The 72,089-nt window shown below is 45.5% G+C and overlaps 1 protein-coding gene across 1 annotated transcript; it reads left to right on the top strand.

The window, feature by feature from the left end:
* Nucleotides 1–14,146: 14,146 nt before the first annotated feature.
* Nucleotides 14,147–47,597, top strand: FOSL1 (FOS like 1, AP-1 transcription factor subunit). The gene is made up of 4 exons (XM_085625920.1): nt 14,147–14,646; nt 30,161–30,391; nt 44,513–44,620; nt 45,200–47,597. Exons 1-4 carry the CDS (start codon nt 14,491–14,493, stop codon nt 45,752–45,754), a joined length of 1,050 nt encoding a protein of 349 aa, XP_085482046.1. The 5' UTR covers nt 14,147–14,490; the 3' UTR covers nt 45,755–47,597.
* Nucleotides 47,598–72,089: the final 24,492 nt, after the last annotated feature.

Here is a 72,089-nt window from a genome sequence, read left to right as displayed (position 1 = left end):
TTGGAGGTGAGCCCCTCTCGTTTGCTCTGACTCTTTGATAGCAGAACAACGTTAGTCCGTCTCTTGTTTTGGACTTAGAATGTTTTTGCTGTGAGAATTGACTTTATGTCAGACTCTTTGCTGCATCTGATTGAGCCTTATGCTAATTCCCTATACCGATCCATCATGCGTTTGTGACTATTACTCTTCGCCTTCTGTGTTGCACTGGAATTATTTATTAAAGCTTCATGGTTTAAAACTTTTAGAAGGCTCATGCCCCTTCTTATTTTGAGGTTTCCTTAATTGACTATGCTGATTTGTTTGCTCTCATACTTTTATCTGTGGGTACACATTGCCTCATACATTCTTGCGGCTAACACTGTCTCCTCTCCTATGTAGGTGCTTTATCTTCTATAAAAAAGCATAAACAAGGCTGTGGCCACCAAAACCCTGCTTATTTCTAGCTTCAATTTCATCTGCCAGTAATGAACATAAACAAGGGACTAGATACAAAGCACTGACTGACTCTAAAATAGGCAGGAAACTGGATTAGAGAAGTCCAGAATTCTGTAATGATCAATCTGAGACATTACTTAAGACGGAAGGAGGGCACTGTAACAAATTTTAGGCTGTCAATACCTGAGCCGTCCCTGCAGTTGCCTTAAGTTCACATCCTCGGGCTCTTCAAATGGTTCTGCTCAAGACTCAGTTAAAGGTATGCTTGTCATCATATATCCCGCTTAGGGTTCTGGGTATGATGTCCTCATTTAGGGTCTGATTATGACTTTGGCGCAGTTGCACCGGCTCTCCGCCAGTGCGGTGCGCCAAAGCCGCATGAGGACCGCCTGCTCTATAATTACATTTTTAGTTATTGGCGGGCTTTAAAATAGGCACCACAATGGGAATGTCAAAGGAAGTTCCTGCACGGCACGGACTGAAAAGTCAATGCTGTCCTAGAACTTCTGTGCATGCACACAGCGGAGTACATTTTGTGCCCCCCTGGGTGCATCCACAATGCATGAGGCACAAGTGGGCCCTGCAGGGCCCTCTTTCTTTCCTCACCGCCACGGTTTTCATGGAGAAAAGACCTCCATGAATTCAGCGGTTCCGCCAAGTATATAGATAACTCTGGACTGCCGCGCCACCACCATGGAGCGGTGGTTCGCTGATGGAGTCGGTGGCACAACCACTAGGGTCGTAAGTTGGCATGCGCAAAACCGCCACTGCCATGCCACCAGACTCGTAATCGGGCCCTTAGAAAGTAGGCCATGATTAGAGGCCTGTTGCTAAAGAAATCAGTAAAAACCACATAAATAATAAAAGGTATGAACAGCTAATCCTTTGTCAACACTGCCTACCAGTTCTTAGGAGATCATACAGTGAATTAATCATTTCAAACTTCTGTGGAAGGAATAGAGGACTTTGGAGTGCCTCAGTCACTCCTGTTCCCCCATGCAACACCTGTGACCTTTTTCTCCCATACATCTTTCTGCACTCGTCCATCTGCATATCTCACACCTCATCTCTTTCCTCGTTGGCACCTTCTTTTCACTGCAATTTCTTTTACTTTCCCCCTGGCAGTATGCTAATGGGTTGTAGCCCTTTCACACACCTTCTCATAGACTCTAAATAACAATTGGAACAAGTGATGATTGTTTGCTCCAGAGGAGCCAAGGATTGGATGAGCGTGCATTCTGAACAATTTTAAGATCCGCTGACAGGAACTGTGAGAAATTCCCACTGCCTCCAGCCTCAACTCTAGAGCTCTTGATTTGTACCCACTGTAAACACCCACCCAAAACCTGAACTCTCCCAGACACCAAGATGTGACTTAGTGCACAATGTGTGCTCTACAAGAAACATATGTTGCATGAAAAAGTACATAAATACAACATCCTGTAAAAAAAGCAAATGCGCTAATGAAATGCAAGAAACATGCAATTGTAAACAGGAGCTGACATGGATTACGTTGATGTTTTTTACAGTTACTTTTGAGAAATCAATCAGTGTTTTTGCATGTAAAGTTAAGGTAATTGATATAGTGCCTATTAGGGAACCGTTTCAAAGCCAGTTTTTCATCACTGTCGGGTCAGAGACCCAGAAGGACCCGCCCCAATTAAAGCCTTGACATCTACTCTCAGTTGCCTTGCAGAAACAGTACTCCCGCCAGCAATCCAATGGTCCACCATTGACATTGACAGTAGGTACATATCAGTTAGAGTGTATAGCCCAGTGGTGTGGGTTGTGTTAACTCCAAGCCAAAGCCAGAGCTCTCAAGTTTTGAAAATTCTGAGGACAACTAATTAGCCTGTTGAGTGATATCACAGGAAGTGGTGTCACACACATTTTGACATCATTGACAATACATCAGTGATATGATAAACACATCAAAATAATATAAAACGAATTGAATAATACTAGGGCGTCGGACGAATGGCTGACAGAAGTGAGGGAGCAGCACTCTGTTTCCACAACATGAAGGGGTCCAGGGCAGAACTGTTTGTAGTGGGCATCAGGCGTTCGCCCAGGAGGCTAGGAGGGTGGGGCCCGTATTGGAGCAGTAGGGGCCAGATCTGGAGCGGTGGGGGGTAGTTTTGCAGCGATGCTGCAACTTCGGCCCCAGTAATAAAAGTAGCAGTGCTGGGGGCTGGTTTTGTTAAGCAGCAGTGCTTCACGCTTGCCCCCTCCCCACCCAGGCGTGGGGGCAAGTCCGACAAAATTGCCAGGGCTGCTTTGGGTTCCCAGTCTGGCTCTGAAGGGGTCTGTAGCACGATTTTCTGCGAGCCTCCTACAGACATCGTTTTAGTTCTCAAGATCTGCTCTGCCCACTGCAGAGCTGGAGAAAGAGGTCCATTTACAGTTCAGCAGTGGCTCCTTCCCACCAGGAGTGGCATTTAGCCTGCTGATTAAAAACCAAACCATGCCTCTAGTTGTGTGAGTACCACTCACAATGAGTGAGTCAAGAGGTCTCTACAAAGCTATTAACTCACTACAACCCAAAGACTGTGCATCCATGTTTTCTCTACTTGCAGGACCGCTACCTCTGCCCAGCCAGCTAAATAACTAAAATATTTTGATATGCAGAATCTGGAATTGACCACAGATCCCGTCTGTCAATAATCTTCCTCCCTTCCAATGATCACATCTGCCAAGTTTCCCAGGTCTTTCCATCACAAGCTGCTTACGGGCAGATTGTTTTGTGTTGCATTCTGGGACTTGTAGTTCTGATTTTATATGAGAAATAGACTAGGGTGACCAGACGTCCTAGATTTCCCCAGTGTCACAAGTTTTCAGAGGACTGTCCTGGCGTCCTGACTCTTTTCTCAATTTTAAATACTTGGAATACTTGGAATAAAGGTCAAGTCATCTTTCAAAGGAGAATTGAAAGGTATGCTCTTGTGTGCAGAGGTACCTTTAAAGTCTGAAACAACTTGAGTAATTTATCTTTTCTTTTTCTTTCAGGCAGCACAGGAAGAGGTCATTTGCATTCTCCTAGCAGAAGGGGAGATGGAGTGTGGTGGAGGCGGAGGGCAGAGGGGCACATGGTAGAAGTTCTGCCATAGCTAATTTTAGGTAAATTGATCCTTGTAAAAGACGAATTCAAAAGAACAAGAGTGTTACAAAAGCTCTCAGTATTTGAAACAAAGCTTTATGTCAGCCTTTAGTCCTACTTCTGTGTCTAGCCTGTCCCAGTTTTTGGCTCTCAAAATCTGCTCACCCTTGAATAAACAGAATTGCAAATCCCAGAAAGCAAAACAAAAACCAGGACTTGAGCAGTTGATCAAACATGGATCTGGCAAACTTGGCAGGGCTGTGTGACCGAGCATGGTCTCCAGCGTTAACCCTTTCTGCTCAGTATTGATTTATCCTCCTTACCCACGAGGGAATTCGGAGGGAACCAATGGCCGGCACGGAGGGAGGGGGAAGGGAACAAGCTCAGGAGATGAACAGCTAGATCGCCCCTGCCCGGTCATGAGGAGGCGAAACACTTGTTCTGGCTCCGAAAATTCTAGAAGGCGGTTCTGTTCTCTTTAGGTGACTCACTGGGAAATCAGGTGAATAAGACACCTGAGCGAAGATGACACCGACAGCCGGGAGTCATCTCGGAGCTGGTGCCCTTAAATAATGCAGGACTGCAGGTGGCATTGGGCCTAGCTCATCATGTGCAGGTGAGAGTTGGGTATCAGTGACACGACTGGCATAGAGTATTCTCCCACTTATGTAGGAGCAGAATAGGAAGTATCAATGACCTGTAAAGTACTTTGGAGCGTATCCTTGGGGCTGGGTGTGAGAGGAGTTAGGGGGTGTGCTGTGTCGGCATCCTGTCCCTCTAATGGCAGAGGGCCAGGACATTATGAGGGGGTAAATGTTAACTCCAAATAAAAACACTTTATTGCAAATCCCATATAATTTTTAAACTGGTCCCGGGATGCTTGTTTCTGGTCCAGGGAGGACCTGGCTTGGCAGTTCGGGCTGGACTGTTCCCATGAGGCACAGGGTCAAGACTGATTTGCATATGGCTGGGTCCAAACTGGGTTGACGTGGCGAGCAGAAAAACGATGGATTAAACCCAGATCTGTGACTGGGGGTGAGTGTTTGAAAAGTTTCAAAACTCCCTCTATCATTTTATTTTGTGATGTTGCATTTAATTTTGAAAGCATTAATGATTCACAATAAAATGAAGATAATAAGGTCTGGCCATGAGTTTCTGATTTCAGATTCAGGATCAGAGGTGTTTTGCTGGAACAATGGAAGACAGTTTAATTTTGGAATCGGGCATTATATCTCTCTGAAGAAAACGTTCTTGCAGGATGTGCACATTTCCTGCATGTTATATAAGTACTGATAAAAAAAAACCCTTTCTCTTTTGTGTAATAGAATACGTTTCACTGTTCAGAAGCACATAGGCCTAGCAGAGATATTTGAAGAAGAGGGCAAGCAGGGAGGGGAGAAAGGGTTTGGAATGATGAGAGCATGCCACTGCTTTGTGTACAGGTTGTAAATTTGTTGTGGAAAAATATATACACAGTAGAGCTCACCGCTAGTTATAGTTAAGTCAGAGCAACCATGAGAAGAGCGTTTTTTTGCTTATACCTGTGGCACCATTTGGCAATTCTGCGGAAACCTTTTTTGAAAAAAAGGTTCATCCACCTTGGCTCCTTCATGGAAAGCTTTGCACTGACCCATCAAGAGAAAACGAAGAAAAGAAAGGGGGGGAGGGTATCCCAAAACATTTATTTTTCCCTGTGAATTCCCATAGGAAACTTTGCTCTCCAATACCGAAAAAACATGGCTGAACGGAATTGTAACAAATCTGGCAAAAAATTTGAACTTTAATCAGAAAGCATGCTTTTTGTCATTTGGTGTAAATTCGGTCAACTATTTTTTTTTTTAAATTAGCATTTAAGGAGGTGCTCCGGTTGGGCTTGAAGGGGTTTAAAAGTTAGGTATATTTGGATGATTGGTACTGCTGAAGTCCCGTGCGCAAAGAAATGTGAAAATTAGGACCATCTGATTGGCCAATGTTTTCTCCCATCTACCATTTCGGTATCGCAGGACCAGTCTTAGTTCTGCGGTACTGAGTGATCTGATATGGTGTCCACAACTTAGAAGACAATGTTGTGGTTGGCATTACAGGACTCAGGAACCTACAGCAATGGTAGTTCCAAGTCTGAGGCCACTTCAGTGAAGGCAGATTTACGTATGATGTCACTGTGGCGAGGCCTCATCTTTTGATGCCTCAGCCGTAGGAATGACCTCTAGACTGGGGAACCAAAGCCAACCCTGGCAAAAATGCTCAAAGAGTCACACTCTGGTCGTCTCCTCAAACACGTTTTCTCTTTCCAGCCATCCATTCTCTCTCTCTCTCCTTCTCTCCTCTCTCTTGTTTTCTCTCTACCTTCCTGCTCCTTCCCAGTTTTCCTCTCTCTCTTGAAGTCTCCCCATGCCTGTTGCAACTAACCTCAGGGAACCGGGGAGAGTGGCAGAGGCCCCTGGCCTTCAAAACCAGCCTCCATGAGCTCCAGCCCACCGAGGAAATTCCTGGTGGAAAATAAGACCTGTCCAGACCTGGAAGGAACGTCTTCCAGAGTTCTGTCATTGCAGGAGGGGTAGTTCCTAATATAATGCCACTAAAGAAAGAATTGTTCCCAGTGCAAATTCACTGCAATAGGTGCAACTCCCACTGCTATAACAGACCTTGAGCCTACTGGAAACATTCAATGTGCAGGAGAGGAACACTTGCTTTCTATATATATTATTTTATTATTTCATTCAGTGCTTAAGCTGTAAAATAATAAGTGCCAGGGCCCTGGCCCGGTGGCCACCGCAGCTTGCATCATCCATGGTCCGTAAGCTGCCAATGACGGTACCAAGCAACTCTCTTGCCTGCAAGTGCAACAGTTCAGATTATTTGAGGTCCCCAAAGCTATGGGAATGGCTGGGGAGGTAGGTATTTGCAATGTTCAATGTATATTGTATTTATAAACAACAGTTGTTCTGCTCATCTCTAAATTAGATGAGCAGTGCCACCAAGTGGCAGACTGTCATCGGTGTGGTATTGACAATTAAATGCTGGTGCCGAGCACAGGAAACCAATTAAGTGCCGGTGCCAAGCACCGGTAACCACCGGCTCAAATTAAGCACTGATTTAATTTGTTATGTCCATGTAGTGTGCAACTAGCTTTATTAGACAGTAGATCACTTTGCATAGGATGATAAATTTGTGGACCACACAGTGTATGTTACACACGCATGCACAGATTTTGCTAAAGCGTTTTAGGTATGTCACACAGCAAAGTAAGTAAGGGTGGAGTTAAGAATAGTAAATATATTATCCCCTTAAAATATAGTTGTAGGTGAACATAGTGGGTACAATATTAATGTAGGTTGATATTACTGACCTCAGTAAAGTTTCACATAACATACACATTTTTATCGAGGTAAATGAGCAGAGGCTTAATTAATTCACTGGGGGGATTAGAGAGAGGGTGAAGAAATCAGCAGAATGGGAGGTGGATAACAAAAGTTCTTCAATTCTATTCTAATTCTAATTCTAATTCAATTAGTGAACTTTCGAAGAGAGGAGACAGCTTCAAATCGGGAAAGAGCTTCTTCCAGGTGATGGGGGAAAAGAATGAAAAGGCCTGTCGTCTTAGAATCTCTTTTTTTCTGATAGATTTATCAAACCACATAGTCGATGATGCAATTTTTTTATGTTTAAATATTTATAGATGATACAGAGAAACTTCAATTTAATGCACTCTTTTGAAGAAGGGTGGTGGACATTCTTCTTTTTTAAATTTTTTATATTTTTTTATTTTCAAAGACAACAAAATACATACACATCAAAAATGCAATCATGTATCATATCATCATTATGCGTGTATAGTGGTAAACAAAAAACTTCCCCACAAATCCAACAAAATACATAAAAACATCAAATTATAATACTGACACAAAACCACCCTCACATCATACCTGAGCGATACCTTCAAAGTCGCTTTGAAATGTTGGAACATCCTCCCTCCATTCACCCAGACCGCAACCCCGTCTCCCCCGCCACCCCACCCCGCAGCAACTAGCTCATGTCGCCCTGCTCTACTTCCGCTGCCTTCTTCTGAAGGAATTGTCTCAGGGGCTCCCTTATGTCCTTTGGCCTAGAAACCGTGGGCAACTCTTCTGCGTAAGTCTCCACGTTACCTTTGCAGTAGACCAGGTCTTTGATCCAGTGATCTACTTTCGGACTACACTTCCCGCCCCACGTAATAGCCACACGTCGTTTAGCCATAAGCAGCGCCAATCGTACGAATCTACCACACACTCCTTTTACATGTGGAACGCAAGACAATAGGCAGACAAGCGGGGCACACTGTAGCTCTTTGCCTGCCATTTCCTTTATGTCGCTCACAACAAGTGTCCAAAACTCAGCCACCTTCCGACATCCCCAAGCAAGATGCAGAAAGTCAGCATCAGCTTGGCCGCAATGCGCACAGCAGCTAGATTCACGCAACCCAAATCGGTATTGGCGTACCGGCATATAATACGCCTGGTGTATATATTTAAAATGTATGATACACAAGTCCCATTCATGACAAGTGTACCCGTTAATTCACATATATACTTCCAATCTATCTCCAATATCGGAGCAGGCAAACAGGCATTCCTTCTCTCCCAACTTCTGTCTGGCTGACTCATACATTCTTCCTTTATCAACCTATATAACCTGGAGACCAGTTTTTTATTAGTGGGGGTAGTTAGCACGAATTGTAAGGACATCAGTGTAGAAGGCTCAAGAGGGTAGGTGTCATAATGAGCTCTAATCGGGTGTCTGAGTCTGTGCAGCGCGAATCTAGACAACAACGTAGGGTTACTTATGTATTGTAAAGTGTCTGGTGTGAGAAACGATCCCTCCGAAGGGTGGTGGACATTCTTAAGTGCATGGTTTTAAGTGGGTCGGGTCCCGTCGGTGCTGAGCACCAGCAGTTCTAAAAAGTAGGTGTCGAAACGGGTCCCTATCGGGCTCCCCATTTTTGCCCACACCTTCAGGGAGAAATAAAATCTTAACTCTGCAGTAGTACCACCCTTCACTGCCTTGGGGATAACTTCGAAAAGACTCATTAGAGTACTTTCACAGTCTGATCATTTCAGAACTGAAGGATTATCATATTATATTCAATTAAGTTATAGTTGTTGCTTATACAACTAACAACCATTTGCAAAACTAATAGTTCTGGCTTGTCGTAGGTGTAATGTTACTTGTTCTATTATGCATTTGGATGCAATGACAGAAGCAGCAAAATACCAGTCAGGCGGCACACTACGCTAAGCACAGATTTTTCGCTCACGTAATTTAAGTCACGCCTTTAATTACATTGGCCACACCCCTTTGAGAGACCCCACAGTTTTTTCATCCCACTTAAAGCCCTGCTTAAGTGTATGGGTAATATGGCTGCACATGCATTGGCCAGTGATCAGGAGCACTTCTAAACAGAAGGCAGATTTTAGTGAGAAAAGTGCAGAATCAGGTAGACCAGTGAGTACAGCATCTTCTGAGTCAATGCACAACACGGCAAGGGCTTGAATGGAGGACTCTGAGCAAGGCTTTTATCTAATCAATTTGATGCCACGTACAAGCAAGTTCTATTTTCCTTTATTCCTTGAAATAGAGACAAAGGATGCTGTAGACTCTCAGAGACATGGCACTACTTGCAGGGGAATGAGAGAGCCATTCAAGACACACAGATTTAACTAGCCTTTGATTGGTGATTCAAGTGAACCACTATTGAGAAATTATTCTTAGTTGAATTTCATTTGAGTTAGATTGTGAACATCCTGTATTAGACAGTGTCCAGGTAGAGTTGTGTGCGCATGATGACTCCTTAAGGTACAATAGTCTCCCATTGGCATACTAATGAGAGTGTGGCAAAACTATGTTGTTACAGGAATACAAGATAAACAAGCATTGGCATAGCCAATAGGTCTCACCTTTGGGACCTTATAAGTGTTTAGCCATGCAACAGTTGCATAACTAAATACTTATAAGGTCCCAAAAGCGAGACCTATTGGCTATGCAAAGCGGCTGTGCGGCCGTGAAAGTGAAAGTGATCGCGATCACGATCAAACATCAAAGCGAAAGTGAAAGTAATCGCGGTAAAGCGTGGCACGCGCGCCCGCGCACATGCACTGTAGCTCTAGGCTGGCCTGGTAGCACTTTTTGGAGCCCTCTCAATAAGTCTCGCCAGACCAGCGCATGTGCTGGGTCAGGCGAGACCTAAAAAGGAAGGAACTGATGACACAACAGAAAAAAGATCACATATAAGTAATTATGAGAAGACCACAATTTCTCATATTTGTCCAGAAGTGACAATTTACCAAATTAAATACTTAGAAAGTGCAGATATATCTTACATTAAGCCCTATACAGATGGCACAATGGAGGACTTCCAGGCTCACAGAATCTGTTTCTTAGCTACCACCAAAGCACAGACCATCCACAATAGATAGTATAAATGGAGTAACATTTGATGATTTACAGAGATCCATCCCAATGAAATGTCTTGGAGGGACAGCAGATGGGGGCAGCATTATGTTGCTGTTTCGGCGCTGTGGCGAGGGAGGAAATAGGATTTTTAAGCCTCAAGGTTGCGATGACCAATGGGATCTTAAAGTTGGATCACCGCCACTTTCTAAAGCCAATGCTGAGGAAGGAGAGATAATGGAATTAGGTTGGGGCTTTGTATAGCAAGAGCGGTTTGACCTTCCTTAGACAGGATGGGAAAGTGCTTGCTGGGAGGGAGATGTCAAAGTTATCTAGGTTGGCGGTAAGTGTTAATGGGAGAGAGATTTGACATGGGGAGGTGGGAGAATGTTGATGTCATATGATTGCTTTGAGGGATGGCAGAATGGAATTAGCTTGTTGGTAGCGGGGCGGAGATGGTGGCGGCAGGAGCAGTGAAGTAGGTGGTGAATGTGAATATGAATTGTGTTGATTTTTGAAGCTGATGGTTTTTTTTATTTGGTGTCAGTCTTGTGTGTAAGAATATTTCAGGTTGCGTACCCGGTTGAATCTGAAATGGAGAAGGTTATTGATGCACTATACGAGTGATTTGATTAGAGTTATGCTTTCCTTGTTGGCTTCTGAGGTGCTTTTCGTTTCATTGTCTGAACTGCTTTACATATGGAGCATTTGTGGGCAGTAAATGTAGCTTTGAATGCCTCAAGGCCCTCAGTTAAGCTGGAGGTTCTGGAAGTTTTCTGATTGCACGCCTGCAAGTGGTTGGTCTTGGGAGCATCAGGGACTGTTAGCTTTTGATTACTCGCTTTTGGATAAGAGTGCAGAGTGGACGACAGTGATGGGTCTAAGAGAAGCATTGGTTATGTGTAGAAGATTGATAATGTCAGCTTTTTGTTGTCACCCAACCCCGCTAGCTCTCCTTCTCTGGCCTCCAGGTCAACTGTGTTCTCCTAGCGCCGGGACACCTCCTAGCGAAGTAGCTGTTCGCGCTTTATAAAATGCAGTATTATTATTATTATTATTATTATTAAGTCAGGGTATGCTGTGGAGCTTGCATAAGTAGGTTTATAAGGGACCTGGATTTGAAAATTCAAGGTTTGCGTTGTCTTTTGTTAAAAGGTTTAGGAAGTGTAATGTAAAGATCTGACCAGTCACTGACAGAAGGTGCAGAAATGCAAAGGTATAGCTGAGATGAAGAGATCAGGATGACTGCCATTCTAGCAGTAGCGGCTGCTACCGATTGGGAGTGGTGGGCAGGGGCGGGGGGGGTGGATTCGCTGCCTCTTCTCCGTCCTCTTCTTCCTGTCTCCGCCGGCTGCAGGAAGGAGCAGGAATCACCTGGGATCCCCATAGCCAATCACAACGCTGCAATGCAGCATTGTGATTGGTCTGAGCACCGAACCACGGCACTCAGACGGGGACTGGGGGGCTTTGCAGGTTCCTCACCAAGCTGTGTAAAACAAGCCTGATGGAGAAGATACAAAGTGTGCAGGACTGTTTGGCCGGTCAAGAGGGTCAGCCAAGCAGTCATGCCCAGTTAAGTAGGTCAAACCACTCCTCTCCCTGCTCTGGCCAGCCCGGCCCTCCCCGAGAGCCACTCACTTCAATAGGAAAAATAAAATGATAATAACATATCGTTATAAGTCAGTGGGGCAATGCACCACCACCTTAGCGGAGGAGCTCCCACTGCATTCTGGATGGGTGTGGAGATGTGTGAAGAGAAGTTAAGGGAAGGTGTAAAGTTCATGAGTGGCACACTCATGTCTTTTGGTGTTATGAGCATAAAGGAGGGTAAGTAACCAAGGTGGATGTTGTGCAGATGGGCACTTGAGGGCACAAGGCTGGTGTACGTGTTGCACACTTTACAAGTGTAATGGCAAAACTGCTGTGTTGGGGATGAACAAAGCAAAGAGCTCTTGGTGACTAGCAAAAAAAGGCTGGTGACAATGGCATTCTAAAAATATCCAAAAGTTGGCATAAAAGAACATTCATGCTTCATTTTTCAAGCCAAAACACTAAATAGATCTATCCAGGGTAACCATTTTTTTGCTTCGCGATTTAATGACAAATGTGACTTGAGTGGATAATGTGGTGTATAGTGTGCAGCAAGTACACAAAAGGACAGCTTGGTGGATCCAAGTGTCAATGTTTGCATTTGTCTATGTCTTCTGTGATGTTACTCCATGAGACTGTACAGCCTCAAAGTGCTTAGACAGCCCAAAGATTCCGGCGCTAAACAAGAAATAACAACATCATGCATATTCCTTTTAAAGTGCTATGCATTTATCCAAAGTAGAACTTTTTTATTGAAAACGTGGGCTAAGACGTTCTATTTTGAGGAAATTGACCTTTAAGAAAATGTAATAAACAATACATTCTTCTTTTTATCAGAGCTATTTTTCAAAGGTTAGGGCACTTTTTTGTTAGTTTAAACATGTGTAAGACGTGTTGAAATGGAATTATGTTATACTGGAATCAAAGAACAAAAGAATGTATTATTTCCATGCCAAATGTAGTGCAAAATTGTATTATTGCTGAGCCCTCACAAAGAAGAAATGCTGAGTATGCTCTGATGGTTGAATGCAGATATCTGTAGCAGGCGCGTTAACATCCTTTCTGTATTTTATCTTTACAATTATAACAGAGGCTTTCTCTATTGGCAACGGATGGTGTGTAAAAGAATGAGGCACAGTTGGCCAAGACAGGGAGTTGAGGGGATTCCAAAGGAGGTACCAGCCAATTCTTTTTACTGTTTATGTCTCGCCTGAGACAGAGCATGTGTGTTGCTTGGGAGACAATTTGTTAGCTTACAGGAGGCTTGGAGCCCACCAATTACTTCCCATTAATTGACTTCATTGTCACTCTCATTTCCTTACTTTTCTTCAGCCAACGCATGCTGGCTTCACTTCTTCTTTAAGTGTTTGTGCCGCCTGTGGAGCATGGCCCAAGTACTGTGTCCTTTCCAAGTAAGTATCGTTCTGCTGCTTGTGCTTTCATGGCGGGCTACTTTTTTTCTTTTTGTGCAAGCACTCCATAAGAGTGCAAGTGTTTGAAGGCTTCTCCTCCTGTCTTGCTCCCTCTCTGTCTGTCCCTCGCCACATCTGCTTTGCAGTTCTTTTTTTTGTAGCATGAAATCAGCCCTAGGGAATTGGAGCCCTTTACAATAGCATTGGGTTGAATTACACAAGATCAGATACATTTTTTTGCTGTTTTTTTTACCTTGTTGCTTGTCCCTTACCCCTTCCTCCATTGTTGCTTGCCTCTCCCAACCAGCCTTGGTGCTTGCCCACGTGGTGTTGCTTCCTCCTACTTTGTATAGCTCCCAGACCTCCCACCATCCCATCGTTGCTTCCAGTCCTCCCTCCTACCCCACCAGAAAAAAATATTGGCAAAGCCAGTAGGTCTCGCCTACACCACCTCTCGGGTTTGTCAATGTTTTAGGCGTGATGCACAGCAGCAGCACGGCCGAAAGTATTTATTTCTCTTTTTTTAAACTCTGTGACGCGGTCGTGTCATACCATTTTTTTTTCAATTTCAAAACTTTCAGTCATTCTGCACAGCGAGACCTATTGGCTTTACCAGTGTTTATTTTGCAAAAATCGACCGTAATGTCTACGGTAGGTGCAATGGGGAGGCTTACGCTGGGTCTGTGATTTCCAGCAGGTGCTCGAAACTACCTGTTCGCTGCGCAGAGGCCTACTAGCGTTCGGACCCGTGACTTAGAGGGCCTTGAACCTGTGACCTGCAAGCGACATCACAGACAGATGACAGCAATTGGCGCAGCAAAACGAAACAGATCAGCAGCGTTCACAGCAGCTGTGGGAACCCCAGGAGGAAATAACACCATATATGGACATGTACGTCACGATGAGTCACCGATTCTAGACTGTACCAACTGTACCAGACTCCCCTTTAGATAGAGGGGAGGTGAATGTCTCTTTCACGGGAAATTTTCACTCAGGGACGTTTTTTTGAGCGATGGGCTTGGCAAGGAGGACTTAATTTGTCATGGGACTACGTCAGTTAGTCACGGGTTTGGGGAGGCTTTCAGGAAGGATCGACAGAATTTGACCCCTCCCACCTTAAAATATCTGAATGGTACGCTCCCTCTGCGCCCATTCATAAAAATAAGGAAAGCAGAGTGAGTAAGTCACTTACTGAAAGTGACATAGTAGGCGGGAGGGGGGAGAGGAGGTGCAAGGCGCGTGGCTCAGCAGCACATGTGAGCGAGACAGGCATAGAGGGAGAGACAGGCAAAGCGAACACACGCGCATCAGCATTCAGGGGAGTAACGAGCAGTACTCAGAGAAGGGGCACCGAGGAGAGTCGAACAGCGCAGCAGCAGACGCAGCGGAGGCCAGCAGCACTTAGCAGAGCGGGGTCAAGAGACAAGATCCAGGGAGCATAAACAGCCCGGACACACCAGGGCAAGAGACAGGCGCCCCACGCAAACAGCACCGCAGCACCGGCCGGACCCCCACAGCCAGTGGCCTGGGATGTTTCGGGATCACACCGGCAACTTCTCCAACCTGAGGTCGGGCTACAGTAGCAGCAGCAGCAGCCCCCAGCACCTGCCACAGGCGGGGACCCCCACCATGGGGGCCGGAGGCATGGACCTGAGAATCAATGCCCCCGGCACGTCTGGCCAGCAGGTGAGACCTCAGGAGACGGGGGGGGGGGGGGGGGGGGGCTGTGGAGGGATGCTTTGAACAGGGGACATTCTGACAAAAATAACTACTTCTATATGATGGCACACGCTGGGGCTGTGGAAAGATATTATCGAGCCGGGGGTTCCACCATCACATCAGAGTTTTAATTTCGCTGCACTTGTGTCGTCTGCTCAATGTCTCCAGGGAAGTAGCTGTGCAGTTAAGAATAATGAGTCTGTGCTTCCCTCTATACCCGCACCCGGACGACACTTTGGCAGTCCGTATTGTGGGGTGATATTATGTGCATACATGTATTGACTTTGATATTGTGATATGCATCCCGTGCCAGGCCCATGTATAGCTGCTTCTTTGGCATTTAGTGCCAGGAGGCCATCATTGTATGTTTTATGCTTGAACTGATGGGGCAGGCGGCTCAGACGGGATCTTATTAAAAATAAACTTTCTTGAAACAAGACTTCTACATAGGGGACACGCTGATGCTTTCGAGACATGTTCGTCTCGGAAGAAAGCTCTTATAACAGATGTTCCTTTTATCCAGACGCACTTCTTTTGGGTCGGACGCACTTGTTTTGTGTCGGACGCACTTGTTTTTGGGTCAGACGCACTTGTTTTTGGGTCGGACACACTTGTTTTGGGTCGGACGCACTTGTTTTGGGTCGGACGCACTTGTTTTGGGTCGGACGCACTTGTTTTTGGGTCGGACGCACTTGTTTTTGGGTCGGACGCACTTGTTTTTAGGTCGGACGCACTTATTTTTGGGTCGGACGCACTTGTTTTGGGTCGGACGCACTTGTTTTGGGTCGGACGCACTTGTTTTGGGTCGGACGCACTTGTTTTGATTCTCAGGAAAGTGAAATGCTGGTACAACGACCATGTTCTTACAGTAGGGATGTCTTCCCTCTGGATGGATGTGGTGAGAGGCACTATTAGAATCCTGTGCCATATCCTCAGGCCCTAGCTATGGCTACAGGCTGGCAGAAATCCAGCACTGGCGCAATAGGACAGCAGCTTATGTCTGGCTGTGCAGTGCTATGCTGTGTTATGTTAAATGCTTTTGCATAGTGCGTCCCCACCATTGGGCGCCATCGAGTGGCCTAGAGAGCTTGTGCCGTGCCCTAGTCAATAAGGGGATTCAGCAGCGCCTCTGAAGCTACTGGTGTCCGCAAGCACTTATGTGGCCTTCTGACAACACAATGGGGGCCACTGGCACAGCAGTGGGGTCACACGTCCACCACAAGCAGAGCGTTTGTGTGATTATTAACATGCAGCACCTGGCCCTGACAGGATATATATATTTTTTGGTGCAGTTTTATATAGCGCAAACTCGACCCTAAAGTATTGGAGCGCTTTACATGAGCACCAGTTACATTACACGAAGACACATTCATTTTTTGGTAGGCGCGGGGAGATTAAGTGATTTGCGCAGATTCACAGGATGTTGAGCCAATGCCGAGACTCGAACCTGGTTCTCCAGCTCCACAGTTGGCAGATCTGGCCGTTAGCCACATCCTCCGTTACAGCGTGCAGAATATAAGACTTTAGTGCACAAGTCACATGCATCGCAGCAGCAATTTCTTCTGTAGACAGCAGAGCCCTTACTTAGGATGCAGAGATCCCATATGCACATATCCGGGATGACCTGGGTGCACCCGTTTATAAAGCTGTTATAGTCTCTTACCTTAGTCATCACAGCGATGCCTCTGATTCTACAGAATGCATGGCTCTGCCTGTACAATAGTGCTTATATCCCTTGGGTTGCATAGATGTTATAGGCTCCGGGCTCAGACAACAAAGCTCTTCAGGCATACCCATCACTGCAATGCCTTTGATTCTACAGGTTTCACAGGACGGGCATATAATAGGAAAGCTGTCCGTCGGATTACACAGATCTTACAGGCTAAGGCAACCAAGTGCAAAGACACACAAAACAAAGTGCAAACACAACAACACAGAAACAGAACACACCGAGATAGACTAAGACTGAAAAAAACACGCCCCCTCATATGCTGGAAATACACCAATACAATACAAGGACAACACTGGAGAAGACACAAGCCGCACGCACTGAGAACACAGCAACACAGAGGCAGGGACTACACTGACAATGAGAAAGAGAAGAACTAGTTCTACACATTGAAAATTCACTAACACAGGGACAGGAGCTGCACAACACTAATACAGAGACAACTTCATCCCCACACTACACAGACACTCAGGGCCCGATTCACAAAAGTAAACTTGCACCTGAAGTCTAAGTTTAGACCGGAAGTCTAATTTTAAGACAGGAAGTCTAACTTTTGACCAGAAGGCTAACTTTAGACCTGAAGTCTAACTTTAAGACCGGAAGTCTAACTTTAAGACCGGAAGTCTAACTTTAAGACCTGATGTCTAACTTTAAGACCGGAAGTCTAACTTTAAGACCAGAAGTCTAACTTTAAGACCTGATGTCTAACTTTAAGACCTGAAGCCTAACTTTAAGACCTGATGTCTAACTTTAAGACCAGAAGTCTAACTTTAAGACCAGAAGTCTAACTTTAAGACCGTAAGTCTAACTTTAAGACCGGAAGTCTAACTTTAAGACCTGATGTCTAACTTTAAGACCTGATGTCTAACTTTAAGACCGGAAGTCTAACTTTAAGACCAGAAGTCTAACTTTAAGACCTGATGTCTAACTTTAAGACCTGAAGCCTAACTTTAAGACCTGATGTCTAACTTTAAGACCAGAAGTCTAACTTTTAAGACCAGAAGTCTAACTTTAAGACCGTAAGTCTAACTTTAAGACCTGAAGCCTAACTTTAAGACCTGATGTCTAACTTTAAGACCAGAAGTCTAACTTTAAGACCTGAAGCCTAACTTTAAGACCTGATGTCTAACTTTAAGACCAGAAGTCTAACTTTAAGACCGTAAGTCTAACTTTAAGACCTGAAGCCTAACTTTAAGACCTGATGTCTAACTTTAAGACCAGAAGTCTAACTTTAAGCCCTGAAGTCTAACTTTAAGACCTGATGTCTAACTTTAAGACCAGATGTCTAACTTTAAGACCTGATGTCTAACTTTAAGACCTGATGTCTAACTTTAAGACCAGAAGTCTAACTTTAAGACCTGAAGCCTAACTTTAAGACCTGATGTCTAACTTTAAGACCAGAAGTCTAACTTTAAGACCGTAAGTCTAACTTTAAGACCTGAAGTCTAACTTTAAGACCTGATGTTTAACTTTAAGACCAGAAGTCTAACTTTAGACTGGAAGTCTAACTTTAAGACCGGAAGTCTAACTTTAAGACCGGAAGTCCAACATTAGTCCTGAAGACTTCAGGTCTAAAGTTAGACTTTAGGTTTAAAGTTAGACTTCAGATCTAAATGTAGATGTCAGGTCCGAACTTAGACTTCAGATCTAAATTTAGACTTCAGATCTAAATTTAGACTTCAGGTCTAAACTTAGACTTCAGGTCTAAGTTTACCTTTGTGAATCGGGCCCTGAGAGAGGGGAGGCACACACCTACCAATCTGGGAACACACCAACACTGTGATCGGTGAACCAGAGACCAATTCATTTTTTCTTGTTCGTCTAAAAAAATCCAAGAATGTGTATGACCCAAATAGTCCAATTCTTGGACAGCAAATTTGCATTTGTCATGCCTACTTTGTCCCATGGACCTACAGGAAGAGGTACAGGATGCAACAAGAGAACAGTGATACTAAGAGCAAAAAGATGTCTGTTTGATGTGCAGGAACTGCGAGACATTACCACCCACACCTTCACTATAACACATATTCTACTCATAAGAGTTGGATGGTTGCGTGATTGACGCAACCCCCACCTGCCACTGAGCTCTGTCCATTACTCTGTAAACATGCAACTGCCAAACAAAACAATCAAATAAATCACGCCCAGCAAACATGAGTCTGCATACCAGCCACCCAGCAACAAGAGGACAAGGAAATTGTCATGCTCCACAAAAAACACAGAACATAACATTACATCTGGGAATAGACCACATAAATATGTTTCCCTGTTGTGATTCAAGCTGAAACGGAATGTGCTTAATGTCCATCCTAACACGTGCCTTGGGTGCGTCAAGTGACTCGGGTGTATTTAAAAGTGTAGCAATTTCAAGTTAACGGGCGTCGCAGACTGTCCTGCATATTGTACATAGCTTGCCAGGCGCATTCCTATGTTAACATACTCCTGCAGCTCAGCCTGCCCCTCCCTACAAGTGTATGTGGCTTAATAGGAACATACCCTTAATATGCTCAACCTTACGCAACCAGAGCGCCTTTGACCTTAGAAGTCTCTTGTTATTAGAACAGTGCCCAGATTTGTGTATCTGTCCCCAAACCTGTGGAAGTAATTCCTCTTCTGGGAATGATTTTTTAATATGCACCCTTTCCCACCCTCCCAGTGAGGCTCTACAAGTTAAAAGCAAAAGACACAGAAATGATGGACGGGAGGTGGAATAAATCAAACATTCAGCCCTAGTCAAGAGATCTGGGTTAAATCCATCGTTCTTTTGCTCACCATGCCACCCCAGTTTAGATCCGTCCATCAATTGTTCGTTTTGCATTTGTTACTGCAAGATTAAAGAACACCTCTTAAATTAATATATTTCTACTGCCAAATATATCACTTGAAATATATGATTGGGAGAAGCTTTTTTCATGTGTTACGTATTTATTGTAAAAACTTGCTTAAATTAATGCAAAAATACTAATAGGGAAGATCTCTGAAACTGAATTTCAATGTCCTTCTTTAGGGAGGTACAGGTAAAAGTATTTATTAAGGATTTACCGGTACAAGTAATACCTAGAGTAAGCTCCTTATGTGCACCCAATCAGAGTCATGATTTCCACCTATCCCAGCTCATCTCTGACTGACTCCTGGTGGAACCATCACTCACAGAAGGCACTCTTGCACCATATATTCCATCCCCCAAACAGGAAGCGCGTGCAAACTCTGCAAGCACCATTACAGTAAAAGTAGACGTCACTAGAGTTGACACCTGCAAAGTAATGTACGCACATGGCAGGTATTTTGATGTCAAGGTTTGTAAAAGAAAAAAGGGAAAATCTGCATTTTTACACTTTGAAATATAAAAGTAATACAGGAGAATCACAATGGACAACTATCAAACTTGTTTTATTAATTCCAAAATTATTTTTTGAGCTATAAGCGATACAATTGAGACTTTCAAAAAGAGTACAGAGTATTTTACACAAAATCTTATTCATCAACCAGCTTCTGTACCTTTCAGGAGGATAGAACATACATGAAAAGATAGATATTATTTTTCACTGAGAGAGAGGGCAACTCTGGGCGTCGCAGAAATAAAAGCTGGACACGTTCCTCATCAGTTGTTTAAAAGTAAACATTAAAGTAAAGGATGTGGGTAATGGTGTAATGGGAACTCACAATGGAAACTTCAGGAGTGTGGAGCACAGGCCCATGTTACATCTCCTCGACATTCCAGAGGACATTATAGAGAGAGAACAAAGCTTCTTGTCGTATATGACATGCTTCCCAGATCCCAAGTGCCACTAATATGTGCCTTCCAGGTCTTAGAATGTTTCTTTACATACATGCCGGGGGTAGTCTTCCATGAACCGTCGTTCTCGGCTATGCCTCGGAGGCTGGATGGTCGGAGAGTCTCTTTGCGCTTTCGGATTGGGACCAAAATATACCAGGGCGCCCACAAAAAAGTGGCCCGCATTCGTGGATCGCTTCTTTTGGCGAATCATTTGTTAGTCAGTGTCACCTGGTTACGTTTTGGAGAAATATGGAGTGAATGAAGTACCAGACAATAAATGGTTTGATAAAGTGAAGAACATTCAACTCACTGAGCTATCTCTTGGACAGGCTGGCAGTTTTGCAGCTGCAGCAAGACAGAGCGCAAAATAGTACTATTTTTAACTAGACCATAGTACTTGACGGGGGTATAACAGCGGCCCCCAACAGTGTTGGGGGAAGAGTTTCCTGTTGCAGAGGGGGTCCCTCACCCTCCAAGTCATGCCTTCGTATGTCTTGCAGAATGCGTCAATGGCATGGAATAAGAAATAGTTAAACGCTGGGGAAAGCCATTCTGCTTTCACAAGCAGGCCCCTGCAGCGTAGGGGACGGGGGCCCCCATTGAGCCCAAGACCAATGAATGTCTGTGCAATCTGGGAGATGCTGTGGTCCCTCGTCACATTCTGCAGGGGGGCCCCATCATTTTGTGTTATGCCACTGGTACTTGAGCTGGTGCTTTAAGGAGCGGTGGCTCCTCCGCTATAGCCGAGGAGTGTCGCTCCACTTGCCAGCAGCCAAAATGAATGAGAAATAAAACATTAATAAACCCTTGTTTATTATCGTTTTATTTTTTCTCTCGCAGCCGAGGCGCGGGGCGGGGCCAAGGTGTTGACAGGACGGAGGGGGAGTGTTGGGCACTGCTATTCAGAGCGCTTGTCGGTCTGACTGGCCCTCAGGCCGGCCAAACCGTCATGCGCACTGAAGCTCTCTCCAAACCCAGCTGGATTGGCGGGTTTGAGGCAGCCGGCACAGGCTCCCAGTCTAACTCAGGCCAATGCTGATGCTGCTTTCAGCGCCATGAAAGCAGCGTCAGGATTGGCCGCAGTACACTCAGGGAGCTTGTGCCTGGCAAAGAGAGGGGCGCGATGTAGTGAGGCAGTTGAGTGTTTTTTTAATATTTATTTTATGTTCGCTCCCCCCACACCTCCACTCAATCCACACAACGACTGCTACTGGCTTTAAGTCGGATGAAAAAGGTGGGTGGAATCTATCAATGGGGCGTCTCCAAAAGCTGTGTTACTGGGAATCTTTTATATGAGGCGTACCTATGTAACTGTGGGTGTATCCTAAAATGAGAGCAGAAATCCACTACTTTCATTGAATTTGAATATCTCTGCATCCAAATACATCACACAACAAGGAATGCAGATACATGAAGCAAGACAGATCATTTGGCGTTACCAGTGCTTGTTAGCATTGATTTTTATTCAATATCCGGTAAATGAGCAACAACTCCCATTCTTCCCTTCACTGCCTGCGTCACTCCCTCTTTGTCTTGGTCATTTACTCCCTTTAATGCCTCACATCTCTTTCTGAAGTACTCCCATCTGCATGTCTCACACTCAATCTCCTCTCTTTCTTATCACTCACTGCTCCTTCATACTCTTTTTTTTGTCTGCTCCACTTCACCATTTCTTCTCTTACACATAACAACACACAATTGCTGCATCTTCTTTTCCTTCTCCGCTGTGACTATAGCAACAGCGGTGTTTGTGTACCTTTTCAACATGCACTTCCATAAAATGGTCATTACAGTTGGCACCTATGAGACCATCTATCTGTGAGCTCTGCAGAGGGGCCAAGAGATGGATAAGTGTGTAGTCTGCACACCTGTATGATGACCTACTGTCGGACATGGTTAGAAGCTCGCCCTGCCTTCAGCCTCCGTCATACACACTCCATGCCGGACTGGGAACCAAAACCGGCCCTGGCAAAGTGCTAGCTCGGCCGCTGGGTGTGGGGGGTATCTGCTAGCGTAAGGAAAGCTTTGTGTCGCTTTGGGTGCAAGGAGTATATTGCAGCTACGCTGCAAAACCAGCCCCCGGTTAAAAAAAACACCCCTTCAGGGGTCCAAAACCAGCCCCCACCCTGGCGGCCGACCGGGGAAACACCCGGTGCCCACTACAGCCAGTCTGCCCCTGTAAACACTCATCCACAGCCTGAACTCACCCAGGCATGACTCAGTGTGCAGTAGGCTTTGTACAAAAATCTAATGTTTCCGGAAAAACTAAAGAACAGAAGAACACTTTGAAAAAGGAAATACTCTTAGGAAGTAGGGAAACGTATAAGAAAAATGCGTGAAACGTAACCCGGCCTGCATCGCTGACCTTAATTACCAAAGGGTTCTTGCACACATTGTGAGCAAGAGATCAGTGTTTTAATTGTAAAGGTAAGGAGACATATATAGGGCCTGGTAGAGATCTGTTTCAATTTATTTATTTTTTTACTGCCTTTACTTAGCACTGTCAGGACCTTCCACCGCAGAAAGCCTTAAAGCTTGAATCACTGTCCCCATGTTCTTTCAACATTGAGATGAGGTATTACAGGGACAACAGAAAGTTAAAATAATGTCCAACGTTCGGGAAAAAAACATATCTCCCAAGGAAAGTGAGAGACTCCCCCACCAAGGTGCATAAAAAAGTGGAAAGGTAAGGTTCTTCCCCTCCCCGTGGGCTCATATACTGACCAGGTCTTCCAATGAAGAAAAAAGAAGCGTAGGACACAGTCTAGCCAAACCATCTGGCCTGGTAGACAATGGTCCATCCCCTGCCGACCCGGGGTGTAATGCAGGCCCTGCAGCCCCTGAGGAGCAGGAGGCCCCCCCAACCCTTCAGGGACTCCTCAACCCATTTAGCCCAAGACCTATGAATATCTGTGAGATACGGGAGACTAAGGGGCTACTCTTCATGTTCTGCAGGGTGGGGACTCATCATATGGCGTTACGCCACTGACGCCCACTCCCAGGCCTCCAGTACTGCTGAAATCAGCCATCTCCAGACCCACCTACAGGCTCATGGAACAAAAATCGCAGCCCTCACAGAACCTCTTCTCCAGTGGTGGCCTCAGTCCTACCTCACACTGCCTGGTCCCTATGAACTCACACCAGCGCGCTGAGAGCTGGCCCAGGCAAGCCCTCAGGGGGCATTGCTGGCACTTTACAGGGACAAAGGGCCGCCTGGTCTCAGCTTTTGGCCTCCAGTCAGGATGCATGCATGAGTGCAAAACTTTACAAAAATCATCCACCGCAAGAAATAAATGCCTCACAGATGACCCTAAAGTACCAGCCATTCGTCCAGTGCCTGACTGCCTGTCTTGCAATCCAACCCGATGCTTTACATATGAATATAGCACTATACGCCATTACCGAGGCTCCCACCAGCAGTTAAAGACACTCTACCTGAGTTATAGACCTCCGCTGCAAGAGAGGGCCCATAATGAGGGCCTTTAACTAGAGGCGGGCGAGACAACAAGTTTAGAGGGAGAGCCGAGCTTAAGATCTGGCTCAGCTCTTAGAACCCGTTCACGAGTCGAACCCTGAAAATGTTTGCTGTGTAAATCATACAACAAACATCACATAAAATATGATAAAGTCTCTTCAAAATTCAAAAAAGTGTATTTATTTATATGTGGAAGCTTTGAAATGAATACTCCCCCTCCCCCCCACTCCCTCATTTTCATAATGCTTAAAGAACTGAAGCAGTGTTATCCGAAAAGACGCAATCCGCAAATGTGGGCCACTTTGTAGTTTGTTTTGGTTGCCCGGACCTATTTTTGACCCCAACCCTGCCGACAGAAAGACAAAGACTGAAATATTGGAACAGAAGGCCTCCATCATCATTAGTGGCCCTCTGGAATTCTATTGCCTTCAATTAAGCGCCCAACATATCCATACTCTAATAAACTGTTGTATCACTTGTTGAAATACGCGGCCTGGAACATCTTCTTAATAACCTCCCCCTTCCGGCTCACCCACCCCCTGTCATTGGAGACCATTAGCAGCTGTACTGCGCAGTTTCTGCCGGGGAGATGGCAGCCATGCGGTGCCCTGGGGCGGTGCCAGGCCTTGAGATGCGACTGCACAGTCACGGTAGGTGACTCACCTTGGACGTACTCCCAGGATAGTTGCGAATGAAGCGCGCCTGGTAGAGTTTCATCCCCACGTGTCGATGGAGTGTGTCCAGCCGCGGTGCGTCCATTGGGGCGTAGGGGCGTAGCCCCACTAGCCACATCGCCCCCTAAATTCGTGCAAGTGAAGCAAATGATTTGAAGCAATTTCACAACTCCGCAGTCTCGCGCTGCTGGGACACGCACGCGGCAATCCACTGAAGGGGGAGGAGTGGGGCGGGGCTGCGGCAGCACTCAACACAGTTTGAGTGACAGACTGTCACTGATAGCGGCGAGTGCGCATGTTTGGGTTTGGGCTGTGACCAGCCCGTACATGCGCACTGTGAGCCACTACCATACTCAGTAAGCGAGGGAGGGGGGAGGGAACCCGAGAGGCCGTCGCAGCTCCCCAGTCTATTAGGGGCGGGCCGTATTCGTGCCCTAGCCAATCCTGGCGCTGCTAATGCAGCGTCCGGATTGGCTGCGACTGCGAGTGAGACACTTGCCGCGCAGTCTGAAGTTGTTCCTGCTCCTGACTGGCCCAGACCTGTTCCTGCAATCCTAGTCCGGACCGGCCGAGGAACTGGAGACAGACAGAGGTGGCGCGGGATCGGGATCAGGTACGTTTTTTGTTTTTTATGTTACCCCCCCGCTCTCCGAGAAGGAGGTGGTAAATGCTTGCGTGATCTATTTGGCTGGCAGTGGTGTGGTGTTGGAAGGGCTGAGTAGGTGAGTTTTGTTCTAAGGTGTGGGGAGGGCAGAGTTGGTAAGAGCAGAGCTCTAGGGTGGAGGAGACTGGCCATTGCAGCTTCCCATAGCATCGCACATGGCTTTGGAAGTGGTGTCTCCACACCCAGGATTACCAGATCCGGCGTTTGCAGACCCGGTAAACCTGCGCCAGGTGAAAAGGGCTGGAGTTGTAAACACCTCTGAGGGATACCGCTTCAAGCCACTCGGTATGAAGGCCGTAGTGCCTTTCCCTCCACGCCTCTTATCTCAGCCTCACACACATCTTCCATGCCTCGTCCACAGTTTTGTAAATTCCTGCAACCATTCACGCCTTCTCCTCCCGAACCCCCTGGACCCTATTTCCGGCCCCTCCCAGACTCCAAGGTGACTATATCCCTCTCAGACTCTTTGGGGCCGCTGTTCCTTCCATCACTGGAGAGCTTGTTTTTAACCCTGACGCCTTCTTCATGACCGTGCCATTGAATGCAGGCCTCTGTGCTCCAACCTGAGCATGATTAAAGCCACTTTTCATTCCAGCGCCATTGGGGCGACCTTCCTGCTGCCGCATACACCGCACAACTGAGAGTCTGAGTACACGTTTCTCAGCGCTTTCTGAAACATAAACAACCTCTTGACACACGTTTCGTTCATTCTCCCTTAATGCCCCTGCTTTACACCAGCGTTTATCTAGTGCCTAGTGGACGGCAGCAGGCGCAAGCCTGAAAATACAAACTCCAATTATATTATCTGCAAAAGAGCTAGATTACTTTTTAATGAACGATGTATTTGATTTAAAGTAAAGAGTATGGAATGTGATTTTTTTTACTGGTCTTAAAATGGGAGTTGTAAGCTGTGAACAATATGTGTGTCGGATGGGTAATTTTCTCACGTTTCTAGCTGTGGGTGACATATATCAAAATATATGAATTAGTGATTTAATAAAGATATATAGGATGCTCACCATTTTTACCAACTGGATGAGCTACTATGGTGTTGGTCATTAAATGGTGCGAATACAGCCCCTAGCAGTGCATACTTTTCCAGCAGAACGCATTGGTGACTTAAAGACATATCTACAAAAACATGTTTGGGGTCAGAACCGGAACATGTTTTTCCATACGTACAATACCATGTTACCGAATCACAATTTGTGTTTAGCGATCCAGTGTGCTTGGACGACCCTACCAAATATGCAAACTCCAGTGCTATGTATGAATGTTTGTGACCGAATTATGGCTGCAAAACATTCATTTTTACAGACACCTTTAGGGTCGTGATAACCATTCGCAAATGTAAATGCGGAACACATATTTTTAGGAGCACGCTGTGGTTAACATAATGGGATGCATTTAAAAAAAAAATGCTCTATTAAACATCAATCACAGACTTGGCAGCTGCGATGGCAGAATTACCTAATGGGTCACAAATTGTGACCTACCTCATTTATATTGTACTTCTAGAGTGCGCTGCCACTCCCAGAGAAGCACTGAGGCGCTAAGGCGGTAGGTCTACTATGACGCCCTCCTTAGAAATCGCTATTACTAATTTTTACATTTTTGTACATTAGGAATTGTGATTTTCTACTAGTGATTCACACAGAATCACAATAAGCAGCTACCTATGTTATGCCATCTATTAATGTAATAACTGCACTTTCACAATTGCTTTATTAACCTTCCTGCTTTCTCAAATTTGCTTGAAAATGCACGATTTTTCTTCTTTTTTTTCAAACTTTTCTTGGGGGGGGTGACCCCCCCAAACCCCCCTTTTGGGGTTCGAGCGCGCTCGCTGCGCTCGCACGCTACGGTGCTGTATGCTAATTCGTTTGCGCCCCACCACTTTAAAATCTCACCCACCGCCCCTGAGTGTGTCACCATCCTATGACTCACGAGCGAAGGGGTTATGGGGTTCAGTGGAAGTACCAGATGGGGCCCGGGAAGGTCGTGGCTAAGTGGTTTTATCCGCGCACTGTGTCATAACAGCTGTAAATGCCAAGGCTTCGGGCTCGTCTTGAAGATCTTGATGAAATATGCCCTAACTTTAGCAAGTGCTCATTTTAGTTCCGATTTCGACTATAGACCTATAGCGCCATCTAGTGGGTTCTGTCGGGATCTTAAATGAGAATTGGTGTACCTTTCCACACTCGAAACGAAACGATAAAGCCGGTCCCTTTTCCGCAGCCGTTCAAGTCAGCGGTTGAGGTGACTCGGATTTCTGGGCTGGGGAGGGGCCCTACTGCGAAGTATGTGGTGCGGGCGAGCGAGCCAGTCAACAAATTAACTGGGAGAGTCGCGCCAGAGCCAATGGCCTGGTTGCCTCTAAGAGTCCGTACACGAGCTGACTGGCCCATGAAAATGTTTTAGCAAGTAATTCGGGCAACAAGCGTCATGAAAACATATGATAAAGTCGCCTCCATATTCCAAGAAGTGTGTTTTGCTAACATGCAAGAGGCGTTTCACCATAGGCCATCAGATTATATCATTACATTGAGAGCCATTTACTTACAAGGCCATTAGTAAACTAAGAAGCAAGCCAGTTGCCATGTGCACCTTATATATGGCCCACATTCTCATTATACAGGGATCAACAGTCTATTAAATCAAATACGAGAGAGCAATCTGCCTAGGATCACACATTTCGGTAAAGCGTGGAAGTCAGGATTGAGCTCAGGTTTTATGGTTTCTAACTGTGCAATTCCGCCACTTTCTCTCTCTACTTTACCAAAAAAGGTTTATGCTTTGTCTTGAATTCAGGAAGTTAGAGTTGGTGGCAGTCAGGAGCTGACTCTGAGCCCTGACTTTGATCGACCCATAACACTGTAATGTTCTTTCTCCCTCTGGTTATTCTATGTCAACCCGTAGGAACCCTCTTATTGTTGTTTAGAGCCTGTTCTTATGTCTTGTAGAGTGCTCTGATACCCTCGGGTCTAGCTAGCCCTATATAAAACTCAAATAAATATAAAAGCCGTCGTGTTTTGGGTTTGAGAGTTTAAGAGGACCTCAGGCAGAAAGAAGCAGAGCCAGGTGCTTGCCTCAAGCCTTGGGCGGCTTGCCAACCTTTAACCTCTTCTGTGCCCATGACGAGATAGTCTCGTCATGGAGCACGGTCGCGCTGTGCCCATGACGAGACTATCTCGTCATGAAACCCGCCCACTAATGAAACGCCCGGCACAGGAGGGGGAAAGGGCGTGGCACAGAAGGGGTTAATATGTGGAGTCCACAGTGCATGCCACGCCCTATCGACTTTCCGAGTGAAGATTACAGGAGGCTGCAGCCCATTTCCACCCCCTAGACCAGGAGCCCGCAGGGAGGGGCCTGCATTGCATGGCCCTGTCTTACGCCGCAGGGAGCGTCCGCCGTGGCTGTTCCCTGCATGGATATGAGTAATGTGGTTAAGGCAATGCCTTTGCTGGAGCTAGATAGATATTTCCTGTTTAAAAGCAGTGTCTGGTTGCCCAATCTTGGGAGCCGAAACTCATTTCCTACAGGGAGAAACGCTTGCCAGAGGATGGTGGTCGGAGTGTTTAGTTTACAATGATGTTGATGTCTTGGTGGGAAAATAGTAGTGTGAGCGGGTCTGTCCCTCCAGTGAGAACTTGTTTATATTCCAGGGACAGATGCTGATTTCCGACAGGAGTCCTTTCTGGCATAGGAGCTTTTCAGCAAAGAAACCCTTAAAACGGGGGGACATATTGATCCCTGCTTTGTCATGAAAATCTGTAGTATCGCTATTCACAGACATTTATATTTACAGTACAGGGCAATTATTGTATACAATCTTCCCAGCGAAGCAGTCATTTTACAGACATTGTTCTCAAAGATACTATTAATCTAAGGAGCCTCCTATGCTTTAAATGTTGCCAAAATGTGGTCTCTCTATTTTTAAGGTCCAACGCTTTGAATATTAGAGAGCCTCAAGTAAAGACATGCACGCAAGCTGACATTTCTGCATGGCTGTTCTTTTGATGGAAGCGTCTGCTTCCAGGTGCTGTACCCGAATCTCAAGGCCAGTTTCAGAGCATCACTTGGATGTACCACATAAATAAGGCACAGCTTCTTTTACAAGAAGAGGGTGTATGTAGGCTTGTCTTCAGCTGAATGCAACACTGTAATGCTATATAAGCTATCTTACCCTTAGAGATATAAGAGGAGAGTGCTAAAAAAATGATTTTCTGTACTGTCATAAAAGTCACAATGATTGCTGGTGAATGTTATTTTGAATACGATCTGCTGAATGTTTATAGATTTCTTTCTTAAGCAGGTAGGTCGTTTTTCTAGCACGAGGGACTTTTTTGTATCAATGTGTATTAAAATATCAAACTAGATAATGACACTGTATGCATTGCTTAATTTACCTTTAATTGCATACAGTGCCATGCAATTTCTCCTTTATTGCCGCATAATGTCGTCAAACCTGCCACATAATTTGGTCCTTAAGAGCCACAAAATTCCAGTGACCTTCAGAAGAGCCTACTGGCCTACTAGTCTATGGAGGGAGAGAATGTAGCTCTTTGTAACTCAGAACTGGTGATCTCGTTGATGTTTTTAGGGGCCTTTTTTTAAAGTTCTCTCATTCTCAGGCATGACTAATTTGTGCAGATGACGTATGGAGGTTTTCCTGAAGTGTTCAGGTTTTAGATGTGGAACCGCCCAGTTGAACTGTTATCTGGATTTACAGTGGCTGGAAGGGTTCAGTGCCAGCAGCTGTCACAAACTGACCTCTTGCTGGTGGACTGTCCTAGCAGGGGGTTCTGAAGAGTGAGTAACAATATTTGTTTGGCATAAACATCATCTGTGAGTGGCAGCTGGTACCACGTGCTTGTCATTTTTGCCACTGGCACAGCAGCTGCTCCTCCTGGTCTAAGTGGCCATGACCGGAGCCGCACAAAGTAGGACTTTCTGTAGCCTAAGGGTGGTCAAAAGCTGTGTGACGCACCATCCATGACTTGTGGCATTTACATCTGTCCACATCCATGCAACCGGTCAGAGATTCGGAGGTCTTATTGCGACCGATTTAATAGTATACATGTCATGTGCAGCTTCTAAGTGGAAAAAAAGATGCCAGTCTGATGTCTAACAGTCTGTACTTGTGTTCCCCTGTCAGAAATACGACTTACATCAGGGAGTGGGCACAAGTGCCAGCAGCTTTGAGCCAACCCTGGATGCCATCACCACCAGCCAGAACCTTCAGTGGATGGTCCAGCCCACCGTCATCACCACCTCACCGGCGCCCTACGCTCGCCCATACGGCTTCCCACACTATGCCACGGCCCGGCCGGGGGTGATCAGAGCTATCGGGCCCTCCATGGGAATGAGGCGAAGGCACAGCGAACATGTGAGTACCGTCTGCATGTGAAACCGCCTCCACTGTCTCCTACATGTTAACAGGTGAAAGGTATTAGAAAAGCGTGGGAAGGCATGTTGAATGACGTGTGGGGTCAGTGGTGGCTCCTCTGCTAAGGTGAAGGAGCGTCGCCTCTCTGCTTTTAAGGTGTGTAAAAAGGGAAATACAAAATCATGATAACTCGTCGTTATTAGCATTTTATCTTTCCTTGCCAACACCAGTTTTGGGGCAGAGCTTGACTGGCATCATAGCCAGCAAGGGGGAGGAGTGGTATGTGCACTTAAGTGCGGATGACGGCTTGGCTGGCTGTCTCGACTGGCCAAACAGTCATTCGCACTTAGCATGCTCTGCACCGGGCTGTACTACACAGCCTGGGTGGAGAACATGCACAGGCTCGCAGTCCACTTCTGAGCGCCTAACCCCAGCACTCCGACCAATCACGACCCGGCTGTCATGCTGACAACACCATCGTGATTGGCTTAGGGGAGCCTGGGTGCTTCCTGGAAGAGGAGCGGAGGAGAGACGACGAAGGAGGTAAGTGAAGTTTTCTTTCTTTTTTCCCCATTCTCCCCCTAAACCCCCACCAAGCCTGTTTCATACCTGCCGCCACTGTGTGGGGTGATATGGCAAGTGGCTTGAAAAACCAATAAGATGCAGCATAACTACTGGTTTTATTTTGTCAAATTCATATGAGATGGGGAAGTGAAATCAAACATCCTGTGGCCTTTGATAACATTACAGGAAGTGCTATTTGATGGATCATTGCAATTTTTTTTTTAGCAACAATATTTATTGAAACCTTGACACCAGGGTTGGGTTGGGATCAAAAATTGGCCCAGGCACCCTAAAAAAAGTGTACCATATTTGCAGGTTGCGTCTTGTTTCAAAACACTGCTTTAGTGTTTTAAGTGTTATAAAAAGAAGGAGGGGGTTCTATAAAAGAGGCATGTTTTCTTAACGTTACTAAGATTAAAATAATGCAAATGTTGCCAGGTCTCTTTGTATACGGATTAGTTTACAATGGTGAAGCACACCTAAATATAAGTATGGCCACTTCTGCTCAGGCCCCGGCTTAATCTGCATACATTAATGGGCGGGCCCAGCATAAGACAAGGAATGACACCGCTGCCCCGTTGGTAAAAGGGAGGTAATAGAGGCCCATCTGCCTCTGCATAGGCCACTCATTCTCCCACTGGGTCGGTGGCAGCATCTAAACTGCACAGACACAGCCCGTAAATGGCCACCACGCTGGCCAAAAAAGCTTCCCACACCTAGATCTCAGATACCGGCCCATGGCCCAAGTGCCCGCCTTTCCACTCCAACCCTGCCTGAGGCTGCTAAGACCTACTATGGACATCAAAATGAAAAGGTCGTACTTCTTTTAAAGGACGAGTAGGCATATTGGTTAAATAAAACGGGTGGAAAACCAGCTCACGGTTTGCTGGCATCAACATAAGGAGAGAAGTTGGTGCCCCTTGCACCTGTAAACACTGTCCCACTCTCTTTAATCTCTATATGGCCCCATTAGCAGAGATTGTGGAGTGTTATTGGATCAATATCGTGTCATATGTGGATGACACGCAACTGGTGGTTTCCCTGTCTCAATCTCCAGAGGTGGCAGCCAAAACTTTCTCTAACTGCCTTCAAGACCTAGCACTCTGGATGACAAATAACTGTCTACTACTTAACGGCAGTAAAACGGAGCTGTTGGTGATGGGAAAGACACCCTCTATATGGTCCTCTGCCTGGTGGCCACAGTCACTGGGCCCTCCCCGAGCGATCAGGTTAAGAATCTGGGGGTGTGGATAGATTCTAAACTTTCCTTTGAGAGCCACACGAGAATGGTGGCAGGGAAGTGTTTTGGGATTTTAAAAGGTCTACGGGAGACTCTAGATGTGCTGCCTATCGCAGCTAGGAAAACCCTAGTTCATGCATTAGTCACCTCTCACCTGGACTATGGGAACGCTCTTAGGAGCAAGTAACAAATGCATACACAGATTACAATGCATTCAGAATGCAGCTGCACGCCTGGTTTTGATGCTCCCGAGAAGATCCTCCTCTAGGAAGGCCCCCTCTGCTCTCCATTGGCTCCCAATACGAGAGAGAATACTCTTTAGAATCAATCATTTTTATTGTGTGGTAGCAAGGTCACAAATACACAGCTTAGCTGCCTACATCAGGGCGCCAGGCAGAGCGAAATCTGAAGGGCATCCCACAGCGTTCAGGTCTACATCCCGGGGGACGACCTCGCGATGAATTCAAACCTCGGAGAAATCGTAAGTCACCCAGCAAAGATTCCACTTTTATACGAGAATACTCTTTAAAACACGATGTATGAGTCATCGTATCTTGCAGAGGAAGGGGCAGATTTATTTACATAAGCTACTCACCCCATATATACCAACATATACCAACACGGCATCTTAGATCATATGGGGCTAGGCAGGTTACAATCCCCAGAGCAAGAAAAGCGAGAATGGGAGCTCGCTCCTTCGGCTATCTGACCTCAAAACACTGGAACGCACTCCCCCTCTCTTTGAGGAGGGAACAATCGGAGTCACTCTTTAGGAAGAAGCTGAAGACCTGGCTCTTTCCAGAGTAAAGTTCTGAGGGGTGACGTGGTTTGTACCTTTGCTCCCTAGAAGGCAGCTATACCGTAGCGCGGGGACACACTAGCTAGTGTAACCAGGCGCTTTACAAGCTTGCTTATTATTATTAATATTTGCATCTACCCGCTCCGTAGTGAGTGACACCAGAGAATAAGGGAAAAGGTACCCTTCACAGGCCAAACTCTAATTCCTCGATTTACCACAAACCCATTAAAGTGTATTGTGCAAATGACAATATATGCATTTACTTAAATTAGCATGTTTAATATAGCCCTTTGACTAGTTCAAAGAAAAACGCATCATTGAAAAGTACATTTTGACATCAGATTATATAATAAAAACAGTTGAACAATGAGCTTTAAAATCGAGAAAAAAATGGAAATTCTGAAATATGTTTGTGAACCATTCTGGAACCACCACCACTGTGCTCGAAAATGTTCAGAGAAGAAATAGTGAAACACAGATTTTTTTTCAAAGGACATAAAAATGTAATGACCTTCAGAAAAAGTGGACCAAAAACGAACTATTCTTTTGAAAGAGCTTTTTCAATTGTTTCCTCATCATAAAGTCTTTAAACTATTTGCTGATTTTATCAGTCTGATCGTTTTAACAGTGTAAGAGTAAAAAAAAGTCTGGTGTATTTGAGGCCCTCTTATGCCTGGTAGTGAGGGAAAAATCAAGAACATCAAATGGACCATGCTTCAATATTTTTAAATTTCTTCGCCTCGTGCAATATTTTTTAAGTCCTTTGCTGTTTATCACCCTCTTTGGCAGCATCAACTCATTCCCCCCAGTATCAACTCTTGTACATTAAGGGGCAGATTTACAAGCCCCTTGCGCCACTTTTGCGTCACTTTTCCCATGTTAAAAGTGACGCAAAAGTGGCGCAAGGGGCTTGTAAATCTGCCCTTAAGTATTTAGAAATGTTGATCAGAAAGGGGTGCTACGTCTCTTATTCACATACATACAAGCCCACCATCTGTTAGCCAAAACAGGCTACATACCCACCTCCCTTTGTTACACATTAATGAGTACATAGAGCCACATTTTACTAATTTCTGGGCTTGATGTCCAAGTCAGCTGATGTCCACGAATACAGCTCTCTTTATCACTAGTTGCCTGGCACACACGTGCCAGGCGATGGGCATGCCGACTGAGCAAAAAAACATGTATTTGATACAGTCCTTCAGTTTCCGCTATCAAACACCAAGAACGTCAATTCACAACTTAGGGAAGCATACACATTCACCTAACAGTGGAAAATACCCATTCACACTGCTGGTAACCGAGAATCACAATTTTACTCAGACTGCGATCTAGGGAAGGAAACCTCAGAAATATTTGAAAGTCCCCCCTAGACTACCTAAGCACCCTGATGTCATAAGAATGTCAAAATGTGTTATGCAAAGGCCTGTAATATACCTTATGCTATTTTTCCCTTTGAAAAGCCACTTTTTAATTTGATTGGACAGTTTGTATAGCGCTCGAATGCCCAGGAGCATCTTGGCGCTGCTTCAAGCAAGGAATTAATACAATATGCTAAACATTCAAGGAACTAGTTGTTAAAGAGCCAGGTTGTTAATGATTTCCTAAAAGGCAAAAGATTGGGGTTGTCTCTTAGTTTTAGGGGGAGAGGGTTCCAGAGTTTGGCTGTTTCTACAATGAGGCTTCCCCCACCCCAGTACTTGGTCCTGGGAACCACCAGAAGCCTTGAACTCACCTCACTGAGCAGGTCAATCAGGCCGAGTTGCTCTGTGGTTGCTTATATTCTCTCTCTGTAGAGACATGGCCTACCGGTTCAGGTTTGACATTTCCTAGTAGACCAGTTCCGAGGCAGATTTTCATATGGTTGGTTCCTGTGTGTAGTGGCACAGTCAGATTAAAAAAATGGAATGGCGAGCGGACTAGAATAATTCTGAGTGGCTGGAATTAATTCAAGATTCCACCCATCCCTTTTTTCTTTTCCTCAATGAGACGTCCTAAGAGCGAGGGGTATGGTTTTCTTTTTTCAGTTTTACATAGTGTGAACTCGACCGGAAGGTATCAGAGCGCTTTACATAAACACACCACTTACGGTACACAAGGACACATTCCTTTATTTATTTTTTGCCCAGAATCATAGGATGTTCAGCGTCCCTGCCGAGACTTGAACCCGGTTCCCCAGCTTCAAGGTTGACCGCTCTAGCCGGTAGGCCATTTAAGACAAAGGCCTAGTAGCCCTAGCTGCATCGTACTGAGGATGCCCAAAAAGGCCAAAGCCAGTCTGGGGGTTGGTGGTACATGTGCTCCTCTTCCGAGCAGACAGGGATCATCAGATTCGGCTGCACTATTCTTACTGGAGCTGGGCGAAGACTGATTTTCACATGGCTGGTCTCTGCCTCTATACACACTAATAATAATAATTCATATTTGTAAAGCGCAAACATATCACCCGTAAGGGTTTCAAGGCGCTGGGGGCCATCGGGGAGATTAAGTGACCTACTGCCCAGAGTCACATGATGCTGAGCTGAGCTGTTGCTGGCGGCGATCGAACCGCGAGCCCCACGCTCCAGAGTCAGCTGCTCTGGCCACTGCGCTGCACCTCTCCCTAACTAATCAAAAAATGATAGATTGGAAAGCGACCCAGAATAATTCACAGACACTACGATTATTTCAGCATTCCATAAATGTATTGTTTTTTCCCTCAATGAATGAAGTAAAGGTCAAGGTTTTTGAATGTTAATTGTTGACGGTGATGGTATGCATTGATGATGTCTATAGGGGTAGAATGCACAGTATGCCCAGATTACAGGGATACTGAGAATTAGCACTTGTCAGACAATCGCAGCTCTCTGGGTTCCCTCGGACGGGTGTTCCTTCTGTTCTGCAGATGTTCCTTGGGTTTGGAATTCCAAGGCATCGTCTATAATAGTGAACTTATTTCACCACTGCTTAATAATAATAATAATCACATTTATAAAGCGCCTGGTTACACTAGGCTCGTGTGTCCCCGCGCTGCGGTACAAGCTACACTCGGCATCAAAAGAGGGGAGCTAAGAATCAGGACATAGCAAGGGGGGGTCTACACAGAAGGGAAGAGGTATGTTTTCAATCTTTTCCGAAAGCTAATCTCAGAGCCCCCCAGCCGGAGGCTCTGAGGGAGTTTGTTCCACTGCTGTGCTGCCAGGCAGCGGAAGGAGCGGCCACCCATCCTTGCTCCCTTGATGGTAGGGACACCCACCTGCCCCGTCCCGCTAGGTCTTAGTTGCCGGGTCAGTGAGTAGGGGGTTAATAAGTCATGCAGGTAGGGGGGGGCCTTCCTTTGTATGATCTGGTGACTAACGCACAGAGCCTTGAACCGAACTCTCTCCCTAATTGGAAGCCAATGTAGGGAGGCTAAGGCCCTCTTAGCAGAGGTTCTCCTAGGAAGCATTAGAACTAGTCGTGCTGCTGCGTTCTGGATACACTGGAGTCTTTGCATACATTTAGCAGTTGCACCCAGGTACAGTATGTTCCCATAATCCAGACACGATGTCACCAGAGCATGCACCATCGTTTTCCTGGCTGCAGTAGGCAACACATCTAAGATTTTCCGCAGACCACGTAGGACTCCAAAACAGGCGCCTGCCACCCGCCTGGTATGGTGCTCAAAGGAGAGCTGGTATGGTGCTCAAAGGAGAGCTTGGAGTCCATCCATACCCCTTGCACGACAGGTTTGCTGCTGTTTTCTAACCGGCAGCTACAGATTTCTTGAAGTAATGGAGCTTGCAGTGGACTTTGATCATGGCAGCTGGAAGCGAAGGACTGATGCTGCAGAAGAATAGGGTGCAAACAGGAACAACAGGAAACAACAGGGTGCAAACAGGGGAACAACAGGGTGCAAACAGGGGGAGGAAGCAGCCGGCGACAGAGAAATGACAGACTCATCTAGGAGATACTTGGGTGTGAATTAAGCCTGGTAATGGTGATGGAAAGAGAAAAGTGTGGAAAGGGGCTGGTAATATGCAGACAGGGTTCAAAGGAAGGATAATATTGGGAGCAGGTAGTGAGGTAGGGACGTTTTCCCTCGCTCCATCTTTCCTTCTTTGCCCCCTCATTCATCTATCCTGTCTAGTCGCTGTTTCCTTTCCCTTCTCTTCGGGTCCTTCCCTTTCCGCTTCCTCCATTATATTGTTCCATCTCCTGCTGCTCCGTCACTCTTCCTTCCTTTGATTATCCACTGCCTCTATTTAGTTCTCTTCTCCTCCACTCTTCCCCTTCTTCAGGTCCCACAATTTTCATTGTAATTCTTGTGATCAGAGCTGCTGTGCGTCCTTCCCCTCCCCACTACCTCCAACAGAGCGCCCACGTTTAACTCAAAGGCGGAAGGTGCAGCCGCTGAATGGGGAATTAAAATGTCACACTCCAATGAAAGAGAAGAGCTCGGGCGCCCCCTGTGGCCGCACACTGCGCGACCACCACCTTCTCCCAATGCAGAGGCCGCCCCCACCCTCTTTGGTCCAAGGTGCTGAAGTCTTTCCTGCTAGCCTTTGTGTCGATCTGAGCTGATCTTCCACTGGCGTAGCTCCTCTTTGGCGTTTGCTGTCCATTTCGCTTCAGGGGGCTTTGATGCCACGAGTTACCCCGCGGATCACTCTCCCTTGTGGCTGGTCCCGAGTAATCTGCCACAGGAAACCGCAGAGGTTGCGAAAGCGCTGGGTGCGGCGGGGGCGACTCACCCCGGCCTGAGTCAGAGGCGGGAGGGGGCAGGTGTAGCGGGAGGCCCGGCCAGCCCCCCGTCCCCGCAATGAAAAATAATCCAACGCCGCGCCAAGTCTTTTTTGGGATACCGGCCTGAGAGGAGAGCTATGAGGCATCGAGGCGCTGAGTCACTAGAACAAAGCCTGGCTCTGAGAGCGGCGTTTTACTCACAGGAAGCGCCTCCTGCCGAGCCCTGGGAGCGCAGACAGGAGAGTCCGCGCGCGGCGCCGCGCAGACAACGCAGCCAGAGTGACAAACGCACCACCTTCGCGCATGCCAACTTTTAGAAGCTCTCGTGAGCTCATTTCGCATTGAAACGCTTTCCAGTTACAATCTCGAGCTGCAAAAGGTTGCATATGGCTCGCAGACACACCGGCTCCCTCGCGTGCACCAGTGATTCTCGTAGACCGGGGGGTAGCTACCATTGGTGCAGCAGATGCAGTGGCACCGAGGCCCATTGAACCCTGATAACTTGTATTTACTATCCCACATGCAGTCAAAGGGGCAAAGCTCCTTGCTTGCACCAGGACCAATGGCATCCTTGCTACGCCGTTGCTCCTACCCTCACCCACTATGGGGGTCTCCCAAGCAGGCAGATCTTCACTTATACTTGAGCTGAATACACGCCGAGGTGGCCACAGATCACAGGCTGCGGTGAACGCGCATTGGGATGTTCTGTTTACATCGGGGTTGCTGACCCTGGGACCCAACAGTGATGCCACTAATTTACATGCTGTAAACGAGGCACTGGAAGTGCTGCGCATGGGCAGAAGACACACGCAGACACATACATACTCTAGTCTTGATTCAAACAGCCTACTACAAGGCACACACAGACACATATACACATGTTTAGTGCTTAATTTATAAGGGAGTGCCGGGCCCGTTTTGCTCAGAGGCCGGTAGGGATGCTGAATGCTAAGGCCGTGTAGTCTTGATTCCACCTCATGCCTCTTCAATCCACCGCAGGCACTCCCTGTCTGTCTATCTCACATGCACAGTTCCTTTTTTCACCCCTCCTTTTCCCTTTGTCACTGTTTTTCCATCTTTTTCTTCCTCCTCCTTTCACCCCTTTGTGTTTTTTAGTTAAGGTTTTTTGGGCCAGATGTACGACCATTCCATTTTGTGAGTCACAAATTGCTACGTTTTGCGACTTGCAATTTGCGACCTGCAAAATGGAATCCACAAGTGTCTCAGACACTGTTTGCGATTCCCAATTGGGTCGCAAATGACCTGCCTCATCAATTTTCATGAGGCAGGTTGCATTTTGCAACCCATTAGGAATGGCCAACACTCGCAGGGATGGTGGCCTGCTGGGGGCAGCAGACCACCATGTCTGTGCCTGCTTTTTCAATAAAGCAGTTTTTAGGTCGAGGACTACCGGTCTGCCGAAAGGCAGAACCGGAAGTCGGAAATTTAATGACTTGGAGAAGAGGGGCTTGAAACCGCCCCTCTTCTCCCCTGTTCTCCATTGGCTGGCCTCGTAAATGCTGGCCAGCCACTGGAGAAGAGGTCAGTCACTCCGATTAGGCCCCGTCCTTTTCGGATCGGGGGGCGTGTTTTTTGCGAGAAGTCTCAAGGAGGAGACAACAGCAAAACACGCCCCCGAATCTGAAAAGGACGCTGCTCTGCCTCGGAGAAAGGCGGTGGTCAACTCGGCAAGTTTGCAGTTGGGCAGCTGCGCTCTACGTCCGTTTCCCTTCCGATTCTCTTCCCTTCTCTCTCGCTCACACTCCCCTCTCTCTTACCCACTTTCATCTCTCCCTTTCTCCGCATCACTCTCCCAAACGCCTGCTAAGCATATTCTGTTTGCTGTTTCTCCTTTGAAGTCTCTCTTTCTCTCCTGCTTTCTTATTCGCCTTCTGGTTTCTTTCTCTGCCCCACTGACTGTCCATCTCTCTCGCTCTCTCCCACCCTTCCTCTCTGATTCGCTCACGGTCTCTTTCTCGCTTCGAGCCTGCCACCTCTCTCCCGCGCTTTCTCTCCTGTTGCTCTGTCTCGCACTTAACCTCGCACTCAGGCCATCTTACGCTGTCGTCCTCTCGTTGCCCGTGGCAGGCTTTGTCTCGCTCCCTCTCTCTCAGGTCTGTTTATCGCTGTCTCCTTCCTCTTTCCCTCTCACTGCTCTTCCTTTTGTATGCTATCTTTATCTATTCACCTCTCCTCCCACTCCTGTGGTCCCACCTGAGGGGACACTAGTACACCGCGTGCCCTTGTGTTTCTTAGAGAGCCCCCGTTTGTAATCCATGAGCAGACACGTTTGTCCCCAGCCTCCTGCAAACGTTTGAGAGGGTCAAAAAAAATACAGGGTCCTGGGGCTGCGTGAGAGGGCCAAACTACAGTGCACTGGGTGGGGCTGGGTGAGAGGACCCAGGGGCTGCGTGAGAAGGTCACTACAGTCTACTGGAGCTGCGTGACAGGGTCAAACTACACTACAGGGTACTGGAGCTGCGTCAGAAGGTCAAACTTTCAGTGTACTTGGGCTGCGTGAGAGGACACAGGGACTGCGTGAGAGGGTCAAAGTGCAGGGTACTGGGTGGGGCTGCGTGAGAGGGTCAAAGTACAGTGTACTGGAGCTGCGTCTGGTGAAACGCTTACAAAACTACGAACATTTTTCTATAGATTCATGTTGTAGTCCATTCCCCAAGCAAGGCCTCTCTTCACGCCTAGAAGGACCTGCCCTCTAAGCGCTACTAAAAATGTTTGCAAAAAGGCAGACACACCGCTCAGCCCGTGTGTGTGGAGGGGGGGGGGGGGTGGAAGGACGGTCACTATAAGCAGCTCAGAAGTTATTGTCCAGAAAGACTCTTTCTATGCAAGGAGGTGTAAATGCTGCACCCTGCCCCCAAAAGCTGTCCAAAAAATATTTAGTCTAGTCTGGCACTTTCCGTGGAAAAGCATCTCGCAGCAGCTCTGCCTGCTGTGGCTTGGGGGTGGGGGTCGTTAATGGTAAAATATTAGGGGAATTAACCCCTTCGTTCGCTTTGGTCTGCTTCTGAAACACAGCCCTGTGCTTAAGAGTCACAAGATAGACGCTTAGCCCCAAATCACCGGGAAATAATACGAAATACACACACCTCATTCTCAACACACACACCCAGGAGAAATCCCATTGCAACATTCAGCGGCAATATACATGACGCATGGACCACCATCCAAGAATGCAAACTATACGCAAACATTCACAAGCACACGTCACAGAATATACGGCAAAATTTTATCACAATGACACGATCTACACTGAGCGGAAATCACCAGAGATAAACTACACTCGTCACCAACAGGATAGAATCACCATGACCGTCACCACGAAACACGAACTTCTCACTGAAGAATACATATAAAAGGCACGCGTCATTACCGAATAAACATTACAAACACATGTAATCACTAAATAATAAAAATGACTCGCACATCTTCGTCTCGAAATATGTTGCGCACACGCATCATCAATACCCAGACAACATATAACCGTCACCATCAAAAGAAAACCAACAAGCATTTACAATGCAACGGTCTCGGCATTGTTAAAGTTAGAGCTATTGGCATTGCTCATGACAATGCCGTTTCTTTAAATGTTTTAAAAACAAAAACATAAACAAAAATAATGTCATGAGCAATGCCAATAGCTCTACCTTTACCAATGCCGAGACCGTTGCATTGTAAATGCTTGTTTTTAATGCAGCCCATTTTCCTTAATGGAAAACGGGATGCATTTAAAAAAGAAAAATGAAATGTTTCAGTTTCATTTTTCAAGAGTAGGCAGTGGTCCCTGGGACCACTGCCTGCTCTTAAAAAATATTTTTTGCATCCATTCACAAGGTGAAGGGGTCCCCTGGGGTCACCTTCCTGTTTGAGAGTAGATTACCACCTACTTGAAGTAGATTGCAAACTGAGTGTTTTGCGACCGCATAATGGTACATGACATTCTGACTCGCTATTAGGAAGGGACGTGTCCTTGGAATGCCCCTTTCTAATAGTGACTTGCAAACACTATTTTGCGAGTCACTGACAAACAAAATAGTGTTTGTAAATACCACCATCCTTTTTTGCGGCCGAATTGCCGTTTACAACCTCAAAAAAACGGTCGTACATCTAGCCCTTGGTCTTGTTGCTCTGGATCAAAGTCTAGTGAGAAAAAACATAAGTGCCAGTCCAACCAAATGAGCGCTGGTTGGCCCCACCTGCAACAACTGGCTCCAATTAAGCACTGCCCACATTGCAGTGCAATTAATGCATCCAGAGTAACATATACTCAGATGCTCAGTGTCTTGCACAGACCTATGTTATGCAGTATTATTGCATAGGACAAATGCTTGATTTAAGCCGGTGGTTACCGGTTGGGGCACTGACCCTCATTATTGGGGACCAGAACTCATTTTTCATCAGATATTTACCAAGAGCAAGAGAGGAAAACACACACAAACCGGAAATAAGGAGAAAGAGATTAGACTGAAAAACTGTCTCAAAGGGGGAAAGCAGGGTCCGGCAAGTGTGAGATAAAGGGCCAGGCAGTGTCTGATAGAGCATAAAAGAGCCCTGACACTTAATAGCACTGGCCGCAGGCTTCTGAGCAAAGCTTTGGGCATCCTCACTCATCCTTTGGCAGAGCGCATAGGAGATGTACGCCAATGCAGCCTTGCATTACTCTGCTCATAGACGACTACCTGCAGGCTAAAGCCTGCATGCCTTGTCCAATCAGTTTGAAGCCTGAGCCTTTAGGTCTTGGCCAATCAGTCTGGGGCTGGAGCCTGCCTTGCCCAATTAGTTTAAAGATGGAACCTGCATGGGAGGGGTTAGAGCATTTTGTGGTTGTGGTTGGGGGAGAGGATGTGGCATAATGCCCAGAGCTGCTGACTTTGGCACTGGGTAACAGGTTTGAGTCTCCGCATCGGCTCAACATCCTGTGATTCTGGGCAAATTACTTAATCTCCCAGTGCCGCCAAACAATTAATGCGTCCTTGTGTAATCTAACTGGTGCTCGTGTAAAGCACCCGAATACCTTTGGATCGAGTCAGTGCTATATAAAACAGTGGGGAAAAATAGGTGATACCAGTTCAGAAGCTTATGATGTGGAGAGGCTCTTGTGAGCGCACGTCAGAGTGAGCCTGACACGCAGGGAGGAGTTCTCATGTCCAGAATAGAGGCTAGAATTGAGACAGGCTAAGTTATGAAAAATGTTCACCATTTGAGGAGGGCGGGGCTTGAAGGGGGCATGGCTTAGTGCCACTCATAGCCAGAGACACATTTAAGTTCACAGCCTCCCCCTCTAGCACCAAAGAAGGCTTGGAGGCTGCCTCTAATGTCCTGGGGAGGTTTCACACCCCGTAATGCACATCTGCTGATCAGAGCATCCAAACAATTAGCTGGAAACCTGCTCTCTGCAAGGGTGTCCCGCTAATTGTTTGCACACCGTGTGATATCGCCTGCTCACCGGGTGACCATGCGATTGAATTCAATATTGTATGACACATGGTGGCACTGTGTGAGGTGAAAGGCCTAAGAATGATCTGTATGAGCCTCACCTACATACTTCCCGGATTAATTCAAATATACACACGCTTAAACACACACACTCGCATGCAAATGTGTGCCATTCAGAGGTGGCAAAGTAAAAGGTTCTCCCAACACACATAGCCCATGTGGTTAATTCTGCCAAAGTAACACATCGCTCAATATACATAAATACCGTAGACTTAGCCAAAACATACACTCACACTCGCACACACATGACCTCAAAGCCAACACCAATGAATTAACACACAAGGCACATAACTTACCCAAAATAACCATGCTTATAATGGTTTAGAGTTTATACAGCCACAATAAAACAAATGCACAATACACGCACATCGCAAACACTTGGAGGTACACTCGATGCAGCCAAAGTAAGATGCACAAAGCACCCTACTGTCGACACAGTCAAAATAATGTAAAAACACCTATGTACTGTTCAAACAGCTGGAATAGTACACACACTGCACGTTGTGCAGCTGTATAATCAGTGTTTACTACAGCTGATACAGCCAGAGCGTTGCACACAAATAGTACTGTACAGTTGACTCAGCCAGGAAACAAATACACATCAATACGCGAAACTAAGTGAAAAACCAGACATAATACACTATTCACCCAGTCCCTCTTCAGAAACACAAAATGCTTTCTCACAGACCAGTCAGGTTAACCACCAAGGGAAGTACACCCATGACGTGTAACTGATCCATTTTGAAAACATAAACACAGCACTGTTCAGCCAATTGGTTGAGCAAACCAAGCACACACAGCCTTCAGCAAATGCCTCCAGAGGACAATACATATATAGAAATGGACTATCTATTTGTAGAACTCGTCTAGTACAACAAAGTGACTTGTCAAGTATCACAGATATTACAATTTTAGACCAGTGGAACTATCTCCTAAGTTTACAGCCAAGCTATGCACGCGGTTACAGTAATTTTGAAGAACAGAGCTATTGCAAGGTAGTAAAGAGAATTGTACTGCAATCTTTGGATGGAAGAGAAGTCTTTCAGTTTTTAGACAGCTGATTCATTTCTCAGTCCTTAGATAGTGGAACTGTCACTAATTCATTAGATAGTAGAGGCTTATCTCAATTATTTCATAATTGGTATATCCCACAATTCTGAAAGGCTTACAAATGGGATCCTGAGATAAGGCTGCAGGTCACAGTTAACAGGGGTTTTGGTTGATGTGCAGTGTTTATGACTCTAATTATGAGAATCCTAATTTAGCTGCTGATTTTATGGTCTTACTTTTGTGTTTGTAGATAAACCCGGAGGAAGAGGAAAGGCGGCGAGTGCGGCGGGAACGCAACAAGCTGGCTGCAGCCAAGTGTCGGAACCGCCGGAAGGAACTGACTGACTATCTGCAGATGGTAAGTGCTGGGGTATGATGCCAATCAACCAACAGTCCTGTCGGTTGGCTGATGTGCGACATTCGTCCCACAATATATAATACAAGTAGGTGTCTATCTTGGACACAAAGCTTACACACCTGCGGAGGTGGTGTTGCGGAGCCTATTGAAATTGACATCTCAGACTGCTCTCCCTGAATGAAGACACTACAAGGCCTACGTGCCGCATCCTCAAAGCCCCGGCCAGACCAGTAGCTAACTGATGGGTGATTGTGCTGGGCTGCCGTCTGAGATGTGCTTGTCTGTTAAGTGTTGTGAGCAGAAATAAAGGAGAACCTGGGGAGGCGGGTTGGATAGTATTGGCGCAGGTGGGACTGAATCAACGGTTAGATTCAGGTTGTGAGTGTGGGCCCAGGTGAGGGCAGCTCAGAAAAAGTTAACCAGAAAGGAGTAAGCACACTCCTGACTGGGGTGGTGGTAGACGTGGTACAATAGAAGATGATATAGAGAATAGGAGCACCCCAAACATCTATTAGAATATAAAGGTTCTTAGTGGACCTGAAGGCCTTGAGTCCTAAAATGCCTTTTCTTTCTTCCCAGGAAACCGATAAGCTGGAAGATGAAAAGTCTGTCCTTCAGAAGGAGATTGGCGAGCTACAGAAGCAGAAGGAGAAGCTGGAGCTGATTCTAGAGGCTCATAAGCCAGTGTGCAAGGTTCCGGAGGACTCTGATGACGAAGCCGAGACCAGTGCACTGTCCTCTCTCCTCCTTTCCCAACCCTCCATGGCCATTAAGCAGGAAGTGACCCCAGACTGCGAAGTGCCAGGCACTTCCAGTGCAGCGGGTAACCCCACCACCGAGAGCGCTCGAAGACCTCAACTGCGTCGGAACTCTGCCAAGCCTGTGCCCCGGATTGATCTCTCGGCAGGATTCCTGGAACCAGAGTCACTTCACACACCCACACTTATGACCACACCATCTATCACCCCCTTCACGCCCAGCATGGTCTTCACCTACCCAAGTCTACAGGACTCTGAGCCCTGCACTAGTTCATCTGTCATGAGAGAACCGTGCTCCACCGCCCACCGCAGGAGCAGCAGCAGTGGGGACCAGTCGTCGGACTCCCTAAACTCACCAACCCTGCTGGCACTATAGGCACTTGAGCGAGCTGGTGGGAACATCAGGCCAGTCGGAGGGAGGAGACGCCTTTCAATGTGTCTTCTGTATCCTTGAATATTTCCTTATGCTGCATTCCATGGCTCATTAATGCACATACACACGCACATGCAACTGGGGACATGGTTGGTTTTAAGGAATCCTAGTGCCAGGAACTGCGGATCACACTCAAAATATCATTAATGATGGGGCGCTACAACATCACACTGAGCCCTCTCCTTGCCCTTTAGTGCAATGCGTATAGAACACCCATGCTTGAAAACATATCTGCCTGTAGACACTATGAACCTCAACTGGGACGTGGTTGAAAAAAGATATAGGAAGAAAACGGAAACATAAGCTGTTTTGGATCTACCAAAAATAAACTTATTCTCATGATGCACATGCAGAACACATGCCTTAATGATTCTAACTTTCAAGATGCATCAGCTAAAATACTCAGAATGCACCTCTAAAAATTCCAGAATTCTTTGCAGTCATATCCATAATAAATATGTCAAATATATCCTAAATAAATCTCCCAAAATACAAAAGAGACACCAGCTGAAAACGTACACGTTTTAAAATAACGAGGAGGTCCCTAGCCATGTTAAAAGATACTCTCCAGCGAATTATGTCACAGAGCATCTCCAAACCCAAGATGACATCATCAAACAAAGCAACATTCTAGAATGCCAATTGTTGGTGCTTGATAGCGATGAAGGACTGCGAAAAGAGAACTGCAATTTTTTTACACCGGGTGGCCCCTTTAATGCATACTCTGCAGGCTGTTGCAGATCGGGGACACCGCCATTTACTTTTGAGACCAGGATCTATAATTCATCATCAGATTCTGACCGAGAACAAAAGCGAGAAAGGCAGAAGAGAAGGATAGGAAAACTGCAACAATGGAGAAAGAGTTGATAAAGAATGTGCTAAACTGAGATAGAGACCGGAAGTGTAGGGTGATGGAATATAGAGGCTTGAGGTGGGACCAAGGCTATTCATCCTTGGTATTCGGCAACTATAGCGTTCAGCTGGGAATCTGTAGAGTCTTAAGAAAAGCTCTAAGGACCTTTCATTTTTTTTTTAAAGCATTTAAGCTGCTAAATAACCATAACACACAGACACATTTCTTAGACCATATATTTTCCAATGCAGACTGTGCCTGCTGTAATCCCCAAATGCAACACTGACACTTCCTTAACATTCCTGCTGAAATAACTACAACTAAGCCTGAAGCTGAAGGGCCCAGCATGAACCATTGCAATTCCCAGAATACACCTGCTTCAATACCTATGACAAGCCAGATGCAAATTTACCCAGAATAGACCACTGGCACTTTCTCAGTATTCTGCTGAAATAGCCATAATAGTCCAGGAGCTACAGCACCCAGCATGCACCGCTGCAACTCCCAGAATGCACCCGCTTGCATAGCCATAATAAGCCAGAGGCTGATGCACCCAGAATGCAGCAGCACAGTTGCCAGATTGCACCTCCAGAAACACCCAGAATACAATGGCTTCAATTACATGGAAACACACAGAATGCTTCACTGCCATTCCAAGAATGCCCTCGCCCAAATTGTTAAAATTCACTGCATTTATTCCCGGGATGCAATCCCTGAAACACCCAGTCCCCAATTGCTCACTTGTATCCTCTGCAATGCTCCCCACTCTTTCTAGAGGAGGGGAGAATATGAAAAGTTTGTATTTATTTGTCATAGAAAGTATTTTTTTATATTTATTATATTTTTTAAGTCGATTAAAGGAAATCGTGTTGCACGATGGGATGGCAAAGTTGTTGCTATCGACAAATTCAACAATAAAAATTGAAAACCAGCAGTGACTTGTTTTGTTTGATTTGGGAAGGGGGGCCTCATGCTTGCTCAAACAGGTCAACTTGGGCATTATAATGAGATAGTTAAAGTGTAGCCAACAGGGCCGGACTGGGAACGCAAATCGGCCCTGGCAATTGAGTCTGGGCGGCCGAGGGGTTGGTGGTGCACGTGGAAAATACTGCAGCTGCTTTTGTAACATGGGGCCGATATTGCAAACCGGCCCCAGTAACAAAAACGGCCCCCCAGAGGTCCAAAAGTGGCCCCTACCCTGGCGGTCCACTGGGGAACCGCCAGGTGCTAGCTACAGCCAGTCCAGCCCTTGATATTTTGATAATCAATGTTTTTGCCACAATATGTTTCCCACTATATTCTGGTACTACACCATTTCTTCAATGGAACTGAGTAAATTTAAGAAATAAAAGAATAAAAATACTAGGAGTGACAAGATAAACACAAGAGGACAGTCTGGAGGCCTGGGGGAAAAGGGGGTCTTGTGGGTGATTAATGATGGAAATGGAAGAAAAGAGGGTGAAGTAATGTTGATTAATGGAAAAAGAGACACAGGAGGAACTGGAATAGAAGACAGTTGGCTAAAGAGAACAGAATAAAGAACATGAAGGGCCTGAGAAGGGGGAAAGGTGGGTAGAAGGAGGAAATGATTCACAGATGGAAAAGTGGAGGATGAAAGGAAGCGAATAAAGGAGGAAAAGGAGATGGACATGAAGGGGTTAGGATAAGGCAGATGGATTAAGTGAATAAGGTACTGAGGGAAACGTGTGAATGAAGAAAGGACGTAAAGGCCGGAATAGATGGATGAAGACATGGATGGACTAATAGTTAAACGGATGGACAGCCAGAGTAAAGAGGACTATTATTAGCTGGAAGGTAGGAAGAGAGGAGGTTAAGAAAGGGGCAGATTGATGAAGGCCAGGATCACCAAGGGCGGGGTAGTTGGATGGATAGAGTGTGTCTGGAGGGAGCAGTTGAGGACTCATGATAGCTGGGATGGATCAATGGTTGAATAAGCAAATGAAGAGAGGAGGGTAAGACGGGGAAAGATGGAAGAAGGTCAGGATGACCGAAGGATAGGTAGATGGGATAGCGGGTGTTTGGATATAGGGGTGTGAGTTAGGACTAATGGCAGCAGGGAAGGATTAAGGGCTTAATATGTTCATAAAGACAGGAGGTTAAGGCAGAGATCAACAGATGAAGACCAATATGACTAAGGGATGGTGGATAGATGGAGGGTGCTAGCAGGATGAATGGAGGGGGTATAATGGAGGACTAGGAATTGGAAGGGATGAATATGTTGGGAAGGAGAGAGGTTTAAGGCAGGGAAAGTTGAGCGAAGAGAGTGATGGATGAAGGGACGGATAGGCGTACGTGAAGAGGAATGTGTCAGCGGGTGGGGAGAGGATAGGTGGAAGGGGATTGGAGCAAGGGAAGTAGATGGACGAGAGATAGTTAATGGAGGATGACAGACTGGGAGAAAGATCTGAATGGGTTGAGGAAGTGATGGATGACAATGGTGAAAATGATTAGGAGGGAAGGATGAACCATGTTGAGGAATGTGGATGAATATATCGAGGGAGTAAGGACAGTTAAGCGAATGGATGGACAGGTGGATAGTTGAAAGATGCATACATTAAGGCGGGTGTAGGTTGATGGGTATGCCTTGGTGGATAGATTGCTGGATTGAGAGGGATGCATTAAGGTTTAGTAGATTATTTAACCCCTTCAGTGCCCATGACGAGCTGGACTCGTCATGGGCCGCGGTTGCGCTGTGCCCATGACGAGTCCAGCTCGTCATAGACCCCGCCCGCTAATGAAAGGCGCGGCACAGGGCGGGGAAAGGGGCGGGCACTGAAGGGGTTAACATGTATCTGTTGACTCACTTTAAATATTGGGGCGTAATTCTCCCTTGTTGTGACTAGGGGTCGGCATAACTAGCATATTTCTGTATCACCTGAAAATTCCACGAGATTACTCAGAATTGTGCAATAAGTGTAATTCTGCATTTAGCTCTATTTTCTTAGCTCAATATTGTCCATTCGTATAAAAAATGGCCACTTTGGGTAGGATTTTCCTCTAACTTACTCCCAACCTTTAGTGCTAGTTTCTTAGTGCAAAATATACCCTTGCATCCAAAATGGACGCGAGGATGCATTTTGCCCTTAGAAAATAGAGCTAAATGAAGCAGAAAATAAACAGAAGCGCAAGCAGCTACTCGCGTTTTCTAAATTGAATTATTATTGCTAGTTCTGCATCAAAGAGTAATGTGGAATTACCAACATTTCACAAATTACCCCGCTAGGCCTGGTTTTAAAACTTGACTATCTCAAACTGAGCTGGTTTCCTAATGACTGCTGTTTAGCCTAAGTCTATTTTATAGATGTCCTCTAGGTGGTGGTGTTGTATTTTTTTCAGGTTGAGAGTGTGTCACAAAATACTAATCTGAAAAGATTGGAAAAGTGGTGTTTACTCTTACTATTTGTTATAGTGTGAGGGCCCTGTTTATTTACTGCATTTGAAACATCCAGTGCCCACACATTCAACATTCACTGGTTTGAATGGATAGGTAGTGTCTGGTCCCTGCCCTTTTTTTTTTAGCTGAAACCTAGTATGCAAACACTTCTCGGCAGGAGTATAATCTTCTCACCCTCAGAATAGGAAGTTTACTACTCTGGGACTGTGAGTACCTGCAGTTTTATATTTCAACTTCAAGTACTGGACCCAGTATGATAAACGTGGTTCTCCTTGGTGTAGCTTATATTACAGCGAAGGGAGTAAAAAAGTGCTTTGGGCCAGATTTTCAAAAAAGGCACCCAACGCAGCGCAGCGCTGCCCCCAAAGATGCTGCGCTGCATTGCGTGACAGGGAGGGAGCAAGAGAGCGCCATATCTTCAGAGATAGGGCTCTCTCGCTAGCGGCGGCTCTGATTTCAGATGCCGTGTGCCAGCCACACACCTTAGCCCCATAACGTTAAGGAGCGTGCCTGAGTCGAGCGTATGTTTTATAGAGGAAGGGTACCCTTTCTGTGCAAAATACTATGCCTAAACAAGCGCAAACACTTTTCCCACTTGGTATGTGTGCTGCACAGTGCAGCACGCATCCAAAGCAGGAAAAAAGGAGAAATGAAAACATTTCTCCTCTGAACGCCTCCTTTCAGATGGCAGTAACTTTCGGCGCTAAACCCTGTCTACAATTGTTAGAAGATAGGGTCTTGCATCAAAAGGCATGGGCGGTTGCATGGGAACGCCCATGTACCATTCATGGAACACCCCTTTGGCGCTGAGTAATGCAAAGCAATGGTTCGCGCTGCTTTGCGTTATTTGTAGGGATCTTTCCAACGCAAAACAAGTTTTGCGGTGAAAAGTATATTGGTAAAAAACATTTTTTGCTTGTTAATGTCACTTTTGTGACTCTAACCCAGTGAAAAATGTTTGTAAACCTACACCCAAGTTTCCAGTAAATATCAGAAGCCTTACTAATTTGTTCTCATCGAAGTCATTAGTTTTAAAACATCACCACAGGGGAAAGGGGTCTTTGATGTTTGCCTCCCAACTAATCCGCACCTACCATAGTGGGCAGTATGATGGAATAGCTTACCAAGGTTCTCCTAGACCTAGCAAGCATATTCGAAGGCTAGGGGTCAGGGAGGGCTGGTAGTCGTAATAACTGAGACGAGGTGGAGCAGCACTAAGGATAAAGACTACAAGGACATTTTTCAGACATTATCCCTAAATCCCTCCTCCTCATCAAAGTCATTTCTTTTTTGAGGAATACCAAAGCTGCACTGGCCTTTAAAAACATAGAAAGAAAGTACAAAACGTCCAAGAGACAACTAAACTAGCAAAAACATCAATTTATTAGAGAGTAAAAATCAAAAAAGATAAGAATATGCAATACAAATTAAGACCGGATGAAACACAAACTCACTCTACAAAAGAACAATCTTCCAGTCTTAAATTCTGATACAGTAATGGGTGACAACAGAACAGTATGAGGAGAATCACAAGCAGCTAGACAACAAATATCACATTAGACCCCTGGAATATCTGCTCAGGAAGTTGCCACACCTCTAGTAAATCTACCCTGAATGCCTTTGGGTAGAGGAGGTCAAGGAAAGACAAAGTAAATTAAAGGCAGGTTAGATTCAGCTACTAATAGAAGTAGAAGTAGTTTACAAAGTTGGCCTAGGATACCAACATTGACAACATGGGGGTTTGATCTACAAAATATCTGTCCACATAAATCAAAATTGGTCTCATAACATCTATGAGTGTAAAAGGACCTATTCTTGAGAAGGAGAGGGAAAACAAAGGTAACATAATATCTGGATTATAATGGGCCATAGATGTGACCTTCAGGATAAATTCAGGATCAGGTTTTGAAATGACTCCATCAGCCATGATTCTGAGGAAATGAGGTCTGCAAAACAAAGCTCTAAGCTGATCAATTCCACAAGCTAAGGTTATTGGCACAAAAAAACTTTAAACAAAGTCATATTCACAGAATCAAGGTGCTCGAAAGAGAAATCCTGAAGAGATCTCAATACAATCAGTCGGTCCCAAGGATGAAGACAGGGTGTACCAAACGTCTAGATTTAGAAAATTCCTAGGGTAGCCTGGAGTCAAGAAACTCATCTTCACTTAGGCTTCTTTAAGTCCACAGAACGCTCTAAGAGCAGCTCATTAAGCCTTTAAAGTTAAACCTGCTAAATTACACTGGAAATCCTCATAATGAAACAGAGGTACAGAAGACAGATCACACTGGAGGATACAAATTTAGAAGTACACACATTTTGTGACTATGCTGTCCAGGTGGAAAGATGTCTGGGTCTCTGAATGCACTGCGAAGGTGTTCTGGGACAACTCTGTTTTGCAGCACAACCCTTTCAATCTCCTAATCAATAGGCAGGGGTTGTGAAGTAGGCACACTGGAGCCCAAACAGAATAGTGGATCAGAGCAGTGCTTAATTTGTAAAAGAAAAAGTCTCAGGGCCCAAAGTTTTCCTCAGAAGCCGGAGTGTCAGCATGCTGAATACGAAGTCTGCATAGTCTTTATACCACCTGATGCCTCTTTAATCCAACACCAGATACTCTCTGCCCCTTTATCTCACCCTTGCAGATTCCTGCTTTCTTCCTTTGTCACATTTTTTCTGTCTTTCTCTATCTGCTTCTTTCCACCCTGTGTGTTTTTCTCTCTCTTTCCCTTGGTCAAAGTCTGATGAGGAAAAACAAGCTCTGGTCGCCAAAAATGAGTGCCAGTGGGCCCCACCTGCAACCACCGGCTAAAATTAGGCACTGTACCATGGGAAATCATCAAGCTGGAAGCAAAGACATAGACTCTGAGAGACAAACTCTGACAGGCATGAATGGAAGAACCACAATCACTTCTGCCTCTTCTCTCTGGATTCAAAGATGCAGATCAGGAATAAGTGGAAAAGGTTGGAAGGGAGAGAAGACAATGTGGTCAAGGTGTCGCTTGAGCACCCCTCCCCTCACCAAGGATCTAGGTACAGGAAATCAAGACCAAAACTTGGGGAGCTGAGCATTCCTTGTAGAGGCAAACAGATTGAGAAAAGGCCTCCCGAATCTCTGGCAAATGTCCCTGAAGATCTCTGAAGTGAGAGACAGATCTTAGGTTGAGGGAAATACTATGCTCGGTCTCTCTGCCTCAAGATTATCCTGGCGCTGATACGAGAAGTTTTTATGAACTGCACATGAAGTTTCACCCATGACCTTAAATGCTTTGAGAGCAGTTTGAGAGATCTGCACAGGGTTCCTCCTTGACAATATCAGTTTGTGCAACTCAGCTATGATATCACTTCCAATCCTAGACCGCAACTCTGATATCAACGATTTTACCATCCAATGCCTCACCAGTCTTTCAATCGTAATTGAAAATGTTGCTTTACCACAAAGTAAAAAGAAAAGGCCCACTCCTGCACCATGGTTCAATAAATCCCTCTATGAAGAAAGAAAGAACTTGAGGTACCTGGAGAAACAATGGAGACAATCTCCTTCCAGCAATAATCTCTCCAATCTCCGTTAGGCAAGATCGCGCTACCACAAACACATCTTCCATGAAAAAGCGATGCACTTCAGAACCCTGCTTGACTCCACCAAGAACACGCCTAAAAAGCTATTTGACCTTATCAAAAGTATCAACATCTCTCCCTCAACCTTCAAATTTGATGTCCCTCCCAAGAAAGCAGCAGAATTTGCACTATTCTTCACTGAAAAAGTGAAATCGCATCGTAGATCAGGTCACTCGCCCTACCCCCCTTGAGGACCGCAAATCCATAGTCTTGTGGAATTTTTTTTTACGTCACCACCAAAGATGTCCCCCTCAAAAGCATTCTAGAAACAAAATCTTCTAACCATTCTATCGACCCCATCCTTAGTGACATTGCCATGGACCTCTACAAATACACCCTCTCCTGCTGTCCGGTAAACCTCTTCCTCAACCAAGGCTCCCTTCCGTTGCCCTTAAAACAGGACAGGTTACCCCACTTCTTAAAAAACCCTTTGCTGATGTCAATGACCTCAACAATTTCCGCCCTATCACCAACCTCCCTTTCCTTGCTAAAATTACTGAGAGTTGTGTAGCGAAGCAACTTTCCCAACATATCAAGGACAACAACCTTCTTGACGAATTCAAATCTAGTTTCATTCAAGGCTGCAGCACTGAAACAGCTCTGCTACAAGTGATCGACTATGCCCTCCTGATCCATGTTGAGCTATCCACAGCCTTTGACACTGTTAATCACAACACTCCTTTGAACACTTTAAATCTAAGAATTGGTTTTGAGGGCACAGTGCTCAATTGGTTTTAATCTTTCCTCTCGGGCAGATCTCAGTTGATCAAAATAGCAAATTGTCTCTCTACATCAATGGCTGTAGGAAGGCGTCACTCAAGGCTCAATCCTCGCGCCCACCCTGTTCAATCTTTATATGGAACCACTGAAGAAATCTCCTAAAAAAATCTGGGATTTATTATCACCTCTATGCTGATGACACCCAAATCTACCTTAAGGTGTCCTCCGCACACGGCATCTCAATCCTCAACACTACTCTCAACTCCATCCAAGACTGGAAGTCAGCTCATCAACTAATTCTGAATCCTTCCAAAACGGAATTCCTTCTTCTCTCTACCTCACTCTCTCCTCCTCCTCCTGTTCAATCATGGATGGACAATCTGAACATACTTAACAACAAACCTATCATTGTTGATTGCGCCAAATCCCTAGACGTCATCCTAGTCAAAAGGCTCAACCTACATTCTCATATCAATACCATCGCCAATAATGCAAGTCACCAACTGCGCCTTCTCTGGTGGGTTCGTCGTTTCTTTCCTGAGCAAGACCTAAAATCTTTGGTCCAATCATTGGTTCTCTACAGATTGGACTAATGCAACTCTCTCCTTGCTGGCCTCCCCAAAACCCACCATGCCCCTCTAAAAACCATCCTCCATTCAGCGGCACGTTTCATATAAAGGGCCAAAATAATTTTTCACATCAGACCCATACTGGTTTCTCTTCACTGGCTTCCCATCGAAGCTAGGTCAATTTACAAGACTGTCTGAATCACCCACAAATCCTTGCACACTTCCACCCCTCACTATCTGGTGAATAAACTCAAAATCTCAGGCAGTTCTAGACCTTCACACAATGCTGCAAACGTACTGCTCGAGCCTCCTGCTTTCAGAAGGGAAGGGTTTATGGCTCAATACTTTTCAGGCAATGTGGCTAGAATTTGGAACACGCTTCCTCCAATCCTCCGAACCACCACCTCTATCTGGACTTCCAAAACAGATCTTAAAACCCTTCTCTTCCAAAGACACTTCCAGGAACAATTCAACCCATTTCATGACCCTTATGGCCGCTTGGTATTCGCTTAAGCTCAACTTTGAAAATATGTGTTCTATACCTGTATTAACCTAACTTTGCCACCTTTAATTTTTTTGTAATCTGGATTGTATATGTAACTTGTTAGTGTGTAAATTTTCTTGTGTAACTTATTTGGTTCCATTGTAAAGCGCTCTGACACCTTTGGGTAAAGTTTGCGCTATATAAAATTGCAATAATTAAATAAATAAATATCACAAGATTGACTGTTTGATGTTGCTGTTCCAGAAATGGCTGACAATGGCATATAGCTTTCACCAGATTGAACAGTGATGGCTCTCGATCAAGTTCAAGTCGCTTTCTATAGAACCATCTAGTATCATTTCTCCACACCCTACTAAGCTGGCATTCGTTTTCATCATAAATGTAAATCCGGGATGACGAACAAGACCTCTGGTTCCAGACTCCATGTACTAAAATGTCTGCTGTTCCCATTTCAGTGTGTGGTGGAGGTGAGGTGGGATGTCCTCATCAAGACCCCTACATCTCAGACACATATATGATTTCACACCATTCACCCTTAGTCCAAATTTGCCCATCTTGGTTAATCCCTTGATAAACATTTGTTAGGAATAAAAGTAATAAGATGATATATGTGTGTATTACTCTGTCCGGCGATATATTCCCTGCTCATAAAATGTATCTTCAAAATCAATGCAAATATCAATGGAGATAGAGGTCATCCTTGTCGTGTACCTCTGTCTAATACATTTTGGTCTGATGTTATACTCTTGGTTTGTTCTCAAGCAGTCAGGTTCGCTGAATTAGGTTTAACCATTTTCTCATAATCTCCCCCAGTCCCAACCGTTGTAGTGTTGCAAACATATAATTCCAGTTAAACATGTCAAAAGCCCTCACCAAGTCTATGCCCTCTGCACCTGGTACGGGTGCAGTGACAGAGGTATTTCCCAAATCATGAATTAAGAGTCATACATTCAGGAGCGGACCGTGCAGGTAAGAGCGGCGGGCGGTGGGGCCGGGGATTAAAAAGACGACCATGAGGAAAAATTAAATAAATAATTTGTTCTCCCTCGTTGTCATCTGTTGAAATCCCCCCCCCCCCCCCCACCCGGCCCCACCGCTCTTACCTGCACGGGCCGCTGCTGCATAAATGTACAGAAGTTTTACAAACCCAGATCAATCTCAAATTACAATTTGGGGCAGTTTGTTAAGTATTCCATTAGCAATAGCCTTACTAATAAATTTGTAGTCCATGTTTAAGATAGACATGGAAATGGAAGAGGCCACATTCCGAGTATACTCTATCCGGTTTAGGAAGTGACACCATTAATACATTTTAAGTAGGTAGGGGAAGTCTATCTTTAATTTATACAGCTACATCTCAGTAAGCTTTGGTGTCAATACATTTACACACATAGCATAGATTTCAATGGTTTATCCATTTCTTCCAGGAGATTTCCGTTAGCTAATCGGCATTTGACCTCAGTGGTTTCGAATTGTTCAGTTTAGTCAGTGGTTGTGGGTCTATGTTTGCCTCATCCACGTGATCCTCCACATCCTTAGCCATAACCGTTTCATTTGCTGTACATGTTGAATAATAACCTAGAAATAAGTGATTAATTGGTGCTTGCGCAGCTCACCTCGCCTCCACTGGCCCGGGCAACTGTAATTGGAACTTTCCTTGATATAGATTTAATCAGCCAAGCTAGCATCCTCCCTCTTTATCTCCTTCCCCTGTTTCTTGGTTCTGTAGTCTGAGCATTACCATCTTTCTAGTGTCTGGGCATGCCTCTCTTATATCAGTTACAGCTCCAAGCTACACTTTTTAGAGAATGTCTAATTCCTTAAATATGTCCATTTGTGCCCTTTATGCTGAAGACTGTCATTGCCGTCTAATCACCACTTGGCTCCTTTTTTTTTTACACCATCCGCGACCATCCACACGAGTGTTTGCGGAAAGGAGACAGGATTACTGAGGGGTACACTTATCAAGGTCTACTCCACGGTATCCAGGGGACAATTCCCTTCCTGGATTACCATCATCGTTTGATTGCCCGTTCTTATAACACATATTATGTCACATATATTTGAATCTGGACTCCTTTTCAATTGATGCGTTGCAGCAACGGACCACCCATTCATTACAGTCTGCATTAAATCCCTGTTTCTTTTGCCTTGAAAAAGTCTGAGTGCAGACGAAACACATGTCAGCTAACCGTGCGCTGGGAATTTTATTGTTTGGATACTAATAAAGGATACATGAAACTTTCATTGATGGTCTGATTGGAGTATTTTGAACTCATTGGTTCTTCCTCATCATCCCTATGGTTTAGAGATTTATACTACCCGAGTGAATCAGTTTGACCGATGACCAATACTGTTTTTTGGTTATTTATTTAACTTATGTCAAAAGGTTGTGCTGTATTAGCTTTATACGTTATAATCACCACATTAAACAATTCATTTGACACTTTCCTTTCGGTATTCCTCAAGGTGTGCCATAACTTGCCGCCAATTTCCTTTTGAAACCCATATGGGGCTTATTTACAAGCCCCTTGCGCCGCTGGTGCCTCACATTTTCCCATATAAAAATTGACGCACTAGCAGCACAAGGGGCTTGTAAATAAGCCCCATAGAGTCTTTCAAGGTGTCTACCTGGCAGATGCCCCATTGAAATCCCTGTAACAGTGCCTTATCGTCTGGTATCTTTTAATAGAGCTATTCACCCTATGAGACTGAGGCATGGAATGATCTAGAAGTAAACATATCGACCAATCGGGTATTGAACATGTGAATAGTAATACTGTATCAGCTGAAGATGTCTGCGTGTTGCTGTCTGTTTTTACAACGAGTCTAGGAGCCATTTGGCAGTGGTTGGAGCATAAACACTGGCTAACAATAACTCTGCCTAAGCTAACTTTTCCACTACAATAGCGAGCATTCTTCATTGTCTAATATAGTCTTATGGGCGAAGAACAGGTATCTGGGTCTTATCCATACCAGTGATCCTCTGTACCCTATGCTAAACAGTTGTCGCTGGGACATCCATTTTAGGGCAAGTGAGGTTATATCTTAACATTACTCACGCCACTAATATTCCAAATCAGGTTCGTCTATGTAAGATTCAAAGCCATTTTAATCACACTCACTGTGGGCACTACTTCTGTTTGAACACGGGACTGACTAAGCACAGTCATTTGTTTCTTGTCCCCACAACAACTTCAATATTTACGCATCAGCTTGTTTCCACAGAAGCATTGCATAGCCTTTCCAAGACCCTAGCTAAGTGGATTCCCATCTAAACCCACCAAGGTGGCAGAACAACAGTTTGTCCCCAAGAACTAAAATCATAGACAACAAACACAAATTACAAAGCAGCCAATGGATTAAAGCCGCACCGCCTGTTGTAGTCACAAGTATTTTTTTATTGATCATTACAGTCAATGTTGCCTAAGATCCGTGGCTTAAGGACCATACAAAACAATAATATACACAAAAAATAGAGAGGCAACAATATTTAGACAATATAAACAAAGAACGAGTCTTGGGTCTTCAACCTTGAAGTCGAATCTTGCTTTATTTATTTTCTTTTTTCAAGCCATGCATATGCAGCCAACGCGTTTCGCCCTTAAACCATGCTTTATCAGGGCTGCAAAAATAGCACAGTTACAGAAATCAATTTTGACTTCTCCCTTTTTTTAAATATATATATACATACAAGCTAAAAACTATTTATTTATTTAACAAGATCCAGTAACAAAATGTTGAAAACAAATTTCAAACAGATATTGTAACGTACTGATATTTAAAACACATGTCAGAGCCCCATCGCAACATGTCAAGAACAGAGATCGTAAACCTACAGTAAGAAAGACCCATGTACCAAAACAAGCAAGTGCGCACCGACATAGTGCAGTTCAAGATTCTGACATCATTTCTACAGAGACAGAGTGTATGGCACCTAACAAAATGATCAAAGAGTTCTAACCTTGTGATACCCATAGTGGAATGAGCATAGAGAAGAACATTCTACCCAAAATTGGCTACAAACCCTATGATTGCAACTATTACCCCGAAAATATTTTATTTAATGAAACAACAAATTTGTATACGTTCCGTGCAGATAGCACCACCCTCATGCAGTATCATGCAGCCTGAATCAGAAGAACATTACTCTCACCTAAGTGGTATCTGAAGATCTTCGCCGTCGAGAGTCTATTGAACTAAACCTCAAAGTGTAATGAGGGCATAAAAACACGATCCTAGAGGCATCATTAGATCATTACTACCCAAAATCTAACCAAATACACTATACTTTGTATGACAAGTTGAGGGATCTATACCTTTATTCTCAAATTGCCACGCCTCATGTCCTAATGCACATATATGTAGATACGTTACTCGTTTTCGACGTTGATTCCAAAAGGCGTAAACCAAAAGTGTCTAGTCAGTTCGTCTCCACTAACCCTCTGTGATAGGAGGGTTGGGTGCAGGAAAAACAGGCTAAAGAGTAAAGCAAAAATGGCCATCAAAGGGCAGTGCTACTGCTCCAGCGTGGAGTTTCCTATCCTCCCTTTGTCACAGACCAGATATCATACTATCGCTTTCACTCTATACATTCATTGGTGGGGCCCATAACACCAACACACACTCATTTGATCTGCTCTTACTGGAGAGATAGATGTTCCAAACGCTGGCGTGAAAAGAATATCCTTTAGTCTAATAAAATTCTATTTACATATACATACACTGAATATCCTCAATCCAGCACATCTTAATTCTGAATCTCTAGATATCTCTTCCACTTTGCCGATGGATCAATTTAGTTGAATTTGGAAAAGTGATTCTAATCCTTTTCATTTATATTCAGACGACAATAAATAACCCAACACATTTGCTTGTTAATCAATAAGATTTTTATCTAATAAATGCAAATTTCTTTAGTAAGAATTTTAATCAATCCATAGAACATCATAGTTACCTAATCTGGCTATTAGTCGTCCTCTTAAGTCAATCGATTCATCATGCAACACGCTATAGTCCCAAAGATTGATATGGACCATAAACGTGTCCGCATCGATCAATGCCCATCAGTAGGAGAGTCCTCAGTTCATCAGGAAAATGGGCAGCGAGCAGGAAGATGGCGACCGACTGACAACACCACTGTGATGCTCCGCTGAGCGTTCCCCCGCAAACTAATTTACTCATGGCTCGAGACACGAAGAGTATGGAGTAAAGTACGAGATAGAGCTCACCCCCGATGGAAAACGATTGTTATGAATGCTCCGTAAAAAAACCTCCAGACATCCGTGTGTCAGTTTTACCGGCGTTCCGAGATCGGAGCTTCAGCATCTCCTCCGCCGTGAGGACGCTCGTACTGCTCCGGCATCCCGGATTCGCGCTGGCCTGCGTGCGTCCCGTTCAGCTCCAGCAACCTCTCCGAACAAACGGAGCCACAGAGGCGTTCTTGGAAGCGGCTACACGCTCTGTCTACACACTAGAAGCCGAAGGATTCTTACCCCCGATAACTGCAATAGAGATCCTGGGCGGATCGGTATTATTGTAGTGCAGCTTTTCCTCAACGCTTGCGATATACAAGTGAGCATGACAGGGAAGGGGGTGCGTGGAGGCAAAGCGAAGAACTCTACTTCACAGGTGAGCACTGTGTCAGCCGCAACCCGGCAGAAAAAAGCGGATACCCTGGGAGGTAAAACTAAAGGTGGGGGAGAGAAAGGGGAAAAAGGGGAGAGGATGGATGGTTCTGTAAGGAAATCTAATGAAAGTGAACTCATTAAAACAGTGACCATCAAAAGGATCCCCTCACGCTTGATTAAAGATGATGGAAATCTGCAACCCTTAATTACTACAAGTTTTAGTATTGCAACAAGGGCAGATAATCTTACTGCAAAATGCCCGGGAGGGATTGAGGCAGTGCAGTGGCTGAGCGAAAATGGGCAAAAAGAAAATCAACAGTCTGCCTCATCAGAAGCTTTAAATGAACCACAATCTTTAGATCGCGTAGCACCCACCGTAGTCACAGCTCCATCAATACAGATAGAAGGGAGCTTGACGCAACACAATGGTTCTCCCCGCAGTGACAGCAGCAAGGCAAACTGCAGCACAAACCCCTTAGTAGAACTTCTGAATACATCTATCTCAGGGCAAGCCAGTAGCTATGACCAACAAGAATACATCCTGAAAACGCCAGACAACCAGGATAAATTCTTCTCCCTTACTGAGGAATCTGAATTATCCGATATAAGCATTTCGGTTTCAAGTGGGGAGGTGGGAGCTAAGGGGTACAGCAGCTCAATTACCGACTCTCTAAAGCATAAACATCTCTCTAAAACATACAAAAGGAAAAAAAATCGAGTCCAACTTAAAAGAAACTCTGACTCCACTGATAAAGAAGATGAAACAGATTTGAACTGGGACTATGAAGATTAAAGTGGTTGAGCATTGTGAACAGAATAAAGAGTTAGCGCTAACTGATATCCTGCAATCCATCAAGAGCTTCCAAGCAGAAGCTAAAATTGACAGTCGCAGATCTCGTCTGGCTGCAAAAAAATTACAGGGAGCTGTCCGGAAAGTAGGAAAGGCATCTGCCGAAATTGTTGACCACATGGCTTCAGTTGAAATAAGAACTGAACAATTGGAAAAGGATTTCACCATGTTAAAAATACAGAGTGACGAACATGATGGAATTGTCAAAGACTTGATGTGGAAGGCCGAGGAGCAGGAAAACCGGTAGAGGCGCAATAATCTTCGCTTTCTGGGGATTCCAGAAGGTATCGAAAAGGATGATTCAAGGAGATTTATGATAACATTCCTTAAAGGTGCATTTCCAGAATTACAAGATTGGGATTGGGACAAAGAAGTCCAGAGAGCTCATAGGTTTCCTTTATTCCCTAGCAAGCGCACCCCGGCAACTCAACAACATCCAAGGGCCATGCTGTTATTCTTTGTCAACTTTTTGCTTCGACAAGCTCTCTATGATCTGGCCAGACCCACAAACAAACGCTCATTTGAAGGAATAACTTTTTTCACCCGCCCCGACTTTGCGCACGCCACGGTGGAGCGCAGGTGGAGACTTCGACAGCTCTTTGACCCTTTTCAGAAGCTGGAGGCAACGGTATACTTGCAGAACCCGGCCAGGCTCAAAATTGTCCATCTAGGGACTACTAGAAGCTTCATTTCAGAGATACAGGCTAAAAACTATCTAGAGGATATTGCAGGGCACAAACAATTAATTTTATTTTTTTAAGCAAACTTTTATTCAATTTTTGCATAGGAAGGAGCATTGAGTTACAGACTGTATTAGTCACGTTAATTATACATAAGTCTAAGGATACAATACAGGCTTCTTGTGTAACCCTAAAAATGGTGTCACATAGTTGTCGATGCATACTGAATATGACATACAAGAGCTTGGAATTACATCAGACAAGCATATTACTATGTATCCGGCCATGGCTATCCGCTACATTCCCAACCCTCAAGGTTCTGTATCTATGGGGGCAATGCCTCCCTAATAACCCTCCAACTCCCCAACCCACCCTAGCCCACCCAGTTAACCCAAAACGTGCCACGAAATTCAGTCTGAGGGACGCAGATCATCTCTCTCGGGAGGAGGAAAGGAGGGGATGAAAACCCCACCTCAAGCGTGCAGTAGGGGAAGGACGGAGGTCGAGCAGAGCGGCAAGAGGGGGGCCTTGCTGATGGAAGGGCAAGTGTAACAGGGGGGGGAAGGCGTGTCTCACCACACACCAGGCAGTGGCTTCAGACATTCGGGAAATTTCAACACTCAGCACCAGTGGACTGGTTCCATCCATTACCAGACACATCCGTCGGCATGTATCCTATCTCATGCTGGGGGATGCCGGGGACTATGCCCCGTAGCCTCCTCACTCCCCTCCACCTCACTCTTAAACAGCTCAGTCAGGTGTGCCCATTCTAGAGATATCGGACGTTTCCGCAGCCCTCGACTCTCTTCCCGTTGTAGTACTTCTCGCTCCGCCACCGACCACCTCCTCCCCCCAGACCTCCACACGCGGCGGGGCTCGAGATTTCCACCGCTGGGTTATCAGGCGCTTTGCCAGCATTAATGCCAGATTGGCAAAACGTCGCAACAGTTTTGCTTTAAGGGGGAGCGGCAGGAGACCCAATAGGCAAGCCTCTGCTGTGTCCCAGGAGGGTCATTCAGTAATTATATTTAAGACATGCGTTATCCTACCTCAGTATCCTCGCAGCGCCGGACAGATGCACACTGTATGCATAAAGTCGGCATCCTGCGCCGGACACCGCGGACAGGCCGCAACTGTTGTGGTGTACATCTTGCTTAGTGTATGAGGTGTAAGGTAAGCCCTATGGAGGACAAACATCTGAATAGTTTTCAATCTACAATTGCGGGACACATTCTTAGGGTATTCCAATATATAGGTCCACTCTTTATCACTTAATGTTCGGGACATATCTGTTTCCCACCGCAACCGGAGAGGAGCCAAGGATATCCGGGTGTGTTCCGCCAGGCCCCGGTACAGCCAACGGACCAGGTAGCGGCCATGTCCCATTATGTGGAGGAAGCGCAGGAGGTGAAACGTCGAGGGTTCCAGCGGCGTTTCCCGCCATTGTGCCCGTATATACCGGGAGATCGCTGCATGCAGCAGAAACTGGGTATCAGGTACCATATTTACCCTCACAAAGTCCTCGTGGGACATCAGAACTCCTTCCTGAAAGATGGCACTTATTGTTTCCACTCCTCGTTGCGACCAAGGCCGCACTTGTCTGGCACTCAGAATTACCCGCCTCGTGGGGAGGCCACATAGTGGAATATTGGAAGCATATGGATTTTGGATTTTAGCATATTTACATGCCCATCGCCAATAATGAAGCACTATTTTCAGGAGGGCCGGGGGGGTCTAACAGTCTAGGAGCGCCAGGACACAACAACGATTGCAATGTACCACGTGCTAGGTGGGCCGGGGTGTACCCGATTTCAAACAGGTTGTTCCCAGCCAGCCAATCGGCCAACCACTGCAGTTGACCAGCAATACAGTAAGCCCTAAAGTCGGGTGCTCCCATACCGCCGGCACCACTCGGTAGCCGTAACTTGGCTAACGACACCCTATGCCTCCCCAGGCCCCAGACCAGCGAGATCAGCAGCGCATCCAACTCTTGAAAAATCCAAGCAGGGTACACCACTGGAATGTTGACAAAATGGTAGAGTAAGCGAGGCAGCATCACCATTTTAGATATCGTTAGCCGCCCCGCGACGGTAAGAGGCAATGTATTCCAAAATGCAATTTGGGAACGTATGGAAGATATTGTACGTACCAGATTGCCTGCTATGATATCTGGCACGGATCTATAGATATTAATCCCCAAGTATCTAAACGTGACTGGTGCCACCCTTAAGGACAGGGGCCCGAAGCGGAGCTCCGGGGCCGCTAGCGCTCCACTGAAGGAGTAGGCTATGGATTTAGAAGCATTGAGGTGCAAACCAGATATCTCCCCGAATCAAAAAAAGAGATCTGCCACCTCCCTCATGTCGGCCTGGAGATCCCGAAAGTACAGCAGCATGTCGTCTGCATAAAGCGAGACTGAGTGCAGGACCCCTTCCATCTGAATGCCATGGGGGGCCATGGCCCTCCTAAGGTTTTGGGCTAACGGTTCGAGCGCCAGAACAAATAAAATAGGCGATAATGGACAACCCTGGCGTGTGCCCCGAAAGATGGGGTAGGCAGAAGAAATAATCGAGCCTGTCTTCGCCCGGGCCGTAGGGGCGGTGTAGAGCAACTGAATCCAGGCACATAGTTCCGGGGGGACGCCCATCTTTGCCAACACTTCCAACATGTAAGACCAACTGAGAGTATCAAAGGCATGCGATATATCTAAGGAGAAACATTCGGCACCTGCCGGACGGAGCCCGGACGCATGCAAGATGGCATGAAAACGCCGAAGATTCAGAGATGTACTCCGCCGTGGGACAAACCCGCATTGGTCTATGTGGATCATCCGCGACAGGAGTGGGAGAAGACGGTTAGCAAGGAGCTTACTGAGAATTTTATATTCTGTGTTAAGAATCGATAACGGCCGGTAGGATGACATATCTAGGGGATCTTTATCTGGTTTCAACAGGGATGTGACGATCACCTCCCGAGTGGTAGGGGGCAGCCTCCCTTCCGCGAGTGATGTCGTATAGAGTTGTAGTAGTTTGGGGATCAATTGAGGCGAAAAGGTGGAGTAAAATTCGATGGGCAGTCCGTCAGAGCCTGGGGTCTTTCCATGGGCTAAGGACTTAATAGCTGCTCTAATCTCGGCCGAAGTAATCGGGGCTTTTAAATCGTGGATTTCAGCTGCAGTGAGCACTGAGAGGTTTGCCTGTGACAGAAATTCTGCCACAGCATCTGCGCCTGGTGTTGGTTGCGCTCCATAGAGTGCCTCGTAATGGGCCCGAAACGCCGAGTTTATCTCCATTTGGGTCTGGACCTGACCGTGTTGTGCGGTATTAATAACCAGGATGGGAGTAGGGGAGGCTGGGGGGGCGATCAGCCGTGCCAGTAAGGGGCCTGCCCTATCAGCCTCCGAGTGCGTGCGCTGGGTGTATGCTCTGTAGTCCAATAGGCGAAGACGCTCCAGGGCCTCCGCATACCTTATTCTGGACTCCTGCAAGGATTCCTCAGCCTGTTCGTCCATTTGGGCCTCTACTTCTTGTTTTTGTAGTACATCCTCCAACTCCGTTAGGTCCCGGACCACTTCCCTACGGGCCCCCACCAAGGAGCTTAGGGACACCCCCCTCACAGCCACCTTGAAGGCTTCCCACTCTATGAAGCGTGACGAGGCAGTGCCTTCGTTGATAGTAAAATAGGTATTGATAGCCCTCTGTAAGGTATCTCGGAAGACCTGGTCCTCTAACTGGAGGGGTTGCATCCTCCAAGTCGGTATCGGTGCTGGGGAATGGTCCCATTGAAGGCACAATTCGATAGGGTTGTGGTCGGATAAGGTTTTGCCCAGGTAAGTGGAATGGGAGACCGCAAAGGACAATGTTGGCGAACCCAGGAAGTAATCCAGACGTGTATGCAGTTGGTGGGGATAAGAATAAAAGGAATATTCTCTATCAGTCGGGTGTTGTGTTCTCCAAAGATCTAGCAAATTCTCACAATAAGAAGAGAAAGTCTGAAGGTCAGTCTGGGAGGGTCTCCAGGGGATCCCTGCTCAAGTGAGTGGAGTCTGACGGGAACAGCGCCACACTGCCATCCGTGTCCGAGTCTATGGAATTTCCTAAGGATGGGCTGGTGCTGATCGGAGGCCGGGCAGAGCGAAAGGAAGAGGCCGAGCACAGTGCCTCCCTCTGACCCTCCCGGATTTGCTGCTGCGGCGGTACGCTGGAGGATGTGCTCTGCGTTAGCATAGTCTTTTTTCGCAGTCGTGGGAGTCGCTGCGACTGTGGCCTTGAAGAATCCATCCTCCTAGCCGGGAGGACTTCCGGGAAGTTTCTATCTAGCCAATCCCAAGCACTGTCTGGGGTGTCAAAAAAGATAGCTCTCTGCTGATGCACCACCTTCAATTTGGCCAGGAAAAGCAGCGCAAAGGGCAGGCCTGCGGCTCGGACCCGTGCCTTGACTTCTATGAAGGAGAAGCGTTTTCGCTGGACTGCCTGTGTGTAGTCAGGAAAGGCAGGGCACAAACAATGAACTTAATTTTAACGGTGTTAGTTCTGGTAAGGGATGCATAGATGTTATCTTGATTAGTACTGCTGGGAGGGGGTATTCATACTTATATATACATTTAGTCTTATATTCACCATAGCTCTTCTAATGGATTCTATCACTGAGGGGTGAGCGCTCAGCGGGTTCACGGGGGATCGGATGACGGACGTCAAACTCCTGGCCCCGTGGCGGCCAGGTAACTTCCATGAATGGTGGAGGGTGGGGGAGGGGAGCAGGGGAGGGTGGTGGGGAGTGGCTGGGTCAGACAGGTTGTTAAAACTATTGAGAGAAGGTACATTAGGCAACACTAAAAGGCAAAGGCAAAACAATAAGCGGGCTTTTGGCAAACTAGGTGTAATATATAGTCCACTTATCCTAAAACTATGGGGGTGTTAAAAATATTATCCCTAAACATCTGTGGATTAAACGACATTAAAAAAAGACAAACAGTTGCAATAGGATTACGAGCCTGGAGGGCGAATATTGTGTGCCTCCAAGAAACTCACATAGAGGGATCTCAGAGCCATATTTTAAATACACTAGGGTATAGGTTGGTGTGTGCAACATCACAGGGGGCACGGGTTCGGGGGGTTGCAATCTTAGCCAAGGGCAATGGGCATGTCTTTAATCACTCCAAAACGGATAAATTTGGCCGATGGGCTATTACGGAATGCCAATCTGGAAAAGGACAGAAGCTAACACTGTGTGCCCTATATGAGAGTTATAGCGATGACTCTGTTGTATTTGACCAAATCTCTAATGAGCTTGCACATTGGCCTCTACCCATAATAGTCTGTGGGGATTTTAATATTAATCTTCCATCGGATTGGTCCTTGAAAAATGACTGGATTTATAAAGGCCGCAAACCTAAAGTATTTAAGTCTTTGAAGAATATGTGTTATGTACATGGATTAGTGGATGGCTGGCAAAGATCCAATCCTAGTGACCCAGGGTATACTTTTTTTTCTAATCCACACTCTACTCATGTTAGAATAGATTATGTATTAACGTCAAAAACACTCAAAACTAAGTGTCAAATAGAGAAGTTGCCTCGAATATTATCAGACCACAACCCTCTAGTTTGCACCCTGGAAATGGCACCTGTAAACACAGAACCAATTCCCTGGACTTTTGAACGATCCCTGCTGCTAGATGTTAACTATTGTTCCCATATCAGAGGATGGCTCCCCAACTTCCTAGCTGATAATATTGGCAGTGCCTCAATTGAAATAGTATGGGACACTTTGAAGGCAGGGATTCGGGGAGAGACACTGCAGTAATCGTTGAGGGCTAATAAATTAGAGAGGGAAAGTATGTGGGGTTTACAGGAAAACCTTAGGTTGGCCGAAGAAGAGCTGATAAGAGCAACAAATGGGATCAAAGTGGCAGGAAAAATTACTAAAATCCAAAGTCAGGTTGCAATCGCTAAAGCGGCAATCACCAATATCTTTACTGACAAAGCTGTCAGGAAAGCAATTGTGCGAAAAGAAATGGTGTATGAAGTTAACAAACAAGTGGGTCATCAGCTAGCCGTACGAATGCGACAACAAACTACATCTAATCTGATACGCGAAATACATGACACCGTTGAGGGCAATCTATCCGGTTCAGAACTTATTAGAGAAGCTTTTTGGCGATTCTACCGAGATCTGTACACTGAAGAAGGTAGGGGGGGGGGTTCATCCGAGGTTGATAGATACCTAGACTGTGACAATTATGATAAGTTAGCTGAGGAAGATCAGAGTATGTTGGAGGAAACACCTAATCTAGATGAAATCTTAATTACCACTAAAAATCTCCCGAAGGGGAAAGCTACCGGATTGATTCTGAATTCTACGTAACGTTTCTAGAGCAAATTAAAAATCTTCCATTAGAACTAATCATACATATTTTTAAAGGCGGCCAACCCCCAAACTCTTGGTCTAGGGCAAAAATAGTTATTTTCCCTAAAAAGAATAAACCTCCAGAACAGCTAGGCTCATACCGCCCTATCACCCTCATCAATGCTTACTCAAAAATATATTCAAAAATTCTAGCTAATAGGGTAGCCCCATTATTCACAAAGTGGTTGCTAAGTGCCAACATGGTTTTATTTCAGGGCGGTCAACCATTAAACACATTCAGAGAGTGATTACCCTATTTGACGGTACGGACGTTGTGGGAGACCCTATGGCACTGATCCTCCTCGATGCCGAGAAGGCGTTCGATAGGGTCTCCTGGCAATTTCTGTGGAGATCTATGTCTAAGGTTGGGATCAAGGAAGGCTTTATACAGGCAGTACAAAAACTATATATTAATCCCAGAGCCGTGGTATTGGTGAATGGAACTTTAACTAAAGAATTAACAATCTCCCGAGGAACACGCCAGGGCTATCCATGCTCACCATTGCTTTTTGCAATCTACATAGATCCCTTTACCTGAAGACTGGAAAGGAATAGGAAAATAATACCTATTGTATTACAAATATATCCAACTAAAACATTGGCATATGCTGATGATATAGCTATTGTCACTGCCGACCCTATTACAGCAATGTCTGTTATTGAGAGCGAAGCTAGTAAATTCGGTCTAGTTTCCGGTTATGCGCTCAACCGTGGGAAGACACAGATTGTTTTAAATAAAAAAAGCAGAATGGATGATCCTCGGGTGGTGGAAAAAGCTAAATACCTGGGATTTGCCATCTGCTCTAATCTTGATAATATGGTCGACATAAACCTAAAACCGATTATGGGCTCAATGCAAAAAGATCTACGCCGATTAGACAATCTTCATCTGTCTATAATTGGAAGAGTGAATGCAGTGAAGATGGTGTATTTCCCGAAAATGTTGTACTGGTTTAGAGCAATCTGTCTTGAATTCAACAGTCACTGGTTTAAGTCTATAGAACGTATGTTCTCTAGTTTTATCTGGGCATATTCTCAACCTCGGCGTGCTTACAGCTTTCTCACTCTCCCTAAGGATAGAGGAGGCCTAGCTCTCCCTAATCTAAAAGCTTATTATTGGGCATCGGTACTACTCTATAGCAGTGAGCTATTAGAAAATATGGGGGTTGAAGCAATGTGTGAGGATAATACACCGTCTATTTTTCAATTAATTCTTGGTAGCAAAAGCAGAGGGTATCTATGGAGACACCTACATGATAGTTATCACAAAAAGGTAAAATTTAAAAGCCTTTACAGTGGGTTTAAGGTTTGGAAGGTGGTGAGGAAAATGTTAAGTTTAGGGCAAGTGTCTCATTATACCCCCCTAATGGATAATCCAATTCTTCCGGGCGCTATTTTTAGAGACAATTGCATAAACAGATGGAATAAGGCAGGAATAGTACAGTTAGGATGCCTCTTCTGCCCATCCGGGATCAAGTCTTTTGAAACTCTGAAGAAGGAGTATCATTTGGATTGGCGTGATTTTTTTAAATTTCTGCAAATCAGGGATTTTCTTACACATAAACTAGGGGGGGAGGCCATTGGGTGAAAAAATATCCATAGTGGAAACAGTCATACATACCAGGAATCACACTATAGGAGAAGTCTACTCTTCTCTTATCACTATGTTTTCGGATGATTTGGAGAAAATTTCACAGAAGTGGCAGGGTAAGCTAGAGATATCTGCTGATGGATTTAACTATGCCTATCTTCTTTCTCAAACTATACTCATCTCTACCAAACTTCAGGCACAGTTCTACAAAACTTGTTTTTTTTTATACTACACCCCAGATAAAATAGCTAAATGGGGGAGTGGCAAGGGAACCTGTTGTCCCAGATGTATGATGTCTAATGCTGACTCTATTCATATTTTCGCTACTTGCATTGGATTAACAATATTAAAACAAGATATAGAGAAATTCTTGACTATTGTATTGCATAGGGAGCTAACGCTAACTAGTGGAATAATTCTATTAGGGGTCGACGACCCTGATAGCCTTAGTTTCGGCAACGAGTTTATCTTTATCGCAATGGCGGTCTTAAGATTGTGTATAGCTTCTGCATGGCTAGATCCTATAGCACCATCTTTCCAACAGTGGTTAGCCAGGCTATTAGCTATGTCTAATTTGGAGGTTGCCATCTATAAGCGGAAGGGCAAGCTACGGCGCAAAAGGGGCTTGAGGATTTGGACTCCTCTTCTGCAATGGAGCCTAGCTCAAAGCTAACCGCTAAAAAATCTGTTTTTTCTTTAAAATTAACCAAATGTATGATGAACAAGAATGCTTTTGCCGATTACTTTGTTTATTCTAAGGAGTATAAAGAATTTATTTGTATATCTGTCTGACTCCGGAGGGTGGGAGGTGGGGTGATAATTGCTGGAAAAAATCTGAATAAAGATATTTAAAAAAAAAAAAAAGGAAAATGGGCAGCAATCTAATCTGTCAAAGATTCGGGAAAACAGCTGTCCTGCAGTGTCACCGTCCTCTCCGTCAGCATAACATCAGGAAACAGGAAAAGATCGACCGACGTAACTCACTATTCTACCGTGTTTTATAATGAAATTAATGATAAAAAGTAACAAAAGTCAGTTTTAGGCACTTCTGATTGGATGGTTAAGATCGTTCGTTTCGGTTTCCCAAAGTCTATGACGTCACACTGTCAGACATGATCCATCCGTTTTTATAAAGATTGTCCATTGTTAAAGCTCTTGGCGGTAGTCCAGTCACGACCTTGTCAGTGGAACAGGCTGTGTGGGTCATCTTGAGGCCACTTGTTCAGGAGCCTGGAGCATGCGCACTTAGTCGGAAACCTCGTGGAATGGTAGCTGTTTCGGCATGTCCAAGAATCGGCCATTTTATCATAGGCCAAATTGGTCAACTTAAGCAAACAAACACAAGAAGTAATTAAAACATGGAAATAACGAATAAGATGTTTAACCCTCATTAATTCCCGTATGTGTGTGTAATTATCTAGCATATTGGCGACATTTAAA

Source organism: Triturus cristatus, chromosome 9, assembly GCF_964204655.1.
Source record: "Triturus cristatus chromosome 9, aTriCri1.1, whole genome shotgun sequence".
Taxonomy (NCBI): domain Eukaryota; kingdom Metazoa; phylum Chordata; class Amphibia; order Caudata; family Salamandridae; genus Triturus; species Triturus cristatus.
This window is presented reverse-complemented; position numbering and strand designations above follow the sequence as displayed.

Bases quoted from the DNA above. Each gene is read 5' to 3' on its own strand.
- FOSL1 (XM_085625920.1), top strand. From the start codon at position 14,491: ATGTTTCGGGATCACACCGGCAACTTCTCCAACCTGAGGTCGGGCTAC. The intron at 14,647-30,160 runs GTGAGACCTCAG...TTCCCCTGTCAG, and splicing joins CCGGCACGTCTGGCCAGCAG to AAATACGACTTACATCAGGG. The intron at 44,621-45,199 runs GTAAGTGCTGGG...CTTTCTTCCCAG, and splicing joins TGACTGACTATCTGCAGATG to GAAACCGATAAGCTGGAAGA.